Genomic DNA, 72089 nt, shown 5'->3' with positions numbered 1-72089 from the left:
GTGCGTGTTTATCAATAAAGAGATCTGTGACCCATTGTTTATCATCTTTATTCTGTTATTAAAAGTTAAGGCCATTAATATATGCTTTCTGGATCACTTTAACATAGGTTAACAAGTTTCATAAACTTTTCACTTGGAGGTTTTTCACCAATTAGTGTCATATTCTGACCCTAACATTCAGGTTCTACAAGTTCGTACAGAAAAGTGTACAAATCATGAGTGTACAGCTGGATGGATTTTACAAAGAGAAAACAACGATGCAACCATTGAATTAGAAAAATAGAACATTTACCAGAACCCTGGAGTCTGCCTCATGCCCCGTCTCAGTCATTATCCTCCAAAAGTAACCACTACTCTGACTTCTACGATCATAATAAATTAGGTTTGCATGTTTTTGAACTTAATGTAAATAAGTACATACAATATGTACTTTTTTTTTTTGGCTTATTTTACTTGGAATTACATTTGTAAGATTCATTCATATTGTGCTGCTTAGCTGTGTTTTATTTTCATTAGTTTATTATGCTAAAAATCACACAATAAAATTATCCATTTTTATTGTTAATGAATGTTTGGGTTATTTCCAATGTTAAGTTATTTAAAATTTTTGGAGTAGTGTTGCTATGAACATTTCGAACATTCTTTTGTTGCACACGTGTACACATTTCCATTGGGTATATTCCTAGGAGTGGAATTGCTGGGTCATATATTATACATACAACTAGCTTTAGTGGGTATGGTCTAACTGTTTTCCAAAGTAGTAAACCAATTTACAGGTCCCCCAGAAGTGCATGAGAGTTCCAGTTGCTCCACATCTATGCTCCATATTCAGAACTCTTGGTTTAAAAACAACTTGTCATTCTGGTGGGTATACATAGTATCACATTGTAGCTTTAATCTGTATTTCCCTGATGAGTAATAAGGTTGAGCACCTCATATGTTTATTTGCTACTTGGCTTTCCTTATTTTAGGAAGTCTTTTGTTCATTTTCTAGAAATTTAGGTTGTCTTTTTTTTTTTTCTTATTGATTTACAGAAGCTCCTTATATATCCTGGATATAAGTATTTGGTAAAATATATTAACAGGAAATATTTTCTCTTTACTCTCAAATGGTGTCTTCACATGAACAATAGTTCTTAATTTCAATGAGGTTCACATTATTAATATTTTCCTTTATGTTTCACTTAAGAAATCTATGCCTCTTCTGTGATCAAGATATTCTTCTATGTTATCTTCTAGCAGTTTTACTGTTTTAATTTTCCCATGTATATCTAAAATCAGATGGAATTAACTTATGTGTATGGTGTGAGGTAGCTGTCACGATTCCATTTTTTCACATAGATATTCAGTCGATTTGAATTCAGTTTATTTGCTTTGTGGCTTTTACTTCCAGACTTCTGTACTACTCAGCCACTCTCCCATGTCCATTTTGAACTCTTTTCTCTCTACCTTACATTTAAACTCCCTGCAGGAGGCTCTGCTTGTGCCTCTTAGTCACTGCCTCTGTATAAGGCCCATCACTGGGGCAGATTTTTGTTACCAGGTGGGCAGTCTTTCCATAACTGTGATAAATGAGACATAGTCATGTGAAATGTTAACATTAGAGGAAACTGGATGAGGACTGTGTGGGAATTCTCTGTACTACCTCTGCAACTTTTCTGTAAGTCTGAACTACGCTAAAATTAAAAGTCTGTTAAAAAAATTTTGCACCTCTCAAAGAAGTCAAAAGAACCAAGCCAGCATCCAGGTACAAGTTTGTCCTTGACTTCTGAGCTCGTTCCTCAGTGAAAACACTTGCAGTTGAAGTTGGATATACAACTATTTTAAAGGTTTGTTTTCCTCCCTAGTAAAGAATCCTCATTCACAAAAGCAACAGGTAAAAAATAAGTGTTTGACTCTCTCATGCAGCATTTGGAAAGTGATTATCAAGCCAGTCTATGGCACGGACTTGAACCACTGAACTCACCGACTCATTTGGGACAGCATTCCACTGCATTGCATAATCATCACTATGATATTCATTCAGCACCCATGATTAAGAAACGCTGTGGGGTTAATAATGGTAGCACAGAGCAGACAAGGCTGGCTCCTTTCCATGGTCATCCTGTGTTAGAAGTTTATTTCAACTATGACCAGTAACTTCCTTATCAAAATATAATTCTATCCACGTAGTCCTGGTAATGTTCAGGGTCCTGACACTTCTGTTTTCTCCAACTGTTCGAGAGGATTTCATTCTGTAATTTAGTGTTTATTGAGCTCTTATACCGTGGTAGGCACTGGCCTGTATCTTGTGTCCAATCACATAGCATGCCAAGGATGTCCAAGATACAAGCTTTCTGAGGATGACCACATTGTAATGCTGTTTTGTTCCCTAAGTAACTAGAATGTAACACGTCTCAAAAAGAGTCTGTGGAAGGCATCCGTAATATAGGGATGGCTGCACCGTGCAGTGGGAGGAACCAAGGCTTTGGAGTTGTGTAGACCTGGATTTTAGTCCTAGCTCATACATCTCCTGGACCCTGGACAAGTTACTTAAACCCTCAGAATCTCAGATGTCTTATCTGGAAATGAGGGTCCTCATGTCTCCCCATTGTCTGGATTGTGGACTGGAGAGTGGATGTGATGTACCAGATACATCACAACCTTTCAGGAAGTGGTTTCTTAAGATTATTTCCTGATAGACCAAAAGCTGTGTTAAGAGTTTACACAGATGACTAAAACATAACTTTAAAACAATATTGTCTTCTTCAGGAGCTTCCAGTTTAGGTGGCAGAGACAGTCGGGCAGAAGAGTAATGACCATTCAGGGAATTCAGTGGAGAAGGTAACTAGCTCTGAGTGGCTTTTCCATCCCACCTTGAATTAAGTCACTGTCATTACAGAGGGCATAATGGAGGGGAAAATATAGTAATACATTATCATCTATTAATAATTAGATGGATACGGATTCAATTGTTTGTGCAAAGAGTTGCCACCATAGACTTGTGGCCCTGAGACAATGGGTCCAAGATGGCTCTTCAGTCTAAAGACATGTCTGAGCTAAGAGCTGTGTCCCAAAGAGGATGCTGCCCCTTGCTACTGGCTCTCAGGCATGGAAAGAGAGGAGGATGAGAGGAAGGGTGTGTGTGTGTGATATTCATTCTTCCATTCCTTCAACAAATATGTTTCAAGCTCCTTCCATGTGCCTGGCACTGAGTTAGACAATGAGCATTCATCCACAATCAATAGACGGCCAGACAATGGCTGTGCTTCCGTTAATAAATAGACAGTAAGAAGTGCTATGAAAACTGTCTAAGATAAACTGTGCTTGGTTTAAAGATTTTCTGATAGTTAACCCTCACTGTATAACTGAAAGGATACTGAGCAAATATGACTAAATATCTCCCAGTCATGAATCTGGAATGAATGAGTTTGGATAATGGCGTGCACTGAATAGATGGGTTAAACCCCCTGAATGAATGGGTGTTCCCGAAAGGCTGTGGAATTTGATGGAAACCACAATGGACCTAGATTCTAAAAGGATATTTAACATGTTGCCCATTTGCCATAGTAGAGCCAGGTTTCCAAAGTTAAAGCACCAGGAGCGGCGGCATAAATCTTTCAGAGTACGTTCCCTCTTCTCAGTACTCTGTTCTTCTCTCCTGTGCCCTTTTTGCTCTGATCCACTATCACTTTTGCTTAAATTGCTTAAAAAAATGACCTAACTTTTACTTTTCCTTCAACTACAGAATGTGGTCCATCAGACTTCATCAGTTTCTAGAACAATTTCTTCTGTCTGTTCACTCAGTAAATGAACAGGCTGATCAGGTTCAACTATTCTATATCATACATCAGTGTTTAGGGCAACTAAACTCTGGGCAGAAATCTGAGATCATAATCAACACTTAAGTAAATAATGTTGCTATTTTTTAGTATGGAAAAACTATCAGTCTAGAAAAGTTAGTTCTGATAAATTATTAGTTAATAGTATGGGAAATCACCAAAATTTTTATTGCAGTAGTATTTTCACACACACACACACACACACACACACACACACACACACACGAATGCAGAAGCAATGTGGTTTTTCTCAAATTGTCACTTGATGTATTACTTTGATCTTTTAGAATATTATCTGGCCTTCTATAGCAATTTTATGATACAGATTTTCTTAAACATTTAATAAGCCATAGTTAAGAGATTGGGGTATACACAACCAATTGTTAGAGGGAAAAGATCTGGTTTTCAGTCTTTAAGGAAATCTACCCTCAATTCCCACGTCATGATTATTAAGTCCCTTTATAACCACAAAATTCTATCATTTCTAATATGTGGTGATTTGCTAAATATTAAGTTGAGTTAAATAGAATAAAATCAGGCAGAGTTCTTCAAACAAAGCTGTAGGAAAGAAAAGAAAATTATATTGCTATAAATCAATTTTAAAAGTCTGATAACAATATCAGAAGATTTACTTATGATTCTTACATATTTTTCTTAAATATATTGTTATATTTTGTATTAATATGGCTAAAATTGCATAGAACTATTTAGTAGAGCCATATTACATTTGTCAATAATTATTTTAAACTATTAATTTGCCATGATGCAACACAACTATTTAAGAGGTATACAGAAATTTATTTAACAAGAAGAAACTTCAGGAAAGGAGAATGTGCACATAAAAACCAAGATCAGGGCTTCCCTGGTGGCGCAGTGGTTGAGAGTCCGCCTGCCGATGCAGGGGACACGGGTTCGTGCCCCAGTCCGGGAGGATCCCATGTGCCGCGGAGCGGCTGGGCTCGTGAGCCATGGCCGCTGAGCCTGCGGGTCCAGAGCCTGTGCTCCACAGCGGGAGAGGCCACAACAGTGAGAGGCCCGTGCACAGGAAAAAAAAAAAAAAAAAACCACCAAGATCAGTTGTTTTCCCATCACATAACTTTTCACTGGTTTCAGTTCAAATGCCTAATGTTATTATGAGTCACCAAAGCAAATATTGTTTTATTGCAATATCTACATAATAACACTCAATTATCTTCATTCCAATTGCTTTTATTTTTTTTGAATTTTATTTATTTTTTTTACAGCAGGTTCTTATTAGTTATCCATTTTATACATATTAGTGTATATATGTCAATCCCAATCTTCCAATTCATCATACCACAATCCCCCCTCCCCACCACTTTCCCCCCTTGGTGTCCATACGTTTGTTCTCTACATCTGTGTCTCTATTTCCAATTGCTTTTAAATTGTTGGTTTTCCTCCAATATTTTCTAGTCTATTTTGGTCTTAACTTTTAAAATAATCATAAATTGTAAAATTTCTCTAGGAAATATATAAAGCAAAGGTTTACATTTTAAAAATCAGTGAGATGGATAAAAATGTATTAATTTCTTGATTCTTATAGACAGTTTTTTTTAAAGCCCATTCAAACTTGGTAATCCAATGATATTGCTAGAAGTGTGTAGCTATAATATGTGCGTCCGCCTACGTTTGTAAGTATGTATAAAGCAAGACTCATCAGATATTTCTTGTAAGTAAATTCACAATGCCTTGTGTCAACCAGTAATTTTTCTTTCCAAGAAGTCCAAGTCTCAACAGATCTTGTGAAAATCAGTGTTGCCACATTCAAAGAGCCCTTCTCAGAAGAAAATGGCTAACTCTTCTGTATCTCTGAGAGCCATAAAATAGGAAAAAGATGCACTTGGGGTTTAGATTTTAAGCACTAGATAAAGAATTTCTTGAGAGTTCCAGGAATGCATTAACTAATGTCTACTTATTTTAATGTAATAAAGAGAGCAAGTCACTCTAGGATAAAACACCAAACAGTAATTTTGTTGTACATTTCTATGTGTTTGAGGGGAAGGAATTTGGGACCTGGTGGGGAGTAGGGGAGGGTATGCATGGCAGGATATATGGGAAGAAGGTTCTGGAGCATGTGCTCCTGATGTCAAGAGGTACGTTTCTTACTTTGATAACTACAAATGCTTCTCCATTGCTTTCCTTCCTCAGTGAATTTCAGGGGTGCTTGGCAGAGCCATTGAGAAGCCAGGCCTACATTGGAGGCTCCTCCCTAGCAGGCTGGGGAGTGGGCAACCAGGACAGCTGGGCTGGGGGCCCCCACCTTGTTGCTACACCCTGTCCGATCCCTGGGGTTCAGTCGGCAGAAGCTGCTGGAGGATGAGGGTTCTGCTTCTCCTGGGCCAGACCTTGCATAGTATCCAGGAGTAGGGGAGTACATTTAGCCTGTTCCCTTCTTGTAGGTTCCAAACATACGTGAATAGCCACACTTCAAAAGTCCCATCTGAAAGAGGAGGCTGGGTTCTCCTCCGTTTCTGCTTCAGCTAATTGCAGTCTGCCCTGCTCCCCTGGTCCTGCCAACTTCACGGTTTTTCCAGAGTCCTTGTTCACAGCTCTGTTTTATAGGAACACACTTGCTTACAGATCTGTTTCTCTGCATTACTGTGAGACCCTTGAGGACAGAGATGGGTCTTATTGTAATAGACAGCTTAGGAGATGTTATGTGTGTGTGCGTCTATACATGTGTGTATATGTGTTTATATATATTCATACATGTGTGTATCCACACATATAAACACACATATATACACATATATCAAATGAAGTCACTGAGGCTCTGTAAACATCAATTTTTCTTATCTGGGTTGATGATGATGATTAAATAATGTTAATATATATTTATGACTTTCTTATGAACCAGTCACTAGAGTAGGTATTGTATAAATATTACCTCCTATACCCCAACTTTGTTATGTAGAGAACTGTTACTCCTGTTTAGAGATGAGCAGACTGAGGCTAGTGGAGGTTAGGGAATCTCCTCAAGGTCACACACATGGGACGTAGCAGAGCCAAGATCCACAGAGGGAACGGTCACAGCCAGGTGGGAGCCTCCCCCCCACACCCTGTCTGTGATTTCACATCTTCCCCCCAGTGGCCTCCATTTCCAACGCTGTAACTGTCTCACTTGACCATCAGATTGATGACTTCCTCTGAGGGTGTTAGAAAGCGAGATGCAAACTCCCAGGCCTCCTCTAGAAGGGATTTCAGGGGGGATGCCAGTGAGGGGAGGCCAGACTCTGGGCTCAGCCTCCCTCACCCCTGTGGACCTTCTCCGACCAGCAGCATCTTTGCATGGACACATATGTGTGTGCATCTGTCTCTTGCCTTGTTTCCAAAGGGACCCGAGGCCATTTAGGGAGATTCCAAAAATATAACCACATAAAAGAAAATGTATTTAGACGAGAAATTAAAAGTTAGGAGTTAGGAAGGAAGGAGGCTAATATAAAAACACTTACTTTCAAATTCTGTGTACTTGATAATGTGGACTCTCAATGTGGCTGTCATCTTTCCTTAAGTCCCAGAGTGAAGTGGGAACCCTGACCAGTGACATGGTTCACAGCATCCGTAGTAAACTATTTCTGATACTAAGACTGGGGGGAAAAAATTCTGCCTAGGAAAATTAGCTTCTGTGCAGTGTAATGGTCAATATCCTCACCGATATCCTCACAATAGGCAGGATGAGTCTCATCAGGACCTTTCTTTTATTCAGCGATTAAACAAAAGGCCATTTTCTACCCCTTCCTGTTCTACCAAGCAAATGCCTACTGCCAGCACCAAGACTCCTGTTGAAAGAAACAAATTGAATCTGCTCTAACACCCAAAAAACTATCAACTGGGCCTCGCGTTTCTGCTGCTTATAGCCTGATCCTGCACATGAACTTACCCTGACACCTGGACCGCTGAGCCTGTGGGCTTCCCCATCCCTCCCACCAACAGGGGCTGTACAAGGCTTTCAACCCTGAAATATGCCCTCCCTTTCCAGTGGTGGTCTTGTAATGGGGGTGGGTCTCCATTTAGAGAAGAGCCCTCCCCTCCCTGACTCTGTCTTCTCGTCGGCCTGAGGATCACCACAAGAGAGTTGGGAACAAAGCAGTCTAATGGCATAAGGCACCAGCATCCCTGCAAACAAGTCTGCAAGACCTCAATTTATTTTGTTTTCCTATCTTCAGAACGATAGGCTATCCCGGTCTGCTGTGTGTTCTGTTGGAATGTGGCTTATATTTTGGTTACACCATCTCCTCTTCCTAAATTCATTTTCACCCCAGCTTTTGAATGGTGTGCAGTGGGCTTAGAATTGGACGACTGGGGTTCAAAGACTGATACTGTTACTTCCTTTGTCCCTCTGTGGAATATGGTGGTCTTAACTCCTTGCTCCTGGATTTAATACTCACAGGTATTGAATGATGCAGTGTGGGTAGAAACAACCAGCACAGTCCCTGGCACAGAGCAGGCGCTCAATACATGTTTTTGAAAGAACTCAGAGTGGGAGCTCAATCCATGTTTTTGAACTTGGAGAATGCATATTTCTTATCTCATCCCTACACAGTTGAAAGCATCCAATGTAGTGTAAGCACAGGATTGATGCTGTTTCATTGGGATATTTCCCAGCAAGTTCAGGCTACTGATACACCTGATGAGAGCTCTAGGGACAAAGGGCAAAGGCCATGAAAATCATTTGTCATAAAATAGTATTTGAGAATAGAATCTGAGTGCACCTACCCTTTTTGGTGCCCTGATTTTCAAAGCCTAACTATATTGAATTGTGATGTCAAGAGGAAGAGCAGTTTCACAATTAAAATTACCGTTCAAGTTGCTCCTATTAAGTTATTAAATTTTATATTTTAAAATTATAGAATAAATATAGACTTGAGACTACCTAAACCACAGCACTGCACTTCAAAGGCAAATCTATGGGAAAAACCATACTGAGGATTATTGTTATTAGTTTTATATACCCCAAATTTTATAAACATTTTAATAATATAACTTACAAGCTGAAACCAAACAACAAAACACATTATAAAAACAGTGCCTCCCCACACCAACTTCATCCCCCAGAGACCTGTATAACATCATGTACGTGGAAGGATAAGTTTCACTTTAAAAATAAGTGTAAATTACTAATTCCTAAGAGTTGATATTTTTCACTTACCTTAAAAATTACAAGTAAATTGAGATTTTATTTTCTTGGGTGGAAACTGGCTCAACTTTTAACCTTTGAGAACATCACACTTTAATATAATAAATGCAAACTAGGTTAAACCTGAAGTGTTTTATTCTTTTATTAGAATCTTTGTTAACTCAAAAATATAGAGCTGCTGTTACCTTTTCATTAAAGCAAGTATTTTTAAAATACTATTTTAAAAGTTACGTATATTCTTTAAAAGATTTTTTAATTGAAGTATAGTTGATTTACAATGTTGTGTTAATTTCTTTTTCTTAAATTTTTATTTATTTATGTACTTTTGGTTGCATTGGGTCTTCGTTGGGTTGTGCAGGCTTCTCACTGCAGTGGCTTCTCTTGCTGCGGAGCACGGGCTCTAGGCTTGAGGGTTTTAGTAGTTGTGGCTCTCGGGCTCTAGAGCACAGGCTCAGTTGTAGCACACGGGCTTAGTTGCTCCCTGGCATGTGGGATCTTCCCGGACCAGGGCTCGAACCCATGTCCCCCGCATTGGCTAGCGGATTCTTAACCACTGCGCCACCCGGAAAGCCCTGTTGTGTTAATTTCTGCTGTACAGTAAAAGTTACATATATTCTTTATAGAAGATTCGGAAAATGTGGGGAAGTAGAATTTTCCAAAAATTAACTCATAAACTCGGGTGATGACAGGTGCTCAGATTTTGGGTGTATTCTTTTAAAATATAATAGTTTGCCAAAATTCGTAAGTTTATTTCGGCTTTTCCATGAACATCTTTGGCTTGGATGTGCAAGTACCTGTCTGCCAACATTATTTTTTAATGTTTTGTTTATTTGTCTTTTTAAGTACATCAGTGCTTCTCTTGGCTAATTTTATTTTCCAAACTTCAAATAGCACTGGATTTATTTTCATGTTCTTTACCAAACTACCATTTCTTTCATTAGTTGATGCTTTATTGGTATCTCTTACTACTCATCTGAATCTTTCAGCATTTCACAAAAGTATGACATATACCATATAACTTTAGTTGCCGTGTAAGCCTGCTAATGGTGATAGACTACTTGTGAACACTTAATGAACACTCCCCATCCTGCATTATTGCAATGTCATTTAATCTTCCCATTGCGGGGTGGGTATAACACTGTTATCCCAATATTGCCGATGGGAAAACTGAAGCTCTGGGAAATTAACTAACCCATGTGTTTCTGGGTATATTCTGAAGGTAGACACAGCAGGACTTCTTAAAGGATTTGACGTGGGATGTGAAAAAAAGGGAAAATCAGGATGACTCCGGATTTGGGGCTTGAGCAACTGGAAGAATGGAGTTGCTGTCTTTTGAGTGAATGGCTGAATAGGATCAAAATAGGAGGATGTCCAATTGGAGACATACTTGAAAAGCCTTAAAAACTGAAGGAGACAATAGTCGCTCTGTGGGTGAATTGAATTAATAGAGTCTAAACATCTTGTTCTGAGTGATTTAGAGACATGAATAAGACAGAGTGAATGGTGCAACAAAAGTCCTCATCATTCTAAACAAACCCTGCACATTGTTGGAAGTTGTGTACAGGAAATACTGCAAAGTAGCCAGTAGTGTTTCCTTTAATTTAAAGGATAAGATTGGTATTTAGTCTATGCACTAAGATCCTATCACAGTTGCTAACACTTAGTAATATCCTTCACTGTGATTTAGAGAGATACAAATGATTGACAACTGCAATGATTCTATGGGAAGCCTCCATTCCTTTAGAGAAAAATAATGTATTTGCTTTTATTGCTAAAATAAAGAGAAAATAAAGAACTAGCAAGCCCCCTAGATCCCAAGATGCCTGATTTTTCCCAAGGAGGTAGGCTCCAACTCTGTGCTCATCTGCATAAACCTAACTAACCCAGTTGTCAGAGCCAACTGATTAATCCAGTGCTTTGTACTTGATACCCTACGTTCTCCCTTCCGTTTCTGTGTAATCATATTTCTTTAATGTTTTACGTTGCATGATTTTACCTTGTAAATAGTTCTATGATAAACGCTGTAATTAATTTAGTAGCACTTTGACTACATTGTATTTAAGGGTGTGCCTTCTTGTACGTATTGGAGCCCTGCCAAGGAGCCTCTGTGCAGAGGTAAACCTGTCAGATCCCCCCTAGCTATTGATTAAGGGATGGGACAGTGAGGAAGGAGTTAGAATACAACTCAGAATGCTTATCACTGATCTCGTGTTTCTCTCCAAGATATACCACCAACAGGCTTCCAGGCTATGAAAGACAAACCAAGGGGTCCTGGCAGGGCAAGACGCATGTTGCCATGTTCTCGTTGGACACCCAAAGAAGGGGCCCAGTGGAAAGTCTGAGGCCAGGACATCCTCTCTGCCCTTCAAGCTGTGGGAAAGGGGGTCTCCAGTTCTGTCATGGTGTTCAGGGTCCCTGGGATAAGTAATTTCCACCTCCATCCCTGGTAGGAGGGGTCTGTGATGCTGCTGGGGAAATGGGGGCTGCAGAGGAGTTGAGCTGATTTTAGTACTGCTCTCTTAAAAACTTCATTGCAAAGCTGCAGAGGTTCACAGATATCAGGCTGGTAGAGCAGTTTTCCCTTTGGGGCATGTTCTAGAAGGAACTGCTGGGAGGAAATCCTCACGAATGTCCAAATTCAATAGACCTGCCAGCCATTACTCAAGCTTATCTCTCACAGCAGTCAGCCCATCATTACCTCTGAATCTGCCCCTTGATAAAATCTGTTTGGTTGGTGATACGTTTTCACCTAAGGTGATATTCTGATTTAAACACACATCTTCCTGTAAATCACCGTATCTTCATTTTTATGGTTTCCATGGTGCCCTATTTACAATCTAAACTTTGAAATAAATTCACACACTTAAGAATGGATTGTCTAGCATATGAAATCTATTTGTCATAAACGCCACTCATGGAGGAGGTGAGGCAGTCCCTATGGCTTCGTTTGATCAAAACTGGAAAATAAGTCTTCCGGGGTCAGTCTATGCATTTGGAGGCCTTAAACATTTAAGATTTAACTTTGGTAATCTTGTGGCTGTGATAGGAGAGGTGGTGTGGGCTTCTGCATGAGAACCGGTTAGAGACTTTGAAACTGAAGTCTATCTATGACTCATTCATTCATCCATTCATTCGTATATAGAGTTATTCATTCAACAAATATTTATTCAATGTCCTCGGTCCCAGCACCAGGGAAATTAGTAGACCTACCACCCCGGCCCTCAGGGGACTTCCACTGACTGTAGTAAAGTGGAGGGTCATGTGATCTCATCAATTTTGACAGCTATGAAATAGAAATAATATTTATTTTCTAGCAAGGAAGAAACATTTTAAAGTGAAAAAGTGTGTAAAAATGTGTTTTTGCTTCCTGTAGCTACTCTTTTCTGAACTCTCCAATCTTTTCTGGCCTACGGTAGGTCCTGATATCTGTGGAAGTTATATGGTCATTAAACTAAATCAGTCAAAGTCATGGCTTCGGTTACAAAATGGTATTAATAAAAACATTTCCATATGATTATTAAAACAAGACCCATAAAAGCTAACCCTCTGGCATTCAATTTTACTCATACACATCACAGCTTGAAATAAATTGTTAAAAGTTAACAGTGTTGAAAAATTAGTACTGTTGCACTTTAAACATAACTCTTTAAAAATCTTGCACCAAAATGTCCTTGGGTGATAGCACCCGAAAAGAATAGTGTATACTTACAGGGCCTTTAAAGGACATAATAATGCAATAAGTTACATTGGCAAAACTAATCAATTAAAGTTGTAAAGCATGCCTACAGGAAGTGGGACACAGCATCCTCTGAGAACAGTTCTGTACAGAAATAGACACAGTTAGTGGTGAAGTCGAAGTTCACAGTCCCCACACCAGAGTTGTGGATAGACTGCCTACGACTTTCTGATTAGTGCACTGAGGCTCTTTACAGTTGAAAAGGGTCTGTTCCTCTCCTAAACCAACTGAAATATGGGGGAGGGTGATATTTAAAATTGTAATAAAATATTTTACTACGAAGCTAGTAATTGCTATTGTAAAAACATAATCTAGGCGAGCAAAAAATGAAAAAAAAATGTTAAACTTTTCCACCCCTTCCACAAATATCCCTCTTTCCAACTCACCAGAATAACTAGTGTTAGCGGTTTATGTCTTTCCAGAACTTATTCAATGCAAGAAAAATATAATGAAAATTAAAATATCCAAGGGTATAAAAGAAAAAGAAAAACCTTCCGCCCCCTTTGTAGTTTAGCCCCATTTGCCAAACGTAACCACTTTTAACCACTTGTCTCTTTTATCTTTTTCTAGTGATTACCTCCACACGTCTGCTTATGTTGCTTATACCTGTCTTTCTTGACTTGTCAACTTTAAGCTGTATCGAACGACAGATCTAAAAGCTCACCTGAATTACTCTCTCTTCTCTGTCTCCACCCCACCCCCAATCTCACATGTTTATTTTCAGTTCTACTAATTAATTTTATCAATTAGAATAACATAACTAATCCTCTATATGGGGGGATCCACTAGCTTTAGACTGTGTGTCCTGACCTCCTACCATGGGATTTGAGGAAATGAGAACACTACCTGTCCTTCCACCTTTCTGCCTCTGCCTACAACATCCATGACTTTTATATTCTGTTCTTTAACTATAATTAAGTCTGGGCTTTTCTATAATTTTATTTAAAAAATTCAAAACCGGGCTTCCCTGGTGGCTCAGTGGTTGAGAGTCCGCCTGCCGATGCAGGGGACGCGGGTTCGTGCCCCGGTCCGGGAAGGTCCCACATGCCGCGGAGCGGCTGGGCCAGTGAGCCATGGCTGCTGAGCCTGCGCATCCGGAGCCTGTGCTCCGCAACGGGAGAGGCTGCAGCGGTTAGAGGCCCGCGTACTGCAAAAAAAAAAAAAAAAAAAAAAAAAGTTCAAAACTGACAACCAACATTATCATCTACCCTTTTATTGAACTTTAAAATTCTAGTCATCATACTTTATGATTCTTTCTTGTCTTTTGGGTTCTTCTTTTTCATAGCAGCCTAATATATTTTTAAAAATAGATGCCATATCTTTTCAAAGCTCTAGATAGAATTTCTTTTTTTTTTTTTTTTTTGTGGTACGTGGGCCTCTCACTGTTGTGGCCTCTCCCGTTGCGGAGCACAGGCTCCGGACGCGCAGGCTCAGCGGCCATGGCTCACGGGCCCAGCCGCTCGGCGGCATGTGGGAATCTTCCCGGACCCGGACACGAACCCGTGTTCCCTGTATCGGCAGGCGGACTCTCAACCACTGCACCACCAGGGAAGACCTCTTTCTCCCCATCTTTACTCACTCCTGTTCTCCTTTGCCACCCCTGTGCTTGGAGCCTCTCTGGCTCACCCAGGAGGAATGTCTCCTATAGCCCACTGCTCCTTCAGGAACCGGGCTGCACTCCAGGACGTCACTCAATATGTCCTTCTGCTTCCCGTCTTCCAGAGATTCATCGCTCTTTCTGGTCTGCTGATGTTTCTTCTTCCCCTTTCTCTCAAGTTCAGTTATTCCCTTTTGTTTTTCTTTGTTGTCATCACAATGGTATTTTGGGATAAAGTAGGGTAAACATTTGTATGTAGTCTGCTGCCTTGTATTAGAAGCCAGAACTCATTTTTAGAAATAGAGACTTTATGGGGAGAAGGAATCAAAATTTCACTCTTCGCACTGAGGTCCTGGAAATTAGTATTTAAGTAGCAAGTTGATCTGTCATTATGCCCATTAGAAAGTAATAGTAACCAGTAACCCAAATGCCCCGTGCTTCATTGGCCTGTACACACAAGTACAGTCATCTCAACAGGAATATCCAAGTTCTCTGACTTACACATGTGGGAAACCCAACTCCTTGGGGATCACCCACCTCCAAACTTTTCTGCAAATTCGCAAGAGGCATTTTACATGTTTTCTTGAATGAACATAGTTGTTTTTTTTGCCAAACCAGGGCTCTGCTACTGTTGGCCCTGACCAAGTAACACCACTGCTACCTCAGGGCTATTAGGGCTGGAATTCAGCCCGCCCTGGCTGAGCCACTACAGTCCTGGTGCCAGTTGAGTTGGCATCCACTACCTTCATAGAGGGGACACCTGCCAATTCATGCTGGCCAGCCATGATCTTGTGAAGTTGGAAGTCGAACATTCCTTCCTTCTCTGTTATCCTCAATTAGAAAGGGTCTCTCTTACAGCTGCCTTAGCCCCAGAATTTTAAGAGAATTTTCAGGAACAGTTCTTTGCTCTACCATAAGCTAACTGTCGCACTTCAACGTTACCGTGAGGCGCCATCTTGCTGCCGATTCCCTTTAGGATTCACCACTTGACAGATGATGTTCTTGGTACTTGGAGTGCTGGGACTGCTTGGCAGTCTCTTATGAAGGCAGAGGGCAGACACTCCTTGTTCAGTTAATCTCTTCTGGTTGAAAGGAAGGCAGGGCCAGATCTCCTAATGGTTGAGTGAAGAAACTTTTCCAATTCACATGAACAACTGTTCATCCGTGGTAGCAACACACACAGGAATCCCATCCTCTGTCTAGTTCGTAGGCTCTGTTGCTCAGTCTGGCTCGTTCCGTCCCTCTCCTTCCCTTTGCACAGCAACTGGCTTCTCTCACCTCTCCCTCACCCAAACCACCAGTGTTGAGATGTCTACCCACTAACTGTGGCTGGGATTCAAGTGTCCCCACCCCCAGAGGAGCTTCCTTAGTCCCATGTAAATCAGTAAATGGAAATAGATTCTAAGAGAAAACAGTGGCATCTTAGGCCACTTGCAGGATCTGTAGGCTTGAAAGGAGGTTCTCTTTTTCCAGACATCGCTTATTCTTCCTCCTATTATTATCTATGTATTACCAATTTTCCCTGACTCTGTGGGGTAATTGAATCAGAAGCAACTCTCAAATATCAGGAGAGCCCACTGGTAGCCAAATAGAAAGAACCCCATTATATAAAGTGCTTCCACCTGGGCTATGAACAAGGGAAATGTCTAGACTCCAAGCCTGTGCATGAATTTCCATGTCAGGGCCATTTTCTTCCCTATGTAGGTGTGAGGGATGGTGCCTGGTGAGCCACCCTGGGAATGAGGGTACCTATGCCCCCTTTTATCTGTTAAAGTGCTGAAGACCATCCCAATGGATGGCTAGATTCTAAGGTCAGCCATGCCCCCTGGGATCCTCATTTTCGGGGAATATTCACTCTTTTTCTTACTACAGTGAGCAGTAGGTATAGTGGAATAGAGTGCCGTCCAATCCCGGCTCTGCCGAGTTCCCCCACAACCCTGAGAACTTCGTTCAGCTTTTTTGGATCTCAGTGTCTTCATCAGTAAGATACATATTTGGACTAGATTAATGTTTTTTATCTTTTAAGCTGCAAAACCCTTTCTTTAAGCAAAACTGTATGTCAAAACAGAAATCGACTCACAGACATAGAATACAAACTTATGGTTACCAAAGGGGAGAGGAAGGGGGAGGGATAAATTAGGAGTTTGGGATTAACAGATACACACTGCTATAAATAAAATCGATAAACTATAAGGACCTACTATACAGCACAGGGAACTATATCCAATATCTTGTAATAACCTATAATGGAAAAGAACTGAAAAGGTGCGTGTGTGTGCCTGTGCGAATAACTGAATCACTTTGTTGTACACCTAAAACTATCACAACATTGTAAATCAACTATACTTCAATTTAAAAAAATCATATGTCAAAGTCTAAATTTCAAAGCACGCAAAAGCTCAATGTTCAGGGTGAAATAGGAGTGGGGGCCCTGGAGGTTCCCTGCTTCCCCTCCTCCTTTGACACTGCAGGAGCCCCTGAGGCACCTCTAGGTGCCTCATACATTGTGTTCTATGGAACACAATTTGAAAACCACCGCTCTAGAATATCTTCAAGGTCTCTTTGAGCTTTAACATCCTATGACCTCAAGTAATAGTGGAATTTCTTTGCTCTGGACAAAAAGTGTCTCATTGGATTTCATGCTGAAATGCCTTGGGGTTCCATTAGAGCTTACCTAAGGTGCTCAGAACTTCACGCAGAATCCAGAGCAATGATGACATGGTATGGTGCTTCCAGCCTATGGCCTGAGTCAGAAGACCTGGATTCAAGTCCCAACTTCACCACCTAACAATTCCATGTGTTACTCTGCCAAAACAAAGTCCCACACCTGAGTGGCTTAAATAACAGAAATGTATTGTTGTTCAGTTCTAGAGGCCAGAAGTCCAAGATGAAAGTGTCAGCAGAGTTGATTCCTTCTAAGGCTGTGAGGAAGAAACAGGTCCAGGCCTCTCCCCTGGCGTCTAGTGGTTTACCGGCAATCGTTGGCTTTCCTTGGCTTGTAGAAGCATCACCCCCAATGTCTACTTTCATCTTTACATGCTCTCCTCCCTGTGTGTTTATGTCCAAATTTCCCCTTTGTATAAGTACACAGTCATATTGGAGTAGGGGCCCACCCTACTCCAGGTGCCCTCATCTTAACTAATTATATCTGTAATGACCGGATTTCCAAATAAGGTCACATTCTAAGGTACTAGGGGTTAGAACTTCAGCATATGAATAAGGGGTTGGGATGGGGGAGACACATAGTTAATCCATAATACTCTGTTCCCTTGGACAAATCATTTTACCTTTCTATGTCTTAATTTTCTAATACCTATGACTTGGGGTGGTTGTGAAATACTAAGGCATAACAAGCGTTCTATAAATGTTAGCTATTATTATGAATGTGGTTTTTGTTTCATTTGCAGTACTTTCTTTTTACAGTAGACTTTTAAATTTTTGCTGGGCTGCATTGGGTCTTCATTGCTGCGTGTGGGCTTTCTCTAGTTGTGGCGAGTGGGGGCTGCTCGTTGTCGCGGCACACAGCCTTCTCATTGTGGTGGCTTCTCTTGTTGCGGAGCATGGGCTCTAGGCGTGCGGGCTTCAGTAGTTGCAGCTTGCAGGCTCAGTAGTTGCGGCACACGGGCCCTGGAGAGTGTGGACTTCAGTAGTAGTGGCACATGGGCTCAGTAGTTGCGGTGTGTGGGCTCTAGGGCGTGCAGGCTTCAGTAGTTGTGGCACATGGGCTTAGTTGCTCTGCGGCATGTGGGATCTTCCCGGATCAGGGATTGAACCCCTGTCACCTGCATTGGCAGGCAGATTCTTAACCACTGTGCCACCAAGGAAGTCCTCCAGTACTTTTTTTAAAGAGTCCACGTGGTATTGTTTTATTGCAGCAGTATATGGGGTCCATGTCCCTGGGGGACCATCTATAACCACTTCCTAGACATCCTGATGATTCTCTTAGATAATTATTACCTTGCAGTTGCAGGAAAATGTACACTATTTTGTTGTCTCCTTATCCTGATTCAAAAAATGATATTTTCATTCTGCTCCCAGTTGAACTTTCAATGGGTAGTTGAGTGAAAATAGTAAACAAAAAATCACTCTGTATTTGGCTAAAACCCACACATAGAGCAAGCAGGTAGGAAAGCTCCAGTACCTTTCACTCGGCCTTTTGAGTTTTCTGGAGTCTCTGGGTTGGTTTGCTTGTCTCTTCTGTTCTGTTATTCTGTTATGTGATTTCTTTTTTTCTTTTTTCTATATCCATCCCAGGTGCTGGCATACAGGAAGTAGGTAATCCAGGTGTGTGGTCTGAATGGATGTGACTCTTTTGCTGCCTTGATGGGCAGGAATCACACATATGCTGTCAGTCCATGTGTGACATCCCCACTTTTTGCGATCTTGTACCTACCTCTTTTCCAGAGGACAAATATATTTGAACACACATCCAGAGTTCTGATACCTAACGTGAAGAAAAGCATTGCAGTGTTCGTTATAAGCTTCACCCGAGATGTCTTCCTTGCTGACTGGAGGAAGGCAGCGTAAACAGGCTATTTGACAAATAGGTTTCCCATCCTGCACCAGTCATCTCCTGGCTTTTATAAGTCAGTCTGACGTGGGGTTCTGTCCACCTATGTGTGTGTGTGTGATTTCTGCCAGAGGAGGCAAGATGAAACAGGCTGACATTATTTTTCTGTATTTGGAAAGAAGTGAATGAACCCTTTCAAAATACCCTAATGTCAAACTTTCTTCCTCTGGGTTATGGCTGTGTAAGTGGCATACAGACTGGTAGATCCTTTCTAGAATCAAGGGAATAAATTAATATTTTAAATTAAGATGATAATCAGATGAGGTGTGGTCTATTCGCCTAACACATGAAGATGCTCTGTGGAATTCTCATCGCATTTGAGTTTTCCTGCATACAGTAAGGTTTGGAGATTTCGAGTAGAGTTAGTTTTGTGCTTCTGTTTTTTGGCAAAAATTAAATGTGATTTCTTCCTGTTTAACTTTCTTCCCCTCCACCCCAGTTTTAACGAGATATAGTTTACAGGTAGCTTTTTTCTTTCTGAATAAATCACACATTATTTAAAATAAATATAGAAGGATAATAATTCACATGGAAAGAAAAATCAGTGAAAGTAGAGAGGCCCCTGGGAATATATTTAATTACATACAGCAGAGATGCAAAATAAAGGGAAACAAATCACAGGAAAAGAGATTTGACTTTAAGCATTTTTTTTTTGGTAGACCACACACTATGTATTATGATTTATAGAATAAAGATGATACAGAACTCCAATGAGTGGATACATACAAAGAAAATGCCTAGGCTCTATGTTAGAAGAATGGCAAATGTTTGTATATTTGTGTATTTTTTATTTAAATAAAATGTTTAAGATAGTGCATGTCATTTTTTAAGCATTCTCTGGTTTAACAGACTTCTTATGATTGACCAACCAACTCTTTTGACTTTCAGCTTCTTTAAGTTGGTGGACTGGAATGAAAATAACAAATTGTAACAAAAATTTTGAAAATCATACCTCTCATTCAAAAATTTTGCAAATTATTGTCTTAAAAATAAATGATAGTCTTATCTAGTAATTTTTAAAAGATAGGAGAAAAAGATAGCCTGAAGGGAATTACAGCTATCCTCCAAATGCCTGCTTCTCTAAACTTATATACTCCCTGATCGGTATGGAAAACACAAAGAGAACATCTAAATTCTATACAAAGTCATTGTTTTGGGAACATTATGGACAGTTTAATATCTACTTCAAGAGGATCGAAAGGAAAGGCCAGAGTTCTAGAGGTAGCTGAGTATATGACCTCAATATATAATCAATGAATAGAATTAATAGTGTATTCATGATATGTGCAATATCTAATTTTGATCTTTCATGTTAACTTATAGCCTTCCCTCTTTTCAGTTTTGAAGGTCAATATCAAATTGAACACCAGACACTACAGAGAAGACTGAATTCATATGTGTGCTAATACAATGTACATCCCCCAAATAGCTAAGACACATGATAAGTGTTTAATCCCACGACATGAAAAGCTTTCCACCTTGGACATTTAGGACATCCTGAAGTCAACCAGCCACGGATAGATAACTCCAAACGCAAGGACTCCAGGAGCTCCATCTGGGACTGTTTCACCAGGTGTTGACTCCATATTCACTGTTGCCATTAGAGATAATGAGTTTTCCGACATTCGAAAACTTTTATTTCAAACACGCACAATATCCTCCGTAACCTTCAGCCGCTCTATGCTTACTGAACTAAAGCCTTCTATTCCCTTCTGAATAGAAACGCCTCTTGCTTAGACCTCGTGAAGCCGGGGATTTGAGTGCAATAGACAATTTCAAAGACTGTGCTTTCTACCTAACAATTGCTGCCTTAGGCTAAAGTATTCACACAAATGCAGCAGCAACAGAAGGGGTTTGCGAGGCGGTGACAAGGTCCTTCTTTCACCTGGATCTGGAGAATGATGAATGAGGGTTAGCAGAATATTCTTCTGGCGCTTTGGTTTACCTTGATCGTCTCACAGAACGCAAATTGACATTATACCCACATTTCTATGGTATTTATTACCATGGTCATGATGTGAGGGCTTTTTCAATATGAATAGTGTAAAAGGGGAAACATATTACTGCAGAGGGACATTATTGTGCAGGGAATGTATAAACAGATGGGAAGAATGGAGAGACATGCTCATAATAGAAACTGAAAGCTCCTCATTTTGTCCCAATTGTCTACCCTTCCTTTTTAAACAACCTTCCTTTTTTCTAGCTATCAATACAAAGTTCTTTTTGGTAAAATGAAGTGCATTCATGCTGCCTGAAAGAAGCTTTTAAAGTTGATCTGTGCCCACACAAAAGAGAGGCAGCGCTGGGTCCAGCCAGTTGAGGAAACAAACTTGGTCAATGTTCATTACTCATGGCTCGACACGCCGGCCTCCATATCATTTTGTAAAGAATCAGATAAACTTTGCTCATGATAAACAACTGAAATAATTTTTCTTAGCTGTCAGCTCCCTTTCTCCCTTTCCCAGCCTGTTCTCACACTCTTCCCTGCTCGTAAAAGCCACCATGCGCAGCTCTTTGGTCTGATAAATGGGCTCCTTTCAACGGGTGGCAGGTTTCAGGAAAAAGAGATAATCCTGGATAATGTGGACACAGTTTTCATTTCATGTCACCCAATTAAACTGCAATTATCCGGAGTGCAACAGCAGAAAAACTGGAAAGAATGGCCAGAGAATGAGGTGCCGAGGCTCCCTGGGATCCTTCATACCATGCACATCAGCCTAGATTTGTTCTGTTCTGATAAAGTGCCACTCTAAGCACTCAGCCACAAACCGCGGCCAGATCAGCTGCAACCTGTAGCGGCACATGAAACGCTCCCACGAATCCTGACAAACAGCAGCTCAAGTCACATTCACCTTCTTGTTCAATTATTTGCATCCAAAGCCAAGGTCTATGCAGCCTCCATGCACACCCCCTCCTCAGCATCCTCGTGGCCTGGCCCTTCCACAGGCAGAACCAGGGGGAAGGTTTCTTTATTTTGTTCATCAGAGAACAGAATACTTTCTCCCCCATGACAGTCTCAGCACCACATGAAACATCATCCCAAGAACCAATCACTGAATAATAAAAGAGTGATGATAACTCTGATTACAAACACGTTTTTTTTGGGGGGGGGACGCGGGCCTCTCACTGCTGTGGCCTCTCCCGTTGCAGAGCACAGGCTCCGAATGCATAGCCTCAGCGGCCATGGCTCACGGGCCCAGCCGCTCCGCGGCATGTGGGATCTTCCCGGACCGGGGCACGAACCCACGTCCCCTGCATCGGCAGGCGGACTCTCAACCACTGCGCCACCAGGGAAGCCCACAAACACGTTTTAATAAGTCATGCAGGGCTATATTAGTCTGAGGCCTGAATAGAAATAAAATTTTCAGTGAAAAGCTTGCTCATCGATTGGGAGGTTGTTTCCTTCATTTAAATGTGATGATCTTTAGCCCTGTAAAGACCTACAACTATGGGATGGGAAGCAGATAAAAGGACCTATCGTCTTGTGTTTATAAATTACAGTCTTTCAGATTCTCCAGTAGTACAAATCGTTGGACTTTCAGTGGAGGAAGTGAAAGAAAATGCAAACCTTAAGGGTGAGGCTTTAATGTAAGTAATCATGGCCACATCTGTAAACTCGGTTGAGAGAAGACTGATAATAGTAGAATTCACTGGGGGGAAAACAGTACAATGGAATGAAGATGACCTTTGAGTATGACATTGTCAGAATACAGCAAGATAAAGTAAGGCAGGTCCGAAACTCAGAGACTCCAAAATAAAATTTTCATCACCAATAACATAAGTCTTTGGATTTATTAATACATTTGGAAAATAAACTGTACAGCTTTACCAGCTGGTCTATTTAGTGATGAATCAACTACTTCAATCTCATAAAATGATTCTCTTGTGTGCCGTTTGGCTCTACAGCTCTTCTTCCTTCCTCTTTTTTTTTTTTTTTTTTTTTGCAGTACGCGGGCCTCTCGCTGTTGTGGTCTCTCCCGTGGCGGAGCACAGGCTCCGGTCGCGCAGGCTCAGCGGCCATGGCTCACGGGCCCAGCCGCTCCGCGGCATGTGGGATCTTCCCGGACCGGGGCACGAACCCATGTCCCCTGCATCGGCAGGCGGACTCTCAACCACTGCACCACCAGGGAAACCCTTCCTTCCCCTTTTTGAAATGGATCCCATCTTAATCTTTTTCAGAATAGCCATTTATGGCTCCAAAAGGTAGCAAATGTGACAAAAAAGTCACTCAAAGTTGGTTTTAACCAGCATGACCCACCCGAGTGCGGCCATCAGCGGGCCTGGTGCCCTGCACCCTCTACCAGGCTCTTGCCCAACAAGGATAAAACCACTAACCATCCTACGAGATCCTGCCTGTCTCCACTTCACCCTAGGTGATATCAGAAGCCCAAGGTGCTCTCTTTCCCCAGGCCATCAAACAGATGTGGAAGAGTGCGCCATTGTCATCACGCAGGAAAAGTTAAAACAAAACTGGGGTTGTTGAGATGAATTTGAAAATTGGTCTACTCTTCAATAATCATAAATTCAGCAACAATCACAGTGACGATGCTAACACAAGACAACAGGTACGGCTCTTTCATCCGTGCTCAAATCACTAGACAAATAACGGTCTGGGCTAGGGTCCCATCCTGTGTAGCTTTATGGGAGAAACCACACAAGTACAATAACATAATGACACCATGATAACAATAGTAATGCCTTATGTTTACCCAATGTCTACCTCTGGGAAACCTAAAGCAGTTCAGAGATGCTAATCTAGTTAGACTCCAGGTCCCTGTCAGACAAGTAGGGGGCAGGTATTTTTAATTCAAATGCTGTTTGAAAAATTATGGGAACACTAACATCTACCACTTCCCTCCCGCTTGGGTATTTGTGAACATAAAGGAAAAAAAAGATAGCTCGGATTTAAATCTTCTAACTACATGGAAGAACAATGATAATAGTTGAATATAATAATACGGTTTAGATCACTTTTCATTCAATATACTTGTCTTTCAAATTACGGATTGAATTCATATCCTGTCTTCGTTCATGGGAGATTTTCACACAACTCCGACACATGGAAGAAAATATGGTCATGTTCTGTGGGAGAGAGTCATCCTCTCGGGCTAAAATACCTTACATAGTTCCTTCTGCTGTTCCTCCTAGGGCATAATTTCACCTTTCCTGGGGACATCCCCCTAAGCATTTCACAGAGTTAGATTATATAAACCTGGATCCTTGGAAATGGATTTTGGAAACATTGAATTCAGAATACTAACAAAACAAAAAACTACTAATAATGAAACTATAGTTTTGGCTCAAACCTGGGAAAAACTCATATTTTAAAAAATAGCTAAGTGTAAAGGAGCTCCTTTAAAATACTATACATTAAATAGACAACTTCAATGTAAGAAGAGTTTATATAGAACCCCTTCCCTTCCATTGATTAATATATACTTCATTTTAAAACTATCTCAAATATTAGATGGGAAGCACGGCATTCATCATAGTCTAACCATGTTGTTTACTTATTTACTTGTTTATTTTCCCCCCACTAGAAGATAAGCTCCATAAGGGCAAGGACGGTGGCTTCTCACTCATCATTGTACCACCATGTGTTTAGTGCACAGATGTTAAATATCTTTTGAATGGATGAATAAAGGAAGGAAAGACCAGGTTCCAGCATAGTAAAATGGCTAAGTACCTGGACTTAGCGGCCAGCAGATCTGAGTTTGAATCTGGACTTCTCTGCTTACTAGGTTTGCAAACTTGAGCAAATCACTTAAGCTCTTTGAACCTCAATTTTCACATCTGTAAAATGGTAATTGTATCTTTTACATTTATCATAAGGATGAACTGAAATGATGAAAGTAAGTTCTTTATCACAGTGCCTAGACACTTAATAAGTATGAGCTATTACTTTGGGGGTTTTTTGTTTCAAAAAAATAGAATGTTAATTTGACCCGATTTTTAAGGCCAATTGTGTACACCTGGTGATCCACGGTTGGTTGAAACCGCAGGTGTGGAACCTCTGGATACAGAGCGCTGACTGTACTCCACCATTTTACATAAGGGACTTGATCATTGTTGGGTTTTGGAATCCGAGGCGCCCCTGGAAACAATCTCCCTGGATACAGAGGATCGACCGTATTCAATACTTTTGAAATGTGTAGCTTCTCCTTTCCTCCCTCCTGTCCAGTTACCACTAAAAATCATCGTCTAGTACAGACATAGGTCTTCCTTCTCGGGCACTATAAGCCATAGCACTGCTTTAAGCACAGAGCAGCAGCCTCAGTGTACCCCCTGTCCCCCCCGGCAGTTCGTGGACAATTTCTGCCTTGGCTGCTGTAATCTGCACCCAGGCACTGCCGCCATTTAACCCCCTGTGGCTGCAGGACTGTTACTCTCTGATGTCTGGGCTCTACCCAAATTCAGGCCAGGCTGGGGGGGACAAAGGAAGGCGCTTCCAATCATCCCTACTCCTTGCTTCACTGACCTCCTCAAACTCACCCTCCTGTCCCAGATTGGCTGGGAGAGAATAAGGTCATTTTAGGGTAGAGACCTGGAGGGGGAGGGAGGGGCAGCAATGGTTTGAAAACCATTGTGCGTCCCTGACTTCTGAATGGAGAGATTGGCCCAGCTCTCTCACTCAGGCTTCTCCCCTCTCCCCAAAATGTGTTGGGGAAGCACATTAGCCTGAGACACGGAGGGCAATCCTTGGAGACACAGAGAGAATGCAGATAAGGCAAGATCTCTGTTTTGTCCCATTCAACTCTCTTTTTTGTCAGGATGGGAACATCCTGGGCAACTTTCCAAACATCGTGCAGCTATTTAACAAATCGGCTCCCAGCTGAGGACTGGAAGCTGGAAGAGGTAGGAAGCTTGGTCTTGGTCAGTTTGCAAAAAATGTGAGCTGCTGCCAGGAAGCTTGGGGAGAGTGTGGGGTTGTCTGGGAGAGGCGCCTGCTCTCCTCTGCTCCTCCACGTGGACCTGTATCAGGGGCGGAAGCAGGCTGAGTGCCTAGGAACAGAAACGATGTCAGGCATCCTTGCTCTGCTACTTACAGCTGCTTGGCGCTTGGCATGTTACTTAACCTTCCCAACCTTAGTTTCCTTATGTGTAAAGGGGAGATCATAATCCCTTCTCACAAGATTGCTACAAGAATTAAATGGGGGTGAGGGGAGGACAAAAGGGGTAAAAGGGATCAATTGTATGGTGACTGATGGAAACGAAACTTTTGGTGGTGAGCACGCTAGATTTTTGGAAGTGTGTACAGAGGTCAAGTTATAACGTTGTTCACAACTCATATGATGTTATAAATCAATGTTACCTAAATTAAAAAAGAGAATTAAATAAGATGATACTTGTGAAATGCACAGTATTGGCACATACAAGTACAGCTCAGTAATGACCGTGGCTGCTACTTGTGGGCGATATTTGTGATAGCAAAGGAAGAAACAATCCGAATGTCCACCCATGATGGACTGGTTAAATAAACCATGGTAAAGCCACATCATAATAATTGGGATTTGTGCGACTGTAAAATGGAATAAAGATCATTTCTATATACTGCTGTGGAGTGACCTGCAGGATACATTGCTGAGGGAAAAAAAGGTAAGTTGGAAAAAAGTGTAATGAGTTTGCAGCGGGGGCTTGCATTTTGTGTGTATATTTATACAGTTTTTAAAGCAATGGAAGGAGAGAAGAAAAACACATAGGAGTGGGAGATAGGAAGTGGGGGAATAGGAGTCTATGTTCATGCTTCAGAGTCTTACTAACAGATTCTTCAATTCTTTCCCTCTAATTTGTTGCTGTTTTTGTCATCATCTTCTTCATTATCCTCAGAAGAAGGAATTTCTATTTACATTATTGGTCTTAATGCTTTGCAAGCAGGGGGAGGCACCCAAACTTTTCTGCGGCTGACTGTAGCCTCAAGAGGAAGTGGTGGTCATTAGTGGTCATCAACCCTTACGTTTCTCTGTTTAAAGATAGTTGGTGGAGACCGCCTCCCTCCCCGACTTTGTATTAATTATTTTTATCTGGCTTCTAATATATTCTTCTCTACATACTTGGGCACGTGCAAAATATTTCCTCTGGCCTTCAGCCACCCCTAGTCTAGAGTAGGGGTCAGAAAATTACGGAACAAGGGCTAAATCTGGCCACCCTCTATTTTTGTGCAATTTATATGCTGACAATGATTTCTACATTTTTTAATGGTTGAAACAAACTGGAAGAAGAATAACATTTTTTGCCGTGTGAAAAATTACATAAGTTTTAGTTTCACTAAATAAAGTTTTATTGGAACACAGCCATGCCCATTTGTTTCTATATTACCTGTGGCTATTTTCACAGCACAAGTTGAGCAGTTGCTTATGGCTGCAAAGCCTAAAGTATTTACTATCTAGGCCTGGACAGAACATGTTTGTCTATTCGTGGTGTAGAGCATCAGAGAAAGTCTGGGTTTCAAATAAGTCTGTTGTTTTCTGAGCCACCTCTAGGTCCTATTTTGCATATCAAAACCCTGTAGAGGTGCCCTGTCTAGACAGGCTTTGAGTATCTATTGTGAGGTTGTTGGGGTTTTTTCTGTCTTTTGGTTTTTGTTTTGGCTTATCCTTTCTTGCTTTCATTGATGAAGAAAAACTAGGTTTCTCATCAAACCCTACAGAACAGTGGACAACTATGGTTTTGTTTTTAAACATCATCTTAAGCCTGAGGTCCTACAACTATATTTCTAGTCAATTATGGAGGGCCATCACTCATAGGTAACTCCACCTCTCTATTTCTAAAGAAATAATTGCCCCTCTCTTGTTACTCTGGGGCAGAATAATCATCACCAGATTCTCTCTTGTTGATCTAGCTTAAAACTAGCATGGTCGGTGGACTACTGAGTGGAAGTGATTCCCATTTCCTATGTTAACATAGCCTTGGGCTTCCCTGGTGGCGCAGTGGTTGAGAGTCCGCCTGCCGATGCAGGGGACGCAGGTTCGTGCCCCGGTCCGGGAGAATCCTACATGCCGCGGAGTGCTGGGCCCGTGAGCCATGGCCGCTGAGCCTGCGCGTCCGGAACCTGTGCTCCGCAACGGGAGAGGCCACAGCAGGGAGATGCCCGCGTACTGCAAAAAAAAATAAAAATAAAAAATAACATAGCCTTGCCCATGCTGGACTGCTGCGGACCAGTGGTTCTTATAAGAATCACCCAGAGGGCTTGTAAAAACAGATCTGCCTGCCCCTCTCCCACGCTTCCAGATTCTGATTCAATAGGTCTGGGTGGGGCCCGTGAATTTGCATTGCTCATAATTTCGCAGAAGGTGATCCTGCTGCTGGTCTGGAGACCAAGCTGAAGAGAAGTGCTGTTGATCCTTGGTTCCATCTTATCTGAGCTGGGCTACGTGCTACCTCCCATGACAAAGGAGATGTAAACAGGGTAGATCAAGCCATTCACCTCTCTTCTAAACCCTAAGTAATTTAGGATTACTATATATCCTAAATTACTATATAGTAATATAGCATTTACTGTATATAAAGAACTTACAACTTTATAGAACTTACCATCTTGGTTAGGAAGCTAGGACATACACTTACAAAGAAAACTAAACCACTGTCTGTTGAGAAAAGTTCAATTTAAAAGTTGTCAGCGGCTTCTAAATCTAGAGGTGGATTCATTTAGTCACCCTCTGGGAAGAATTACTGTAAGAACCTTTCTTAGTTATGTAAAGGTAAGGCAAGTAGACGCTTAGGCCTCCCACCCACCCCCCCACCCCTCCCGTACACGGGCCTCTCACTGCTGTGGCCCCTCCCTTTGCGGAGCACAGGCTCCGGACGCGCAGGCTCAGGGGCCATGGCTCACGGGCCCAGCCGCTCCGCGGCATGTGGGATCTTCCCGGACCGGGGCACAAACCCGTGTCCCCTGCATCAGCAGGTGGACTCTCAACCACTGTGCCACCAGGGAAGCCCAGGCCATTTTTTTTGTATGTTGACGAAGCATATCTCTTTCAAAATTCCTTCTTAGGAAGGTAACCAAAGAGGTGCGGATGTATTTGCCAGGACCCTGGTTGGTTTGTCAGGGAGGCTGATTCTAACAGCAGAGGCACCTCGGTCAGCACCCACAATAAAGGTGCATGATTTGGCAGCAACAGCTAAAAGAATGTGTTAAGGAGTTTTAGAGTTAAGGAGCTTTAAGCTAGATTAAAGCTAGCTTTGACCAAGGTCTTAAGTGTCAGAGATTAACTACAGATGAACATACCTGGTGGGAAAAGTCCTCCCGAGAAGTATTGCTGCAAAGAGTGAGTCATCATAGCACATCTGGGAGCACCTGTTTTCAAATGGTTTATCATGTGACCTTGACAGATGTGTTGACACCAGAAAACAAGGGGCCACCTCGTTTGAGCCATAGCAGATGAAGTAGTATGTGCTAATCTCACCATATGAGCATATAACAGGTAGCTGATAGATAGGTGGATGGATAGATAGATAAATAGATACAGAAACAAAGAGAGAAAGAAAGAAAGGAAGGAAGGAAAGAAGGATGGAAGGAAGGAAGGAAGGGGGAGTTTGGGGATGGAGAAGAAATTGGAATTCTGCATATCATTTTGAATGGTATAATTGATAATATAAAACACAATTTTTGGATAATGAATTTGATTTTTGGAAAATATCAACACTCATACAGAATTACATCAGTAAATATGTTGGGTGACCAGTGTGACATCCTTTTTCATTGGGAGGGGATGAAAACCAATGCAAATATGAAGTAAGAAAATTGATGTCTTAGAAATTCATGTCTTAGAAATGTGCTCTGATGGCAAAATCAAGAGCAGAAATCCATCTGAACCGTTTTCATCAATGGGGGGTAGTTTTGAAATAAAAATGTGATTTACTTTTATTTTATTTCTTAAAGATTTTTTTTTTTTTGATTTGGACCGCTTTTAAAGTCTTTATTGAATTTGTTACAATGTTGCTTCTGTTTTCTGTTTTGGGTTTTTGGCCCCAAGGCATATGGGATCTTAGCTCCCTGACCAGGGATCAAACCTGCACCCCCTGAATTGGAAGGAAAAGTCTTAACCACTGGACCACCAGGGAAGTCCTGTGATTTGCTTTTAAAGCACATATTCAAAGTTAATGTCCTTGCTTTGAAATTCAGTAAAATAAAGGGAAGGGATCAAGTATTTATTCTGCCTTTCTATATGTATACTTGTGCCTCAGGAAGAACAAATAACTGATGAGGAAAAGTTTCTCTTTATAGAAGAAGACAAAAGGATAGAATTAGAATATTCCAATTTGCTGCCCCTTCTAATAAATTAATGAATCTAAGGAATAGTCATCATTACAAAAAGAGAGAGACCAGGCATTATGTGCCCCCCAAAGGAAATACACACGCTACCTATGAAGCAGTCTTGTCGTAAAATCAACACAGAGTGTGATCAAGCCTCTAGCTCTAACTACCAATTTAATATATAAACAACAGAAGAACATACACAACACTACAGTGATCAGTCAGCAAAATCCAGACTGTAGAAAATTCTACCAAGCAAGACATTCAGTTTCTCCAAATTAACTGCAATGAGAAAACAACATATGGACGGAGAGACTTTTAAAGACGTATCATCAACTACAATGTATGATCTTAATTGGATCCTGGTTCGAATAAACAAACTACAAAAATAAGTTACAAAGCAATAGGAAACTTTGAATACTGACTGAATAATTAATGATAGTAAGAAATGATTGTAATGTTTTAGGTGTAATAATGGTTTTGAAGTTTTATATATATATATGTTTTTTTGTTTGTTTTTTTTGTTTGTTTTTTTGTGGTACGTGGGCCTCTCACTGTTGCGGCTTCTCCCGTTGCAGAGCACAGGCTGCGGACGCGCAGGCTCAGCGGCCATGGCTCACGGGCCCAGCCGCTCCGCGGCATGTGGGATCTTCCCGGACGGGGGCACGAACTCACGTCCCCTGAATTGGCAGGCGCACTCTCAACCACTGTGCCACCAGGGAAGCCCCTATATATATATATTTTTAATCCTGATATTTTAGATAAATATACCCAAATATTCATGAAATAATAAGATGTCTAGGATTTGTTCAAAAATATTTAGTGGGGGAGTAGTGAGGAAAGGTATAGATAAAACACAATTAGTCATGAGTTGATAATTTTTAGAGGCCAGATGATGGATACATAGAGTTTTATTACATTAATCTACATTTTTATAAGTTTAAAATTTTCCATAAACAAGATTTTTCTTAAGGGAAAATAAAACAGTAGAAATAGAAGGCACATGCACACACATACAGACACACAAACACCTTGATCTGCAGAAAAAGTAGTATTAGAGGAAAAAATACATTTTCTATTAGTTACAGTTTTAAATGCTTGTACTAGAAAGAATAAAAGGCTGAGAATTAAAGGTGTAAGCACACAATTTAAGTTAGAACAAAATAAGAGCAAATTAATCCTCTCCCTGCAAAAGTGGAAGAAATTATATAGTAAAGGTAAGAGCAAAAATTAATGACAACAAAGACCAACAAAGCCAAAAGTTGGCACTTTGGAAAGACTAATAAAATCGACAGACCTCTGGTAAAATTATTCAAGAAAAAGAGAGAGAAGGTACAAATTGTAAATGTTAGGACTGAAAGGGGACATAACTACAGATATAAGAAGAGATCAAATAGAGAATACTAAGAATGATTTTGTCAGTATATTTGATTTTCAATGTAATAATATACATTTTGGAAAACGTAACTTAAAAAAGCTGACACAAGGAGAATAGCAAGTGCAAATTGTCCCATAATTATTAAAGAATATGAATTTGTAACTTAAGGGTTTTTTTTTTTCCACACAGGAAACATCAAGTCCGGATACTTTTTTGAGGTGAGTTTCACCAGATGTTCAAGTAACAGGTCATTTCAATTTTGTAACAATTCTTCCCAGGAAAAGGAAAGAGGAACTATTATTGTCCAACTTACCTGATTAGGCTGGTAGACTTTTAATAAGAAATTAGATAATATCAGGATGAAAAAGGAAAATCACTTGCTTACCTCACTCATAAACACAGATGTAAAAATCCTACACAATGCAAATACATCATGAACAAACTGAGTTTATCTCCAAAATGTACATTTGATTTAACATAGAAATTTCATTATTGAAATTATTCCCATTACAGTTTTGAATAACAGCCAATGCCTATTCAAGCTTAAGGAAGAAAAAAGAAATCTCAGTAAACTATGAATGTGAGAAAACATTCTTTATCTTACAAAGAGATTCTTATAAAGGGTCTCTACCAAAAACCTACTGTGAACAGTTTTCAGAATGGTAAAATATTTCAGATTAGAAACAAAACAAGGAAGGTAATTATCACCGTTTCAACTCAACATTCAACATTGACTGGAGGTTCTAACCAGAGCTGTAAGATAAGATAAAGTAATAAAAGTTAAAAAGATTGAAATTGAAGAAATAAAACTCTCATTTGTTAATGATATGATTCTATACAGAGAAAACTCAGAGGAATCTACAAACTGTGAGAACTAATAAGGGTATTTACAAAGGTGGCTGGATATAAGATCAAACATTTTAAATGCCATTTTATAACTTGGTAACTCTAATTAGAAAGCCTAATTTTCAAAAATGTCACACCACTTATAATAAGAAGAAATGAAGCAAAGACATTAAAAGATGTACAAAACCCTAGGAAAATATATAATATTCATGAACAGGGAGAGTTCAAGACTGTAAAGATATCAATTCCCTTTAAAGTGATCTATGAATTCAAAGTGATCACAATCAAAACTCCAACAGCATTTTGTGAGGAATTTGACAAGCTCATTCAAAAATCTTTACAGAATTACAAAGGGCTAAGAATAATTAAGATACTCCCAGAGATGAATGTAGAGGAGATATCCCTACCAGATATCAAGGCTTGTAATAAAGTTATAGTAATTAAGATAGTGGGGAGGGATAAATTAGGAGTTTGAGATTAGCAGATACACACTACCATATATAAACTAGATAACCAACAAGGTCCTACCGTATAGCACAGGGAACTATATTCAATACCTTATAATAACCTATAATGGAAAAGAATATGAAAAAGAATACATATATAACTGAATCACTTTACTGTACACCAGAAACTAACACAACATTGTAAATCAACTACACTTCAATAAGAAAAAGTTTTTTAAAAGATAGTATGGAATAGGACAGAGAAAGAAAAAAAGTTGACTAGTGTAACTGAATAAAGAGCCCAGATACAGTCTCACACCTATATGAAAACTAGACATGGTATCCCAGATCAGTAGAAAATGAAGGAACTAGTCAATAAATGGTGTTGGTCAATTAATTAGCTACTAGGAAATTGGATTTCTCTTTTATGCCATGCACAAAAATTGATTTTAAATGAATAATAACCTGAATATAAAAAACAAATGTTTTGTTGAATAAAATATAGTGTATCTTTACGACCTTAGGGAACAGAAAGATTTGTTTTGAAATATGGAAAAGCATTAGTCATAAAGAACAGGAAAATATTTATAAATTGAACTACATTAAAATTAAGAAGTTCTGTTCATTTAATAATAATTATTTTAAAAGTGAAATTACAAGCCACTAACTGGGGAGGTGGGGAGAGGGCAGCTATCGGCAGCATACTTATTTTCTAAGAGAATTAATATCTAGAATATACAAAGAACTTTCAAAAGGGTGAATAAGGGCTTCCCTGGTGGCACAGTGGTTAAGAATCCTCCTGCCAATGCAGGGGACATGGGTTCGAGCCCTGGTCTGGGAGGATCCCACATGCCGCGGAGCAACTAGGCCCGTGAGCCACAACTACTGAGCCTGCGCATCTGGAGTCTGTGCTCCGCAACAAGAGAGGCCGCGATAGTGAGAGGCCCGCACACCGCGATGAAGAGTGGCCCCCGCTTGCCACAACTAAAGAAAGCCCTCGCACAAAAACGAAGACCCAACACAGCAAAAATAAATAAATAAACTATAAAAAAAATTTTTTTTGTTTGGGTTTGCTTTGGAGAGAGAAATGTGGTTTTTTTGACTGTCAGAAAGGTCAAGGATCTGAAGAACGTAGGGAGATAAATTTTGTCCCATAAACACGGGAGTTAGAAAGACTCTTGCCTGATGGCGTGAGAGCCAGTTTTTCCATCCCCAAAGCTGTGGAGTTGAAGGAGCTGGAGTAGAGAGAGGAGAGCTGAGATGGGGAAGAAGAGTAGTCAGTGCTGGGGAGGCCCCCTGAGATGTTGTTCTGCTCGAGACTTGAGGGAGCAGATTGAAAACCTCAGACAGATTTGGTGGTTCCAAGAGCTGTGAGGACAGGAGTCTTGCTTTCCAGGTAAAGCCTGAGATAGTGTGGAAACCATTAGAAACAAGTGAAAGCCAGGCCTGTCCAAGTGGAGACGCTCTCCCATGACCCCAGGAAGCTGTGGGACAGCACCTGCAGGTGTTGTGGGCCCTGAGAGGGTCCCATAGAGGCCGGTAGAGGATGGAGACTACAAGGGTCTTGATTGCAGGCCTGCTGCTAACATCTGTGGACTTAGAAGGACCTACAGTTAAGGATGCAGGAGCTGTGAGAGTGTATGATGTGGTATTTGCCCAAATTGTATATATAAACAGCTTTGAGAAGAGCCTGGAATTAGTAGATGCTTACTAAGCGTAGCTATAATTATTGTTGACATTCTGAACCTTAGATCAATGATTATCAATATTACAACACCTATTGGAAAGCTAAGATTAAGCTGAAGTAGAATAATGGAAACGAATATTTGACAAATACTTTTCCCTGCTTGCGTCTGACACCATGCTCTGTTTCATCACATGCTAGCTAGATGATTGACGGATGATAAGTGGGATAAGAAGAAGTATCGGTCAATTGCACAAAGTGATGGTTTCTTGTGTACTTCTCTGTGAACCACTGAAAATGTACAAATAAAACTACAGTGCTCTAATTAAAATTCATCTCAAAAATCGAAGGTAATACTTAGATCAAGAAAACTTCAAATGATCTTTGTGTATTCAAGAACGTCTGCTGCTAAATGGATACCTTGTCCTGACGGAGGATGGTGTAGTAGATTCTTGAGCACGTTTAGTTTGTAACTTCCAAGAGTAACAGATTTTCAAGTCTTTTTACCAGAGGCAGTCATCTTGGGAACAAGGGATGGGTTGGGGGGTGGATACATGTTTCTGAATTGTGGTGGACCACATGAACTCCAAAGTTAGTGGATAAACATAAAACCATGGATTTGTCTAGGAAAATGAATTTCTTTGCATTTAAATAGCAGTCATGTGATAGATAAGGGATTTTCTAAAATATGTGAACTTTCGGCAAAACGTCAGAACAGGGCTTGCATGCAAAAATCAACCTTCCAGTCCAAAGGAAAAAAAAGTCCTATAAGCTCGACTTGACCAAAGGACTAACTCTTGGGACTTCCCTGGTGGCGCATTGGTTAAGAATCTGCCTGCCAGTGCAGGGGACACGGGTTCGAGCCCTGGTCCGGGAAGATCCCACATGCCGCAGAGAAACTAAGCCCGTGAGCCACAACTACTGAGCCTGCATGCTGCAACTACTGAAGCCTGTGCGCCTAGAGCTCGTGCTCCGCAACAAGAAAGGCTACAGCAATAAGAAGCCCGCGCACCGCAACGAAGAGTAGCCCCCGCTCACCGCAGCTAGAGAAAGCCCACGTGCAGCAACAAAGACCCAACGCAGCCAAAAATCAAAAAAAAAAAAAAAAAAAAGACTAACTCTTTTCATGCCGCTAAAATAGTAAGAGTTTTGTTTCAGAAATATTAATGTTACATCTGAATCAGGCAATATTAAGAGGCTTGTGCAAAAAGTATTAACCTTGATATTCATAACAAAAAAATTATATAATTGTTAGATTATTCATGTTCTGTTTTGAAGGTTAAAAAAGGATATTTGTCAAAATGTGTTGTTTCAAATTTAAGTGCTTCGGATTCACTGCTCTTCACCCCCAGTCAGTCCACTGTGTACTGTGTTAAAATGCTTTCTTTCATCCCCAATTACACAGAATTTTCAGGTTGTATAGTTTTAGCAGTACCTAGGCATTCTACTAAATAGCTGATTGCAAACTTTTCTTGTTGCTCTAATTGACTAAATACATGAAAGAGATGAATGGCATGACCCAGAAGGTGGGGAAATGACCAGTGAGCAAGGAAGAGAAGTTAGGAAATAAAAGGTAAAAACAATTAGATTTCAAAATATGTCTTGCCTTTATACTTACATTCCATGAGCAGCCATAATTCCGTACTCAATTCTAAACCAGGCATTCTTTTCTTCCCCTCTCTCCAATATATATATTTAAATTGAAGTGTAGTGGATTTACAGTGTTGTGTTAGTTTAAACCAGACATTTTTGTTTGTTTGTTTGTTTTGTTCTGTTTTGGGGTTTTTTTTTTTTTGTTTTTTGTTTTGCGGTACGCGGGCCTCTCACTGTTGTGGCCTCTCCCGTTGCAGAGCACAGGCTCCAGACGCGCAGGCTCAGCGGCCATGGCTCACGGGCCCAGCCGCTCCGCGGCATGTGGGATCTTCCCGTACCGGGGCACGAACCCATGTCCCCTGCATTGGCAGGCGGACTCTCAACCACTGCGCCACCAGGGAAGCCCTAAACCAGACATTCTTAGTTGGAGAAAATAACTAAGCCTAGAATGTCTTTTTTCCCACTGGGGTCATTTGTGCCCAGCCAGTATCTTCCTGGACTGGTTAGTCCCTTAACCTCACCCTTTGCTAAGACTCTTTCCAATCATCAGCGTAAATTTTACTGGATTTCATCATGCTGTACCTTTTAGGCAAAAAGTCAAATAGTTACTCGTATAAGAAAAAGAGAAAGTTAATAAATCACTATCTGTGTTAACTAACCTTACTGTGGTAATCATTTTGCAGTATGTACACGTATCTAATCATCACATTGTACACCTTCACATATGTATGTTGTATGTAATAATATCTCTATAAAGCTGGGAAATAAATCAATAAATCTCTAGCTAGCCTGATAAAATAAAAAGAAAATGTACAAATAACTAAAATTAAGCATAAGGGTGAGTGAATCATTTCCATATGCTGAGAGAATTAAGACAGAATTATGAAAAAATACTTTTAAAAACTCCATGCTGGGCTTCCCTGGTGGTGCAGTGGTTGGGGGGTCCGCCTGCCGATGCAGGGGACGCGGGTTTGTGCCCCGGTCCAGGAGGATCCCACATGCCGCGGAGGGGCTGGGCCCATGAGCCATGGCCACTGGGCCTGCGCGTCCGGAGCCTGTGCTCTGCGGCGGGAGGGGCCACAGCAGTGAGAGGCCCGCGTACCGCAAAAAAAACCACAAAAAAACTCCATGCTAATTTTTAAAATTTTATATTCAATGTATTGATTTCTAGGAAAATATAAATGAACAAAAACGAGGCCAAAACCTCAATTAACATATCAATAAACATGAAAGAAAGAGAAGATATTGTCAAAGCGTTACCTCTCCCTTCCCACATACCAAAATATGCTAGGTCTAGTTTGTTTCAGAGTTGAATAACTTCAAACCTGCCTGGAGTCTTTGTCACTTAAGCTTTTCAGAATATGAAGAAACACATCTTCTAAATTCTCTTTGTGAAGGCAATAGTGATAAAAATTAGTTTAGAAAAGGCAAAGTACAGATTAATACCACTTATTGGTGCAAACATGCAAAATGAAGTATCAATAAACAGAATCCCGCAGTGTATCAAAAGAATAATACACCGTATCAAATAGTATTGTTCAAGAAATTTAAGAAATGTTCAATACTTTTTAAAAAGATTGATATAATTCCCAACTACAAGGTTAAAGGAAAATATGTGATCTGCACAGTTGCTGAAAAGACATTTGACAAAATATGTCTTCCATTCCAAATGCTTAGAAAATATTGCCAAAACAGAAACAGAAAGACATGTTTTAATATGATAAAAGCATATATTTTAAACTTATAGCATCATTATGCTTAATGGTGAAACATTAGACAAGGATGTCTGCTATTCCCACTATTACTTAACATTGTTCTGGAAGTTCAAGCCAATGCAATAAAAGAACAAAATAGGAAGTAGAAACAATGTAAAGGTGGCAACTGCCTAACTATTTGGAAAAGAAATTAAACTGGACCTTATCTTACTCTTTATACCAAAATAAATTCTGTACATATTAAAATTTTAAGTATTAAAACCCCCATAAAATAACTAACAATTATTTTTTATAATATTGGGTGAGGAAAGCCTTCCTAAATATGACACAAAAGCACAAAACCATAAAGAAAGAATCAAGGATTTAACTACATTTAAACAGAAAGCTTTTGTGGAGACAAAAAAATGCACCATTAGTAAGCCCAAAGAACTGGAGACAAAGTAAAAAAAATATTGGACATCCAATAGATAAAAGGCAAAGCCCATGTAGCAGAGAGAGAGAGAGAGAGAGAGAGAGAGAGAGAAAGGATTTTCACCATTTGAACAAAGTATAGCATGTTATATCTTCCTATTGCAAATGAAAATAGGATAGTTGCTTACAAGATGGATAAAATTAAAGAGATTTAGAATCCTTGTATTGGTGAGAGTGTGGTAGGACTTGAATTTATATAATTTTGGTGGGAGTATAAATCAGCATAACTTTTCTGAAGGTCAGCCTGGAAATATTTATCAGACTTTAAAATACTAACACTCCGTACACTTTGGGTAAGGGAGAAAATTGGTACAAACGGAAACTCTTGCAGTATCTACCAAAGCTGTTCATAAACATAACTTAGGACTCAGCAATTCCTCTCCTAGGTATATACTCATAAGACGTGTGTAAATACGCACCAAAAGACATCTACAAGGATGTTCTTAACTCCAACCGAGATATCATCTAAATTTCCGGTAGAATACATAAGTACACTTTACTATTTCCTACAATGGAATAATAATGGAAATTAGCAAACAACTGCCACGCAAAAGTACAGATGAATCTCAAAGATGTTGGGGGAAAGGCCAGGCATGAAAAAGTACATAGTGCCTGATTCCATTTAAAAAGTTCAAAAACAGACGTAACAGTCTGAAATTGGAAGGCAGGGTAGTGATTACTTTAGGGAGGGGCGGGGGCTAACTGGGATAGGGCAGAGGATGGCTTCTAGGTGGGAATAATGTTTTATTTATTGACTTATGTGCACTTTATTCGTGAAAATTCATCAAAGCTGTACAGTTAGATTTGGTACACGATTCCTATGTATGTTATGTGTTTAATTTTTAAGATATTTAAATGTGTATAACCTTTGAACTATTAAGGAATTCCATTAAAGAAACTTATCCTAAGAATATAACAGGTCAAATGTGCAAGCTTGTATCATAGTATTATCACTAGAAAAATTGAAACAACTTAAAATCTGTCAAAAAAAGATTGGTTAATTATACAATATTACATACCCATTTAAAAGATTATGTGTATCTATATTCACTGGCATAGAAAGTATTCCCAAATGTACTGTTTGATGACGACAACGAAAGCAAAACCTGCATAGTCCCATGTACATAAAATTGAGTTGTATGCGTAGAGAAATATAAAGAACATTCATTAAAAATATTAACGGGATAATTTGGGGTTGTACATTTTCTATGCAGGTAAATGTTATTTTTACAAACAGAAAGATGCATTCCTTTTCATTTTGAAAATAAAAGGATTGCTTATACCATAAGTTTTTTATTAATACATTTTAACAGAAAAATATGGATTATACAATGAGGCTATTTGGGAATGACACAAGTCCGTTCCCTAGGTGTTCTATGTGGGATGATCAATTGTTCTACCTTCCAGGTCTATTTTGAGATTCCTTTATATCTAGTTAAAGACTTTGAGGTGGGGAGATAATCCAAGTGGACCCAATCTCATCTTATCAAGAGTCTTTCAAATTGGAGAAGCTTTCCTGGCTGTGGTTAAAGAGGGATGTGATGATGAAAGAAGAGTCAAAGAGATGCAGTGTTTCTGTCTCTGATGATGGGGGGAGGAAACAAGCAAAGGCAGCCTCTAGAAGCTGGAAGAGGCGTCTCCAGAAAGGAACGCAGGCCTGCTAACACTCTGATTTTAGCCCAGTGAGACTCGAGTCAGACTTACAGAAACATAAGAAAATAAGTTTGTGTTGTTTTAACCCTAAATTTCTGGCACTTTGTTAACAGGTACAATAGGAAGCTAATACACTCACTTCTGAGTTTTTGAGGGCTTTACAGTTTATAAATACTTTGTCTTACATCTAGGTGTTTTTTTGGTTTGTTTTTTTTTTAAGAAAATGGAAAGCTTTAAGCAAAAACGAATTCAAAATAATAGAGCATGAGAAATGGACAATTTCCAGTATCCAATGGTTGACTGGTCAATGTATGCATGAGTAAAAGCTAAAACTTCTGCATGTGTCTGAGTTGAAAGAAAACAAATAAAAACACATCCAGAGAACATCAGTCTCTGATTAGTGGCTGCTTCTCAAAATTGTCAAAGGCAATTTTTCTTAGGATATTTATAAAGCTTACAGTTGACTTTTTGCATTACACACAGGCCTTGGTTCCAGAGCCTTGTTCAGACTCTAATCAGACCAGTGGTCCATGTCCTATTTTCTTTATTTTACTCTTAGATCCTCAAACAGAGTTTGCTTTCTTCTCTTCTTGGTAACTAACACCATCCAGCCTTCCCAGAAGGTGCTATTCCCCCAACCTGCCTGCAGGGTGGCCCATGTTTCCCGCTTCCTCATGCCTTTAAAGATAACACAGCGTCTCAGTTCATTTGCAGGATTTCCCTTCCAATTGCTAGAGTGAAACAAAGAGGGAATGACAAAAACCACAAATGTGGGGAAGGTCTTAGTCTATGGCTCCTAACTGATTAAAATCATAACTGCTGAGGAGGAACAGACACACAAAGGATATGAACTTAAAATTTAATAATTGGGAAAATAATAAGTGGCTATGATGTTCATGCATGAATATTCTATGTGCATAGGTGAGTGTGTGTGTGTGTGCGCGTGTAACATATATAATAACTCCAACCCTGGACTTTTCTCCTTTTTTCTCCACGGTGGAATTGAACAATTATTCAATGGCAACACTGGAAGAAGCCATAGAGGTCATTTAGTTCAATCCCCGCATTTTGCCAAGGGAAGATTGAAAGCCAGACGGAGGGAGATTTGTCTGTCCTTTGACTTCTTTTTCTTTGCTTTTCAATCTTTCCCATCAGCATCACATCAACCGAGTGATCGGATGAGATTATTCAGTCTGGGGTCATTCTGTTCCTTATTCTTATTAACCATGACAATCTATCCCTTTAATGCCTTTTCCTCCTATCTAATCTTTAATACTATTAATCCATTTCTTTCATGATTAGCCTCTGCTTGATTCTTCTTTTATAGATAAACTGAGTCATCAGCCAACATTTTGCTAGAAGTCAGCCTTGTTATATGTCCAGCCCATAGAAGTCTGTGACTTTCTATCTTACCCTATCTCCTGAATCAAAGGTTTTTGTTGATCTAACTTTCTTATCATGTCAAGTGTTAATCTTCTTTTAGTGATAGAGGAATTGCCAAACTAAAGTACTTTGGAAACATGAATACACTGACCTATCACTTCAAAGTCATCACACAACCAAAATCCTACTTGTCCTATAGACACACCTGTACTGAAAATGGGAGTGCAGTGTCCAAGTTTCCAGAGTCATGGAAATCTTGTAACCCTCAGAAAGAAGGCTATGAAAAAATGGCAGGCAAGCCTGGCAATTTCCCTCTGTGTATTAATCCAAACTTGGTATAAAAAATAATAATAGCTAATATTTATCCAGTGCTTAAACGTGTTAGTTATTATTCTAAGCACTTTACATAGATTATCTGTTTTAATCCCGTGAGTTAAGGACAGTTATTGCCTCTATTTCACACATGGGAAAATGTGAGCACAGAGCAGTGAAACTACTTGCTCAAGGCCCAGAAACAGTCAAAGTGGAGCCAGGATTTAGAGAGTTAGATTGAGTCTAGTCTCCCAACCTCTCTGACAAGCCACCTCTGATAGGGAGCTAACATGAATCAACCTCCACCCACACTTTGTATTTGGAAAGAGCATCTTTGGAAGCATGGCCTACAGACCATGCTTGGAGTTTCAGGATCCAATAAGCATATAGAACAGCTTTCAAGGAACTTGAAGTGACCACATGCTTTTTACTTTTGTCAAGACCCAAAGGAAAATTCCCCAATGCTCCAGATCCTGCTGGTAAGCCCCATGGTTCAGGGATGCTGTCAGGAAGGACAGCTTTTAAATTGCCTTCACAACCTTAGATGCACTTTCTAGTAAGTTGGCTAATTCTTAGAAGTTCAGCTCAGAGCTTTAGTTCTGTCTTGGATGGGACACAAACTCCTGGATCTGCCCTTGCCTCTCTCTGACTTTGTTGAAGTCTACAGTCTTATTTTGCAGTGGCTCAGAACTGAAACTAGACCACCTGCCTGAGCTGCTCAGACTGTACACACAGCTTGTAAGGACTGCCAACCATGAAGCGCAGCTGCAAAACAAACCTAATCGTCTCCATTGTAAGTTAGTCTCCAAAGGAACCAGGTATAATATGACAGACTGATGCAAACTACCCCCACAAGGGCCACCTTTGGCCAATTAGTCTGCCATGTTGGAATGTTCACTAATCATAGGCAGGGTGGAAGCTTTCGTCCACTTCTACACTTCTGAATACCTCCTCTTTGGAAATGATTTCTAACCCATTTCTCCAGCAATTTCCCCTCTTACTAGCACCTGATTTATATTTCCAACTTGGACTAAAGCAAAACATATTTTCTTCTCTTTTTTTTTTTAACATCTTTATTGGAGTATAATTGCTTTACAGTGGTGTGTTAGTTTCTGCTTTATAACAAAGTGAATCAGTTATACATATACATATATCCCCATATCTCTTCCCTCTTGCGTCTCCCTCCCTCCCACCCTCCCTATCCCACCCCTCTGGGTGGTCACAAAGCACCGAGCTGATCTCCCTGTGCTATGCGGATGCTTACTACTAGCTATCTGTTTCACATTTGGTGGTATATATAGGTCCATGCCACTCTCTCACTTACCCTTCACCCTCCCCGTATCCTCAAGTCCATTCTCTAGTAGGTCTGCGTCTTTATTCCCGTCTTGCCCCTAGGTTCTTCATGATCATTTTTTTTTATAGATTCCATATATATATGTTTTAGCATATGGTATTTGTTTTTCTCTTTCTGACTTACTTCACTCTGTATGACAGACTCTAGGTGCATCCACCTCACTACAAATAACTCAATTTCATTTCTTTTTATGGCTGAGTAATATTCCATTGTATATATGTGCCACATCTTCTTTATCCATTCATCTGTCAGTGGACACTTAGGTAGCTTCCATGTCCTGGCTATTGTAAATAGAACTACAATGAACACTGTGGTACATGACTCTTTTTGAATTACGGTTTCTCAGGGAATATACCCAGTAGTGGGATTGCTGGGTCGTATGGTAGTTCTATTTTTAGTTTCTTAAGGAAACTCCATGTTGTTCTCCATAGTGGCTGTATCAGTTTACATTCCCAACAACAGTGCAAGAGGGTTCCCTTTTCTCCACACCCTCTCCAGCATTTGTTGTTTGTAGATTTTTTGATGATGGCCGTTCTGACTGGTGTGAGGTGATACCTCATTGTAGTTTTGATTTGCATTTCTCTAATGATTAGTGATGTTGAGCATTCTTTCATGTGTTTGTTGGCAATCTGTATATCTTCTTTGGAGAAATGTCTGTTTAGGTCTTCTGCCCATTTTTGGATTGGGTTGTTTGTTTTTTTGATATTGAGCTGCATGAGCTGCTTGTAAATATTGGAGATTAATCCTTTGTCAGTTGCTTCATTTGCAAATATTTTCTCCCACTCTGAGGGTTGTCTTTTCATCTTGCTTATGGTTTCCTTTGCTGTGCAAAAGCTTTGAAGTTTCATTAGGTCCCATTTGCTTATTTTTGTTTTTATTTCCATTTCTCTAGGAGGTGGGTCAAAAAGGATCTTGCTGTGATGTGTCACAGAGTGTTCTGCCTATGCTTTCCTCTAAGAGTTTTATAGGGTCTTATATTTAGGTCTTTAATCCATTTTGAGTTTATTTTTGTGTATGGTGTTAGGGAGTATTGTCATTTCATTGTTTTGCATGTAGTTGTCCGGTTTTCCCAGCACCACTTATTGAAGAGACTGTCTTTTCTCCACTGTATATTCTTGCCTCCTTTATCAAAGATAAGGTAACCATATGTGTGTGGGTTTATCTCTGGGCTTTCTATCCTGTTCCATTGGTCTACATTTCTGCTTTTGTGCCAGTACCATGCTGTCTCGATTACTCTAGCTTTGTAGTATATTCTGAAGTCAGGGAGCCTGATTCCTCCAGCTCCGTTTTTCTTTCTCAAGATTGCTTTGGCTATTTGGGGTCTTTTGTGTTTCCATACAAATTTTGAAATTTTTTGTTCTAGTTCTGTGAAAAATTCCAGTGGTAGTTTGATAGGGATTGCATTGAATCTGTAGATTGCTTTGGGTAGTATAGTCTTTTTCACAATGTTGGTTCTTCCAATACAAGAACATGGTATATCTCTCCATCTGTTTGTATCATCTTTACTTTCTTTCATCAGTGTCTTATAATTTTCTGCATACAGGTCTTTTGTCTCCTTAGGTAGGTTTATTCCTAGATATTTTATTCTTTTTGTTGCAGTGGTAAATGGGAGTGTTTTCTTAATTTCACTTTCAGATTTTTCATCATTAGTGTATAGGAATGCAAGAGATTTCTGTGCATTAATTTTGTATCCTGCTACTTTACAAAATTCATTGATTAGCTCTAGCAGTTTTCTGGTAGCATCTTTAGGATTCTCTATGTATAGTATCATGTCACCTGCAAACAGTGACAGCTTTACTTCTTCTTTTCCGATTTGGACTCCTTTTATTTCTTTTTCTTCTCTGATTGCTGTGGCCAAAACTGCCAAAACTATGTTGAATAATAGTGGTGAGAGTGGGCACCCTTGTCTTCTTCCTGATCTTAGTGGAAATGGTTTCAGTTTTTCACCATTGAGGATGATGTTGGCTGTGGGTTCGTCATATATGGCCTTGATTATGTTGAGGTAAGTTCCCTCTATGCCTATTTTCTGGAGGGTTTTTAGCATAAATTGGTGTTGAATTTTGTCAAAAGCTTTCTCTGCATCTATTGAGATGATCATATGGTTTTTCTCCTTCAATTTGTTAATATGGTGTATCACATTGATTGATTTGCGTATATTGAAGAATCCTTGCATTCGTGGAATAAACCCCACTTGATCATGGTGTATGATCCTTTTAATGTGCTGTTGGATTCTGTTTGCTAGTATTTTGCTGAGGATTTTTGCATCCATGTTCATCAGTGATATTGGCCTGTAGTTTTCTTTCTTTGTGACATCTTTGTCTGGTTTTGGTATCAGGGTGATGGTGGCCTCGTAGAATGAGTTTCAGAGTGTTCCTCCCTCTGCTATATTTGGAAGAGTTTGAGAAGGATAGGTGTTAGCTCTTCTTGAAATGTTTGATAGAATTTGCCTGTGAAGCCATCTGGTCCTGGGCTTTTGTTTGTTGGAAGATTTTTAATCACAGTTTCAATTTCAGTGCTTGTGATTGGTCTGTTCATATTTTCTATTTCTTCCTGGTTCAGTCTCGGAAGGTTGTGCATTTCTATGAATTTGTCCATTTCTTCCAGGTTGTCCTTTTTATTGGCATATAGTTGCTTGTAGTAATCTCTCATGATCCTTTGTATTTCTGCAGTGTCAGCTGTTACTTCTCCTTTTTCATTTCTAATTCTATTGATTTGAATGTTCTCTCTTTTTTTCTTGATGAGTCTGGCTAATGGTTTATCAATTTTGTTTATCTTCTCAAAGAACCAGCTTTTAGTTTTATTGATCTTTGCTATTGTTTCCTTCATTTCTTTTTCATTTATTTCTGATCTGATCTTTATGATTTCTTTCCTTCTGCTAACTTTGGGGTTTTTTTGTTCTTCTTTCTCTAATTGCTTTAGGTGTAAGGTTAGATTGTTTATTTTAGATGTTTCTTTTTTCTTAAGGTAGGATTGTATTGCTATAAACTTCCCTCTTAGAACTGCTTTTGCTGCATCCCAAAGGTTTGGGTTGTCGTGTTTTAATTGTCATTTGTTTCTAGGTATTTTTTGATTTCCTCTTTAATTTCTTCAGTGATCTCTTGGTTATTAAGTAGTGTATTGTTTAGCCTCCATGTGTTTGTATTTTTTACAGATTTTTTTGCAATTGATATCTAGTCTCATAGCATTGTGGCTGGAAAAGATACTTGATATGATTTCAATTTTCTTAAATTTACTGAGGCTTGATTTTTGACCCAAGATATTATCTATTGTGGAGAATGTTGCATGAGCACTTGAGAAGAAAGTGTATTCTGTTGTTTTGGGATGGAATGTCCTATAAATATCAATTAAATCTATCTGGTCTATTGTGTCATTTAAAGCTTGAGTTTCCTTATTAATTTTCTGTCTGGATGATCTGTCCATTGGTGTTAAGTGAGGTGTTAAAGTCTCCCACTATTATTGTGTTACTGTTGATTTCCTCTTCTATAGCTGTTAGCATTTGCCTTATGTATTGTGATGCTCCTATGTTGGGTGCATATATATTTATAATTGTTATATCTTCTTCTCGAATTGATCCCTTGATCATTATGTAGTGTCCTTCCTCGTCTCTTGTAACATTCTTTATTTTAAAGTCTATTTTACCTGATATGAGTATTGCTATTCCAGCTTTCTTTTGATTTCCATTTACATGGAATATCTTTTTCCATCCCCCCACTTTCACTCTGTATGTGTACCAACGTCTGAAGTGGGTCTCTTGTAGACAGCATATGTATGGGTTTTGTTTTTGTATCCATTCAGTGAGCCTGTGTCTTTTGGGTGAAGCATTTAATCCATTCACATTTAAGGTAATTATTGATATGTATGTTCCTATGACCATTTTCTTAATTGTTTTGGGTTTGTTTTTGTAGGGTCTTTTCTTCTCTTGTGTTTCCCACTTAGAGAAGTTCCTTCAGTATTTGTTGTAGAGCTGGTTTGGTGGTGCTGAATTCTCTCAGCTTTTGTTTGTCTGTAAAGCTTTTGATTTCTCCATCAAATCTGAATGAGATCCTTGCCAGGTAGAATAATCTTGGTTGTACGTTTTTCCCTTTCATCACTTTAAGTATATCACACCACTGCCTTCTGGCTTGTAGAGTTTCTGCTGAGAAATCAGCTGTTAACCTTATGGGAGTTCCCTTGTATGTTATCTGTCGTTTTTCCCTTGTTGCTGTCAATAATTTTTCTTTAATTTTTGTCAGTTTGATTACTATGTGTCTCAGCGAGTTTCTCCTTGGGTTTATCCTGCCTGGGACTCTCTGCACTCCTGGACTTGGGTGGCTATTTCCTTTCCCATGTTAGGGAAGTTTTCAACTGTAATCTCTTCAAATATTTCTTGGCTCATTTCTCTCTCTCTTCTCCTTCTGGGACCCCTATAATGCGAATGTTGGTGCACTTAATGTTGTCCCAGAGGTCTCTTAGGCTGTCTTCATTTCTTTTCATTCTTTTTTATTTATTCTGTTCTGCGGCAGTGAATTCCAGCATTCTGTCTTCCAGGTCACTTATCCGTTCTTCTGCCTCAGTTATTCTGCTATTGATTCCTTCTAGTGTATTTTTCATTTCAGCTCTTGTATTGTTCATCTCTGTTTATTTGTTCTTTAATTCTTCTGGGTGTTTGTTCTTTAATTCTTCTAGGTGTTTGTTAAACATTTCTTGCATCATCTCGATCTTTGTCTCCATTCTTTTTCTGAGGTCCTGGATCATCTTCAGGGTCATTGTTCTGAATTCTTTTTCTGGAACGTTGCCTATCTCCACTTCATTTTGTTGTTTTTCTGGTGTTTTATCTTGTTCCTTCATCTGGTACATAGTCCTCTGCCTTTTCATTTTGTCTATCTTTCCATTAATGTGGTTTTCATTCCACAGGCTGCAGGATTGAAGTTCTTCTTACTTCTGCTCTCTAATAACCTTCTAATTGATGTCCACCTCCATACCTTTTTCTTTCAGATCAGCTCCATCACTGCACCCAACCATTTCCCCCAGTTTCAGATGTATCCAGGTCATTTCCCTGCTTAATTACCTTGTGTGTCTTCCCATGAATATAATCCAAAAATTTTATGTGGCATATAACTTATGTCACAATCTAGTTTGACCTATATTTTGGCTCATCTCCCACCATCACTTTTTTGTTTTTTGGGCTTTTTCTTGCTTCTTTTTTCACCATCACTCTATATCACCTCTTCCCATGCTCTCCCAGGGAGCAATAATTCTCTCCATCACTAGGTTCTCATCTCATCATCATTTACAGCATTTATCACATTATGGTATATCATTTTGTGTGTTTGTTGCTCCCATTTCTAAAACATATACACTTGAGGAAGGACGATCTTGTTCAACACCTCTTCCCAACCACCAAGCATGGGATTTGACATTTGGCATTTACAAAGTACTTAACTAATATTTGTTAATAAATTAATAAAGGCAGTGGTGCCTAATTTTGTGTTGACCATCAGGAAAAATGTTTGTGTATATTTACTACACACATATCAATTAATCAATGATTATTTGGTAAGAGATAGCAAGTCAAAAACTCATTTCTATGGATGAATGGATAAAGAAATCACACACACACACACACACACACACACACACACACACACACTGGAATATTATTCAGTAATAGAAAAGAAGGAAATATTGCCATTTTCAAAGACATGGATGAACCTGGAGGGCATTATGCTGAGTAAAATAAACCAGACAAAGACAAATACTGTATGGTATCCCTTATATGTGGAATTTTTCTAAAAAAGATGATTGCATAGCAACAGAGAATAGAGTGGTAGTTGCCAGAGGTTGGGGGGAGGAGGAATGGGGAGATGCAGGTCAAAGGGCACAAACTTTCAGTTATAAAAACAGTAAGTTTTGAGGTGCTAATGTACAGCAGGGCAACTATAGTTAATAATTCAGTATTGTATACTTGAAAATTACTGACAGTAGATCTTAAGCATTCTTAAGTTAACTATGTACAGTGATGGATGTGCTAATTATCTTGATCATTCCACAATGCATATGTACATCAAGTCATCATGTTGTGTACTTCAAATACATACAGTTACATTTGTCAATTATTCCTCAATAATGCTGGGGAGGATTAATAAATAAATGAATGTAAAAAAACAGTGTGGACTTTAAAGTCAGACACCTGGTTGAAAATACCAGCATCGAGAAGTATTAGCTAGGCAATTATGGACAAGTCAGTTAAGCAATCCAGTATGTATTTTCAGCTGTAGCATTTGGATAATAATACACCTCATGGGTGGGGTGGCGATTAAAGGCAAGATGCATGTGTGAAGCAATTTGTCTCTGTGACCAATACAAAGTTGGTTTTAACAGATGGTAGTGTGGCAGAATGTCTTCTGTGGGCTAACTTGAGTAATCTGCAGCCTTTTCAGTCCTTTTTAATCCTGCTCTTGTGACTTAACTGAATTAAGCACTCTATAGCCAGGCTCTTAATAAGAAAAGAAACTCATTTATTAGCTAGATGGACAACAAAGTAATGATTAAAATGGCTGCAATTAACTAGATCCCTATTTTTCTGCTTTTGGCCCCAGGATAAAAAACTATCTGGGAATCTAAGCATTCCCACTGGATGGAAATATCTTATGATGGACCTGATATTTGGAGATAATGGGGTGTAGATACCCATATTCTCTGTGCAAAAAGTAGTGTAGTGATTAAGACCTTGGGCTTTGGAGTCAGACTACCTGTTTTCAAATCCCAGCTTAACAATTGCAAGTTTCTTAAACTCTCTGCCTCAATTTCATCATCTGTAAAATAAGGCTAAAACCAGTACCTATTTCGTAAGATTGTCATGAAGCCAAAACAAATAATATACTAGATAGATTCCTGGTATATGATAAGTGCTCAATAAATGTTATCTATGATATGAATGACTCTATCATTTATCATCAAATTGGAAGAGTTTCAAGTGAAAAGGTATGCTATTAATAACTATGGCAGTGTAATAGGTTTAAATTGGGATTGTCCTGGTCAAACACCCTTGCTGTTATGATGTTCATGATAATAATGATGATGATGTCACACAGGGCAAGCCAGAGGAGCTTCCCCATTTGTCTCACTGTGTCCATCCGACACACCAGCGCCAGTCTAAGTTCAGGACTCACACACAATCTTGTCCCCACTGTTTTCCACTAAGAAACCTCAACAATTAGCTGTCCCACCAAGCCAAAGGGAAATGCAGTACATACTTTCATTCTCCTGAGATCAAAGCAGAAAAGATTATGTTTAAATATTCGTGTAATTAAAATAGATGGCTAGTGGGAAGCTGCTGCATAGCATAGGGAAATCAGCTCGATGCTTTGTGACGACCTAGAGGGGTGGGATAGAGGGAGGGGATATGGGGATATATGTATGCATATGGCTGATTCACTTCGTTGTACAGCGGAAACTAACACAACATTGGAAAGCAATTATACTCCAATAAAGATATTTTAAAAAGTATCTTAAAAAATAAAGATTAGTGTATTGAAGCAATTCATTTTATTTGGAGAGTCCAGTTTAATAAATCACAATATTGTGGCTGAGATCTGCTAGTTAGTATAAATTTACCCTTTAGTTCACAATACATATTTATTATCTAAATTTTTGAGCCATAATATAGCCTTGGTTTGCTTTTCTGTTTTTTCCCCCTCCTTCCCTGTCCCCCTTAAAAAAAATCATGGCAGAAAACCAAATATAAAGGGAAATTCCATATCACAGGCTGAAACCTGCTTTACCAATTTTATCCAAAGTACACATCAAGAAAATGAGCAACGTGATGATCATTTTGTAACGTATAGAAATATTGAACTACTACGTTGTGCACCGGGGACTAACAAAGTGTTGTAGGTCAGTTTATACTTCAAAAGCAAACAAAGAAGTAAACAACTTAATAGAAAAACAGATCAGATTTGTGGTAACCAGAGGCAGGGGGTGGGGAATGGGAGAACTGGCTGAAGGCCATCAAAAGGTACAAACTTCCAGTTATAAGATACATAAGTACTAGGGATGTGATGTACAACATGATTAATATAATGAACACTGCTGTAGGTTATATATGAAAGTTGTTAAGAGAGGAAATGCTCAGAGCTCTCATCACACACAAAACATTTATTTTTCTTTTATTTGGTATCTGTATGAGATGACGGATGTTCACTAAACTTAGCATGGTCATTGTTTCATGATGTATGTAAGTCAGATCATCATGCTGTACACCTTAAACTTATACAGTGCTGTATGTCAATTATATCTCAATAAACCTGGAAGAAAAAAAAGAGAAGCAGCTGTTCATCTTATCATTATTATTTAGTGAGCATCTACTATATGCCCAGTACTGTGCTATGAAATATTCAAGACATGGTCCCACAGGGAGTTTTCAATCCGGCTCAAAACATAAAAGGAACATTTGTGAAACAACACTGATGTTAAATTATATATAACAAAGACATACCTGATGTAAATAAGAAGATGAGTCAACCTTTCAGGCAAAGCCTGATAAGGGAGTTAGGTTTTGAGCGGGGCTTAAGGATGGCTGAAATCTGGATAGATGGGAGAGAGATGGAAGAACCACCAGGTGGGGAGGTGATTTCAGGACAAGACAGGGCAGGGAGGTAAGACTGTGAAAGACCGTGACGTTATAAAATTAATGTTTGTGCAGAAAGGGACACTCAGGCAACTAAAAGGGTCAGGCAACAAGAACCCGATGATTCTAAGGCTTCCCTCTAGGTTTATTGGACACCTAGCAGACCTGCCGTTCTAATTGCACAGGATTTGGAAATTCAAAAGTAGGCAACAACATGAGGTTATTGTAGTTGTTTATTAGCCTTTTCTCTTTCAGTAAGGGAACAGGGAAAAATTCTCCACTAGGGAGAAACACCTCTCAATGTGAAGCCTGAGGTCTATCTGCCAGGGGACGTCCCAGCAGAAGTCCGGTAGGATCATTTTGAAATGAGGCTGATCTCAGGCTTAATGTTTTTAAAAGATAACAATATAAAATATCTGGGCTTCCCAGTGAGGGAGAGAAGTTTTCTTGGAAGAACAGCTTTCAAATCCGGCAAATACATTTCTGCCATGCCCTCCCCTGGCAGTCATTCATAGAAATTTACTACTTGACATCTTGATTCAACCACACATTATTGCTTGATTAGAAGTGCTTCTTTTAATAGATCAATAGACTTGCTTTTAGGAGCTGCTGTAATAACACTCATGCTTTTATTCAACGTGGTAAAAGGTAGTCAGGAGAGATGACACATAAGGGCTCAATAAAGTTTGAGCTAAAATGTACATGACAGGACATGCTGTTTTGTGTCAGGGTGAACATAACACAAATCATAGATCTTTGAAACAGAAAGAAAAATCCAAGTCAATGCAAACTAATGACGTGGCTCTTATTTCTGAAGTGGGTGAGGGCTTACGTGAAACCTTTTTACGATGCTCCTGAGCGTCATAAACACCCGATGTTTGGTCCCTCTCGAACTGCAGCCAAAGGGCTTGGCAAAGGCCAATCAAGGTGTGTGAGAAGGTGGCACAAACGGAGGAATAGAATTGCATGTGCTTGTCCTCTCTGAAAACCTCTGTCGCATTCTTTCCTCCCTTTTATATACGCGGTTCTATCTTTCTCCTACCAGATTTTCTGTACTTCCTTTTCCTGGAGAATTTGTTGCAAAAGAGTGATTCTTCACTTTTTCTTAGGACACAAACCCCTTTGAAAATCTGCTCCAAACTCTGCACTCTCTCCCAGAAAAAAGAGCATAAATTCAAAACCTTGCAGAAAGTTTCAGAAGATCTACGATCGAAATCCATGATCCATGATCCTCTGAAACCCAGGCCGACCTCCGATGAAGATGCCACCAAACGTTCTCCAAAGACATTGAGCAAGGGAAAAAGACGGGCCTTCAGAGTTGCTCTAGAAATATATTAGGTCTAAAAGGCATTTTGCTTGTGATCCATAGCTTAAACAGAGTAGTGAGTTCATCGCTATCTTACAGGTTGGTATGCCAAGTGTTACTTCACCTGAGTTTTATCCTGACTCTGGAGGAAGTCCTGTGTATCTGGGAAATTTCTCTACCTTACCTTTGGGCAGTGGCCATAACAAAGTTGATCCTGAGACATGCCTGATATTGCCCTGCCCCTGATAGCCATAGTAGATTGTAAAGGAAAAAAAAAAAGAGCTTGTGTTTCTAGATAGAATTCTGTGTACTCACTGAAAACAGCTTTTTCGGAGCAAGTTATACATTTATATAAACTTTCCATTTTTTTTTTTTCTTTTTTTGCGGTACGCGGGCCTCTCACTGCCGTGGCCTCTCCCGTTGCGGAGCACAGGCTCCGGACGCGCAAGCTCAGCGGCCATGGCTCACGGGCCCAGCCGCTCCGCAGCATGTGGGATCTTCCCGGACCGGGGCACGAACCCGTGTCCCCTGCATCGGCAGGCGCACTCTCAACCACTGCGCCACCAGGGAAGCCCCCATGATAATGTTCTTAAACTTTTTTAGATATCAACTATTCTGTGCTCTGATTTTTAAAATCATCAGCAAGCCAACCTTTCACAAAAAGTGATGCTTCCTAAGGTCTTGGTATGCAGCACCTTTCTCAGGGTCAAAGAGCCCCTTCAAAGCAGAATGCTGCCCTGTTTAGGTGTGCCTGATGAGAGGGATGCTTGAATTCCATGGCCAGCATGGTGGTATCAGAGCGTCTGCACGGGTGTGTATGTCCACACCCGCACCCATAGGCAGTCTCCGTATTCTTGATGCTGGACAATTTCATTACAATCTTATTTCAGTAGCCAGTTGTGACCTCGGTGTTTCCAAGAAGAAAAAGGAAAAATGGCTGATATAAAAGGTAGTGAAAGTAACCTTACTGAACAAATAAACTGGCAAGTGTATTTAATAATTGCCTGGGTTCAGCATTTTTCTGCAATAAATGAGTAAACTTTAAATGTATCTCTGAGATGCACTATCACAGGCATTGCCATGGGCAAGTTTTATCCAATGATGAAACAGCAAGGCCTAGTGAGATAAAGATGATAGAAGGGTGCTATCAGGTGGCAGCTGGGTAATTACAACTCTCTATTTGGGCTCTGCAGTGATGCTGCATGTGATAAGTGGAGAATAATGAAGAAAAAGGAGTAGCGATAATGCAGGAGCTAAATGGTAGAAAATAGTCTATCATAGCCCACAGCCCTCTGAGTGCCTATGGGGACTTTGAACTATCTTCTTCAGTTTCCATCCACAGAAAAAATACTCTCTTTCTTCTTCCTTTGCTAAATTTATGTCTGGTGGGACAAAAGACAAAACTGAAAGGAAATCAAGGGTATGTGAAGAGAATATGACCTTTGCAAATAACTCTGGAGGTCACTATGTAATTATTCTAAAATAAAAGTATCCTGTAATCTTGCCTGTACTCACAAAAGACGCAAGAGCATTTTAAAAATGTGATTCGGCACAATTTCGTTGGGGATGGTGGCTTATAAAAGGTCAAGTAAATTATTTCTAATTATAGCCTGTCAAGTGGAGCCTCAGAACACTTGAGCCATTTGTTACTATTGAGTTGAACTTTGATTACAGCCAAAGACAGGCTGAGGACAATCCATTATGTGTAAGGGGAAAGGCTGCTTCTGGCTGATACCTTAGGTCCAGAGTTTAAGACAAAATAGCCTGTGTAAAAGTTGAGGTGTTTTAACCTTGGTTCTTTTGTCATCTAAAGCAGGGTGAGTCTGGCCTTTCATATGGCCTGAACTGGGATTAATTTGTTTTTGTTTCACTAGGAATCATCCTAAACCTCGCACTGATGATGAATGAAATCAAGGGGGGAAAAGTGTGCGTGTGTGTGTACATGTGTATGTACATACATTTGTGGGTGTTTGTGTGGATGGACACATGCATGTGTAGCTAAGCCCTTTTTAAAAGTTTCTTAAAATGTGACAGGGACTTCCCTGGTGGTGCAGTGGTTAACAATCCACCTACCAATGCAGGGGACGTGGGTTCGATCCCTGGTCCCGGAAGATCCCACATGCTGTGGAGCAACAAAGCCCCCGTGCCATAACTACTGAGCCTGCACTCTAGAGCCCACGAGCCACAACTACTGAAGCCCGCATGCCTTAGAGCCTGCGTGCTGCAACTACTGAGCCCACCTGCTGTAACTACTGAAGCCTGCATGCTTAGAGCCCGTGCTCCGCAACAAGAGAAGCCACCGCAATGAGAAGCCCGTGCACTGCAACGAAGATCCAACACAGCCAAAAATAAAAAATTTTTTAAAAATTGTGACAAAATACTCATAACAAAATTTATCATCTTAAGTGTACAGAAATGTTAAGTACATTCACACTGCCATGTAGCTAATCTCCAGAACTCTTTTCATCTTGCAGAACTGAAACCCTATATTCATTAAACAGCAATTCCCCCTTCCCTCCTTCTCCCTTGCCCCTGGTAACTACCATTCTACTTTCAATTTTTATGAATTCGACTACTTTTGGTATCGTGTATAAGTGGACTCATACGTATTTGCACTTCTGTGACTGGCTCATTTCACTCAGCATAATGTCCTCAAGGTTCGTCCATGTTGTAGCATGTGTCAGAATTTCCTTCCTTTTCTTGGCTGAATAATATTCTATTGTGTTCATACACCACATTTTGTGTAACCATTCATCTGTCAGTGGACACTTGGGATGCTCCTATCTTTTTACTATTATAAATAACACTGCTATGAACAGGATTGTACAAATATGTCTTCGAGACCCTGCTTTCAGTTCTTTTGGGAATATCCCCCAAAGTAGTATTGCTGGATCAAGTGGTAATTCTATTTTTAATTCTTCTGAGCAACCACCATACCATTTTCCACAGCAGCTACAACGCTTTCCATTCTCACTAGGAACGTACATGAGCTCCTCTTTCTACACTCGCTTTCCAACACTGGTTATTCTGCTTTTTTAAAACAGCCATCCTGGTGGGTGTGAAGCAATATCTCACTGTAGTTTGATTTCCTTAATGAATAATGATGTTAACCATTTTTCATGTGTTTATTGGCCATTCTTCTTTGGAGAAATATCTATTCAAATCTTTTGCCTATTTCTTAATTGGGTTGCCTTTTTATTGTTGTGCTGTATGAGTTCTTTATGTATTCTGGATACTAGACAGTTAGATATAAGATTTGCAAATATTTTCTTCCATTCTCTGGGTTGTTGGTTCACTTTCTTGATAGCATCCTTTGATGCACAAAAGTTTTCAATTTTGATGAAGTGCAATTTATATATATATTTTTTGGTTGCTCATGCTTTAGGTGTTATATCTAATCCAAGGTCACAAAGATTTACACCTCAGTTTTCTTCTAGGAGTTTTTGTTTGTTTGTTTGTTTTTGCGGTACGCGGGCCTCTCACGCTCCGCGGCATGTGGGATCTTCCCGGACGAGGGCACGAACCCGTGTCCCCTGCATCGGCAGGCGGACTCTCAACCACTGCGCCACCAGGGAAGCCCCACTTCTAGGAGTTTTCTAGTTTTTAAAATTCATTTTTTAAAGAATGCAATTAAAATTTTTTTGAACTGGCCCCCAAATAGCTATATCTAAAACTTGGACTGCACATTGAAATCCACATAGACAGAAATTCCCATAGCTAAACAGACACAAGTAGTAAGTTGCACGGCCATAGCAGCAGGTATGACTGGGTTCTTGGGGTACAGAGGGAACTAAGACAAATAATGTCTCCTTATTCGCCAGACACACCAAATTTCTTTAAGTGCATCATACAATTTATCTTCCATAAAATTTATCTTTCCCTAGCTAACTCTTGCACATCTTTCATTACTTGGTCCACCTGTCCTGGGAACCCCTTTCTCTCCCCTTTTCCCTTCCCACTATCTTCTTGCACCAGGTGCTCAGCTCCACAGTCTGGGTGCTTCTCCTCTGAGTTCCATTAGTGTGCTGTATGTATTTCTCTCACAGTACTTAGGATAAGGTATTTTCATTGTTGACTTATCTGTCTTCTCTCCAACTAGGCTGGGAATTACTGAGGATAGAAACAACATGTACATAAACTATTTGTCACTCTGTAGACTGGCTGATAAATGACCTAGAAATATAGAAAATGGATATTTCCATCCAAAAAATCTCGTTGAATTGGATACACATACATTTAGAGAACCTAGAATCAAAACCTATAAACTGTCAACAGAGTAGATTTTTGCCAAATTATCCTTCTTATAAGGTGGTTGGTTTCCATAGAATGAAAATGTTCTGTCTCAGCGTAGTGAGAGGAGAGGCACAAGTAAAGAGAGCTTTTCACTTCTTTTTGGAGTATTATCTTGCACCTTGTTCCAAAAGCTGATATAATTTACCCTCTAACTCGGCTAGAGCTATTTTCACCAAACTCCAATAATTCAATTGGCTTAAATCCTTAACAGTTTAAATAAAGCTATAGATCAACTAGTACTGACAAAGGAGCTAAGAATCCTGTTCTTAAGAAACTTCAAGATCATCAGCACAACCATTGCTCCTCACAGGTTCCAATAAAGCTCTAATAACAGCCAGCCATCATCATAATAACAATAATCAAGAGTAATAATCATAATACTCTGTATTTGTCTCATGTCTTTCATCAATGGATCTGAAAGCCCCTTTTATAATCATTCCTTTGAGTTCAGTATTCAGTGTCCAGAATATGGACTGAATCACTGTAGACAATGACAATCATTCCAACAGGTTTAAGATAGAATGGCACGAAAGGGTAAGTGACAAACTCTAGCTCTCCCGCCAAATTCTAACTATGAACTCCGTTTTCCACTACATCAAATGGCCTGTGATGTCCAGGATACTAAAATTGATAGAAACAAGGGCTGGGAGTTCTACGGAATTCAGGAATTGTGTTAGGTGTGATTGCTGAAGAAATTCTGATTATATGAGTTTCCCATAAAAACAGGTCTGCTGAGGAAACGAAACTTTGTCTTTATTGACCCAAACTCAACTTGTACGTACCCTGAACTTTTAAAACCGTAAAAATTTGGCCCTGAAAAATAATTTGTGATGCTGGTTTGACTTAAACGAAAAATTGAATTGGGTGTGTTTGTTTGTTTTCAGTTTGCATTTGGGATGAACAGAACACTTCTATTTTCAGAATGAAGTCTTAGGAATCTTTAATGAAAGAGTTTTGTGGGGTTCATCAAATGCTTAACTGAATGGGTGGGTTAGAAGCTGTCAGGGAAGAAGCAGAAAAGTACGTGGGTGATCAATTTCATATGATGCTACTTCCAAATATAAACCACATAAAAAAACAAAACCCAACAAAATCAAAATGAAAACACACCAGAATGGAGAATATTGGTGTAATCAAAAGGGAAATATTTATTCACCCAATCAATCTTTTTTGAGCCTCTACCAAAGCAAGGCATTTTGAAAGTTCTACATGTGTGTGTTTGTGCATAGAAGATTATGAAAGTTACCCCATTTCCTTTTACTAAATGCGTTCATCTTGTTCCATTCTCACTATTTTTAAACAGAGATTTTTGTTTAGGTCAGATGTTTTGGTACAAAATAGCAATGCATTAATCTGTTTCCTTAAGAATGATATTTTTACTCTTATGTCAGTTTCTTCTAATGTAGGATATCAAAAGGATATGATACATCCTTTGGATCTGCATGTACAACAATGAATGGAATATCATCAAGTTAACTGATAGAATTAATTTGATGTATACGCTGAGGCTTTCATGAAACCTCATCTTAAATCCTTAATTCTGCTTAGAATGAAGTACATATTCACCCATACACTTTGGTCTGACTCCTACCCCTATCACCGTGCGTCCTGTAGCAACTTTACCATTCTCGGTCTCTTCATTTGCCCGGAAGGGCTATTTTAGCATATGCAGGTATTTTATACATCATTGCTCAGTAATTTCATGGAACAGAAGAGAAAACTAGAATTGTGGAGATGGGAGTTCTACCGAAGGCCGCAGACTCGCTGATGAGAATTTGGACTAGAAATCAGAACTTCAGGTCACCATCCTCTGCTCTTTCTGCTCTACTGAATGAAAATCATAGCTGACTACCCAGCCCTCAGCCTGGAAATTAGGTTCTTTTTAGCCAAATTTTGACAACCACCCTTTCCATGGTTGAAGTGTAAAGAACAGGATGAACCAATTAATAAAAAGCAACACAGCCAAAAAGCCCCCAGAGCCAATCTGTGTTACTTTGACAAATTATACTTGTCTTCAATTAATCCCTATTGTCCAAGAGAGAAGAAGTCCAGGTTACCTTTAATTTCCAGGCTCATTAACCAGGAAACTAGTCTTGGGAAATATGTACTAATCAAGATTTTAAGTTCAGAGAGGATTTTACACTTTCTCGTTTTTCAACATATTTCTTGAGTATTTCGTTTTCAGCTCATTCTCCACCTTTATTGAATGAACTGTTATGAATACAAGAAATTCTCACTTCCCTGAGCGTCAAATCTATGTTTCTAGCCTATCCTTTTAATCCCATTACTTACAGAAATATGTCATTTTATTCCTTTATTTTCTTTTCCACTTACATCAACATTCCTTGACAAGCGTCATAGCCATGTAGCTAATGGATGTACATGTGCAGTGAATTTTCTTTTCACAGAGTTTCAATTTTTCGTTAATTTAACCATCTGGAAAGTTCTGTGTAAAGCATCTTTTCATTCAATTGTACCTTTATGAAATTAACAGTCGATTGGAAGACTCCACATAAACTTCTGTAAGAAGGTTTATGCATGGATTTCCAAGAGCTCCTGTACTAAATTGCTACAAATTGGATGAGTTAAAATGACCGAAATCTATTGGCTCACAGCTCTGGAGGATGGAAGTCTGAAATCAAGGTTTTGGCAGGACTCTGTCTCCCCTGTAGGTTCTAGGGAAGAATCTTTCTTTGCCTCCTCCTAACTTCTGGTGGTTGAAACTTGTCTTATAGCTACATCGCTCAAATCCCTGCCTCTGTCATCACATGGCCATCTTTTGTCTGTATCTGAATCTCCTTCTTCTTTCTCTTGTAAAGACACCAGTCATTGGGTTTAGGGCCCAATTTAACCCAGTATGCCCTCATCTTAACCGATTATATCTGCAAAGATCCTATTGCCAATTAAAGGTCACATTCTGAGGTACCGGGTGGACATGAACTGGGGGAGGGGGCACTGTTCAACCCAGTACAGTTTGCTTCTTCCATTCCATTTTGTAATTCTCCTGAGGCCTTTCAGATGCGCAGTGTCCAACACGGCCATTCCAGTCTTCTCAGGAAAAGAGCCAGTCAGCTTGGGAGGTGAAGCACCACAGAACGTAAAGGGTTCACAAAGCTAGGATAGGATCGCACCTCCACCTGTTCCTGGCTTTGCCCAGTCATCTAATTTCATTGGGCCTCACATGCCTCATATTCTAATTGCAGTAACATCTATATCATAATGGCCACAGTGAGGATCAAATGGGACTGTAAAACCAAAGGTCTTACAATACTTTTAGCATATAGTGGTGCTCAGTGACTTTTAACACACTACATTCTTTCAAGAATTGATGAGCAGGTAATATAATGGAGGAAGCAGCAACAAGAGCCCCTTCAGGTACCCCACCTAGGAGCGAGGCATGTTCTGGAAAGAGGAGGCATACACACAGCACGCCTGAGAAAATGGATGTTCGCCATTTTTTTTTTAAAGGTGACTAGAGGGCTTCCCTGGTGGCACAGTGGTTGAGAGTCCGCCTGCCAATGCAGGGGACGCGGGTTCGTGCCCCGGTCCGGGAGGATCCCACATGCCGCGGAGCGGCTGTGCCCGTGAGCCATGGCCGCTGAGCCTGTGCGTCTGGAGCCTGTGCTCCGCAGCGGGAGAGGCCACGACAGTGAGAGGCCCGCGTACCGCAAAAAAAAAAAGCAGAATTGCAAGAGGAGATGTGGGTATCCGTATCATGCATGTGGTTGTCAATGAATATGTGGCCTAATGAAGATTTAGGAAGGAAAAGCATAAAACTGAACATGACAGGTGCAGCTAGAGCTGGGCTGACCAGGGACTCACAGCCGCTGGGGATGTATTGGGGGCCGTGAGGAGGCCCCACTGCTTCCCCTCATCCAAAGTCTAAGAGAGGCCAACGGACTTGATCCAGGGGACCAAGAACAAGTCACCACCACTTGCTCAGAGTTCAAGGTTCCTCTGAGCCACCAATAGAAAGAGCAGAAGATTTTCCATGCCATGTGTTGAGCAAAGAGATTGTGACTGGATTTGGGGAAAACTTACATGAGGATGAAAGTCAGAGAACAAAATAAGAAGCCTAAGGACATTGATCTGGTCATGGTGATTTCTCCAATTTCTTATCACATGTGTCACGTATAAGGGTTCATTCTAGAGTCACCATCCTCCACAAAGACATCAAGACATCTATATACAGAGCCCACAGGTAGACTTTCAGATTACTGTATATAAAAACTTGTCAGCCTGACCAGAATTTCCGTGGCTCATCCACTTACCAACATTCTTTCCTGACTTTATGTGCCAAGGAGATATTCTTCTCCTTCCTTTCCCCCACCCCCGGCCCCCAAAAGACTTAAGATCTGCTGGACGACAGGAAGAGAAGGGGGAGGTCGGGGGAGAGTTTTAGCCAAGTGGAGCTGGGTTATCACTTAACAGTAAATGAATAAGGTATGGACCCGGAAATGAAGATGATGTTCATGTGCTCTTGGATGTAAGGTTGTTGATCTATCAGTGTCCACATTTGGAAAATCAACATTGGCATGAGGGATTAACAGGTAAACTGTCTAGGTGCTAGTCTGCACAGCCTTAGATGGAATTCTCTCGAGGAAAATCTTCTGAGGAAGTGAGAAATGAGAAAGTTCATGTTCATATCGTGTTTGAAACACACTAAAATCAGAGAGTGTTGGGTAGATCAAAACATCCTAGACCAGTGGTTGCCAAAGTGGTCCCAGGATGGGCATCACCTCGGAACTTGTTAGAAATACAAATTCAGCCCCATCCCAGACCTACTGAGTCAGAAACTCTGGAGATGGGGCCTAGAATATGTGTCTTATCGAGCTCTTCAGTGACTCTAATGCACATGACTGTTTGAGAACCCCTTTGAGATCTTCTCTTGCAATAAATTCCCTAATTTTAGATGAGGATATCAAGGCCAAAAGTAAATAAATGGCTTTCCCACTATCACCCAGCTGAATGTGAGAGCTAGAACAAAAGATGAAAATTTGGAAGTGTTACAAATTATGTTTTAAAAAAGAAGCTACATTTCTCTTTCCCAAAGATTAAAAGAGAATTGGTGCTTCCAGTTCAAAACCTGCTTTTTGATTCATCAAATGTGACTTTAACACGACCAATTCTGAGTAAAATCCCATCAGAATCCCCACGTTCACTACTGATGTGTCCTCAGCACCTATAACAGGTCTGGCAAATAATAGACACTCAATAAATATTAGTTATAATATGAATCAGTTCACACAGAGACCTTTATCCATTTTTATCCATTTCCCTGTACGATTACTGGGCCTCTGTCCAACTTGTAGAAACTCGCCTAAGGTGTAGAGATACCCAAACATCATATTCTTGCAGGGAATAATTTTGACAAGTAGCTCACTTTCTCCCCATCTCCACCCAAATGCTTCCAAAAGTAGGCTGAAGAGGAGAAATCTATTGTGTAACTGAAGAGCTAAAGAAGTCTCTGAAATGCTGTCCATGTAAAAATTTCCCCTAACATTTAATTGAAAATGCAGACTTAGCATCTGTGAAAGCTTTTCTTTTTATAGAAGGGAGAAAGATTGAAGTTAGGGTGAAAGAAGATCGTAGGGTGAGAGAATTTAAGAAACAAAACAAATTTTTAAAAAAAGAACTCAGGGCTTCCCTGGTGTCGCAGTGGTTGGGAGTCTGCCTGCTGATGCAGGGGACGCGGGTTCGTGCCCCGGTCCGGGAGGATCCCACATGCCGCGGAGCGGCTGGGCCCGTGAGCCATGGCCGCTGAGCCTGCGCGTCCGGAGCCTGTGCTCCGCAACGGGAGAGGCCACAACAGTGAGAGGCCCGCATACCGCAAAAATAAATAAATAAATAACTCAAAAATTAAAAACACCTATATAGCATGAATGGCATCAAAATGAAACAATTATAAATAATATATCTAGTCTTTTTTTTCTCTATAGCAAGTTCTTCACTTGCAATGTTTTAATTCATAACTGTTTCTTATTTTTTCTCTTAATTATTTGTCCTATAGTAAGAATATTATTTAAGTAAGTTTTATTTTTAAATTTTTTCTTAAAATCATTTTTCCTTAAAAAAAGTAACATCTGTACTAGGAGACATTAGGAGCATGTTTTATAGGTCCAGTAATAGTAATTTGATGGTTAAAGCCTTTGGCATCACCACATACTCAAGGCTTACATTAATAATTTATATCAAGCTCTTTATACGGTACGTTGCATTTACTGACTAATTCTGGACCACATAAACATTTTAGGAGACCAAGAAAAAAAATTGTGTCTGTTCTTCATACTATATCTGTACCTCAATTAACAGAATAAGGCTTTTGGGATAGGGACACTGCAGATCCAATTTTTTTACTGGTATGTGAATATATGTAATTGGTTTCTGGACTCCGATCTGGAAACTTTGCCACAGTAGTTATCATACTCAGAAGGAAAAGTGTGTATCTAGGAAACCAGCTAGGCTGAAAGGTAAATTTTCTCAGGGGTCAATTTTTTCTACCAAGGAATTCTATCTTTGTTGAGAGCAGGGATTCTTCCAACCTTAAAGGGACAATGATTTCTCTAATGTGCCGATCAAAACAGACAGTTCCGTTTTTGGAAAAAAGAAAAAAATTATCAACACTCTCTCATCAACAATGCAGCAAATTCTCCAGCCAGGCCACAGAGATACAGGTTGCCCAATCCTCGTTGCCCCTGGCCTTCAGGGATCTAGAGCTACTGCTCTTTGCAGAGCTCAATTAATGAAACAACGTTCTCTGAGCTTTCATAGTAAAAAACAAAGGTGGTCCAGAGACACCACAAAAGTCGTAAATAAATAAGGGAGAATGGTCTTAAGTAGAGAAAGCTCAACCTCATGGGTGGCAGCTCTAAAACTAGTCTTACCACTGACCTTGTCATTCTTGAAGAGACTTCCTGATTTCCACCTTCATGAAATGGGGCTAATTAAACATCCCTGTAATCAACTCAATGCTTCTCTGACCTGCATATTTTTATAGTACGTTTTTGAGCCTTGGGCAAGACTCTTGTAGCCATCTTTGAATGCTGTGGTCTTGAGAGAAGCATGAAATCCCACGTACTATACAAAAATGTGAAGAGTGTTTTCGTGGAGTTGCAAATGTACTTATATTACTTAGATATGAAAGAAAAGCATCTCTTCTTTCTCCCCCCGTTATAATTCATCTGCTCTTCATTATCGGCAGTACAATTAAATTCAGCCTGACCCACTAACTTAAGCATATGTTTAGGGTAACTTAATCTCTTTTGGATAAATGTTCACTTTTTCAGATTTCCTGGCCCTCCCTATGCTCCTGTCCCAGATGGCAGCTTGGTGTGGTCATCAAGGTGACAGGGAAAAGTGGGGACTTGGGTCTATCAGTGCAGGTGTTTCCTGAGCCAGTGTCTGTTGTTGGCATGGGGGCTTGGGTGGCTCAGCATGGGCCAGCACTCCTGCCTGCCTCTACCTTTTTCCCCCAGCCAACATTCCCTGCCCACATTCTCCTCCTGCCCTTGGCAATACCTACCTTTTTCTCCCCTTTGGAGCTGTAATGGTGAAACTTGACCTACACGGAATTGAATATATTGAATGAATATCTTTAAAATCCTGATGACAATACGAATTTCCCATACTAAGGATCCTAAATATCTCTGGAAGTGTACCTTCCTTCCCTCCCCACTGCTTCCAAACTTATATCCTTCCCATCCATCCCCAAGGCCAGTGGTTTCCATCTGACTATCAGCATCAACAAGGAGAGTTATAAAAATACAGATTCCTACATATATACAATGGAATATTACTCAGCCATTAAAAAGAATGAAATAATGCCATTTGCAGCAACGTGGATGGGTCTGGAGGTTATCATACTAAGTGAGTTAAGTCAGACAGAGAAAGGCAAATATCATATGATATCACTTATATGCAGAATTTTAAAAAATGATACAAATGAACTCATTTACAAAACAGAAACAGACTCACATGCTTAGAGAATGAACTTATGGTTACCAGGGGGGAAGGATGGGAGGGAGAGATAGATTGGGAGTCTGCGATTGACATGTACACAGTGCTGTATTTTAAATAAAATGCCTTTCCATGAAAAAAAATTAAAAATAAATAAGTAAATAAATAAACAAATAAAGAAAATACAGATTCCTGAGCTTACCCCTTCCAAATGAGATTTAAAAACAAGCAAAAAACAAACCAAGATAAGCAAGGTGAGGAATAGTGACTATCAGTTTCTGCCTTTGGCCTAAAAAAAGGAAGGAAATAAGAATTCATATTCATTTTTGCTTGTATTTGTTTAAATACTGGAGAGAAACATAAAGGTAAGTGGAAATAACCTTTTTTATTAAAGTATAATTGACATACTGTATTTTATTAGTTTCAAATGTACAACACACTGATTCCAAGCCTATATACATTTGGAGATAACCTTTTTATGTTAGTGAGGGTGTGAAGGAGAAAGGAGATAATTTATCTTTTCATAAGCTTTTGATTTTAGTATTTTAACATTTAACTTTTTGAAAAGAAGTAAAATAAGTGTGTTTTGCTTTTGTTTTGTGTTTTTTAGTCGTTCTGATGAATCAGATCTGGGAGGTCTTGAGCAGAATTATCTGAGAGACCGTTCTAGCCTTAAATCTGACTACATCACAGCACTGAAACCCTCCAGTGACGTCCGGTCATCTTTAGGATAAAATCTAACCTAGTTAGCATGAACCATGAGCCCAGTTTTGATCGAAGCCCTACCTTTCTCCCCCGCCTCTGCCCACCCTCACCAGGCGTTCCAGCCACCCCTCCGTTTCTTTGCACCCTCCTCCTTCCTTCCCACTCCCCACAACTTCATACTATCTGCTCTGCATGGGGCAGTCTGACATCGCCATTTCTACACCTGCCCTCCCCAGAATCCACCGGAATAAATAAGAGTCTCTTCCGATGTCACATGACACAACAATTTTTTTGTAGGTATCTTTCTCCCCTCTCATCTCCAGGCCAGAACAATGGCGTTCTCAGTGGTGTGGTGTTTGTTGAATGAATGAATAAATGATTTTCAGTGTTAATGAAAAGATTTACAAAATAACAAAATACACACAGAAGAAAACTGACTCGATCACTTAAATCTGTGATTTTTTAAAAGGTGTGTGTGTGTATTTTAGTAAGCAAACATAACAAAATTATGATCAGGATAATGGGCCCTAGGTGCAAGAGGACTGCTAAGTCTGTTAATAGGTAAATAAGAATCATTTGTAATTGGCATATGCTTTGTATGCCAACAATGCCACTAACTGGTTTCTCAGGCCCTAGACAAGGTTAGGCCTCACTCTTGAGTAAAGAAAGTGTTTCCCTTGTTTACACAATGAATTTGCTTAAGAAGCTCTGTTTTCATGGGCAAAACAATGGTGGTTCTATTTCTCTTCACACCCAAATTAGCACAAGTTAGAAATGAATCTAAATGAAGTCATACAGTGTTTACAAACATGATATGAATTCATCTCATGGTGAAATGTTACTTTGTGATCTACACGATAGGAAAATAGTTTACCACTTCCTATATGAAAAAAAAACCTCGGTAAAAATTTGTCACTTCTTTATCTGTCTTGCCTTTCAGACAAATGGAAAGCACACAATTCTGCAATGATTGAAGAACAGTGGCTCTTGTGGAACTTTTATTTTGTATTTTTCAAAAGAAATTTTCAGTTATGAAAATATGAATGGGTCATCTAGCTTTTTTTTTTTTTTTTTTTTTTTTGGCCGTGCCGCGCAGCATGTGGAATCTCAGTTCCCCGACCAGGGATCTAACCTGTGTCCCCTGCAATGGAAGCACAGAGTCTTAACCACTGGACCGCCAGGGAAGTCCTCATCTAACTTTTAGGTAAGATCATCATGTTAACAACTCAGGTAGCTTTTGAAATATACTTATCTAGCTAATTTTCTGTTTCCTGAAGAAGAAATAAACTGTTACTTTTGAACCAGGAAAATGCTAAGCCTGATGGGAGATCAAAAAACAAACAAATAAACTAAAGAACATACATTATTCACCATCCAGCCATCACCTACAAGACATATGCCCCCTCTTTGCAGTCTGTTAATTCTCATATACTAGGTGTGATGCTGATCCACAAAAGTGTGGGGGAAAAAAAAGTACCAAGAATTGATTTAGCTTGTTGCCATGGGTTAAATATGGCTCTAATGAGAGAATGAATTTTTTTTTTTTGCAAGTTACAAACCCCTTGAAATTGGAATCTAGACAATTATAGTATGCAGGAGACACTTCTTTCTTTCCTAATTAAGTGGCAAGCATTGTCTTCTCTCCCCAGCTAGTTTCTTAGAATCTGAAGTTGGCCTTCCATATAAATATGAGTTCATTTCATGGGAAGTAAACTCTCCCACACCACATGCCTAAGCTTCTTTAGGTGTAAATGGCCTGGTCACGAAGGCCTGACTTCCCAATTGGAATGTGAAACCAGCCTTTCCAAATGGCTTAGTATTTAACTATTAACTATGAAGACCAACAACTGCCGAAAGTAAAAGTCCTTGGCATAATAACCATTTTCACAGAGCTAATTCCCCCACATAGGCATGTCCTAATGGACCAGTAAAACCTGCCTTGTCATGTCTGAATGCAGCATTACCGCCATTTAGAGTTGGCTAGAATTGGTAATCGCTGCTCAGTGAGAGTGGGAGGTAGGGAGGCTTTTATTATAATACTGGGCTTCCACAGGGCCTTTCCTCTGAAGACCTCAAAGCACCTGACGAACACTAAGTAATACTCATGACACCCCAGTGAGAGAGGTAAGTATCCTTATCCCCATTTTACAGAGGAGGAAACAGTGAGGTTAAGTCGGGTAATCTGGTGAGTCAGGGGCAGAATGAAGAGTTCCTAATTCTTAGTCTTGTGCTCACACAAGCATTCCAAGGGGCTGCCATTGGAAAGATAAAAGGAAAAGTACCTCATTTTCAAATACCCCAAGGTGAAAGCATCGATTATAAATGGGATCACAAGTAAGTCATTTGATTTTAACAACGGGAATACCATCTTGTAATCTTCAAACTTTATTCAAAATATCAATATATTATCGCAAGTAGTTTCTTAGACTCTGAAGTAGAGAATAAAGATGATTCTATCATAGGAGAAACAATTGTAAAAATTGATGTTAAGTAATTCGATGAAGTGGACCAAAAGCATGTTTTATGTTTTAGGATAGTGGGCCAGATTCTTGCAACAGCTCTTTTAAAGTTTATCCCTGGGGGGCAGAGATCCATCTTTTTAGCTTTTGTATCCTCATAAGGAGTACTACTGGGCCCATTGTTCCATAAAACTTAGTTAAACCAGTGAAACCCATTAAGTGGCAAGGGCTAGGGGACTTGTGAAGCTGAATAGGTTGGAATCTCACCCTCGAAGGGGCTGGAGATTGAATGTGAGACATAGAATACAGAAGGTAATTAAGAAATAAGGGTTAGGGACTTCCCTGGCGGTCCAGTGGTTAAGACTTCGCCTTCTAATGCAGGGGTTGCTGGTTCGATCTCTGGTCAGGGAGCTAAGATCCCACATGCCTCGCGGCCAAAGAACCAAAAGATAAAACAGAAGCAATATTGTAACAAATTCGATAAAGACCTTAAAAATGGTCCACATCAAAAAAAAAAAAAAAAAAGAGGGGAGAGAAGATGGAATGGGCCAAGTGTTCCATATGAAAACACCAAGCTTTAAATTCAAATTGGAATATTAAGGTTTTGATGAATTCCCAGATAATAAGGCCACCATTTCTGGAACCTGCATTACTGCTTACAAACCACTATGGTAGCTTTTTTCAGTTAAAGTCAGTTGGTTTTTAAACAGCCCATTGGTTTTCTTATCTCATTATTTAGAATGCTGCCTATTATAATAAATACTGTTTGGTCCAAGAAATTGCTTTTGAGATGAGCAGAGAGCCAGCCATACTGGCCTTCTTTCCATTTCTCCAAAGTCTCTCTGCCTCAGGGCCTTTGCAGATGATATTTGGTCTACCTGGAATGCCTTTCCCACCTTCCATCCCTCCCTCCTCCCCCTGGCTAACTCCCACTTAGCCTTAGAATTTCTGCTCCAACATCATTTTCTGACTCTTTGGACTAGATTAGCTCTGTGGTTACACCTTCTGAAAACTCTTTGCACTCTTCCTTCATAATAGCTATCACAGCTTGTAATTAAACATCTGGGTTTTTTCAATTAAATTTTTTAATGAATGTAAATTCCTGTTTCCCTCTCTCTTCTACCCACTGTGGATCTAATTTTCAAGATTCCATGTCTGCTTTGACAGCTATCATACCCCAGCATGTAAGAGATCCTCAATAAACCTTAGTTGAATAAATAAACATACACATGTTGCTAATTACTGAGAAACAGTGAAGGAGTAGCATTTTGGGAGAGCTCAGGCTAAGAAAGAGAATAGCAGTCCCGTCGGGGAGCAAGCCTGGTGCTGTCAGGTAGGCCTCCGTGTTGCTATAAGCCGGCCTGGCTGTGTGGCTGCGGCCTTCTCTTGCTGAACCTGATTTCACAGGACACCAATGTCATTCAAGGCCACCCTGTGACCACGAGAGGTTAAGAGTAAGATGAGCCCACTCCAGGGTCACGTCTGGGCTCAGTCAAACAAGAATATCGACCAGGGCTTCCCTGGTGGCGCAGTGGTTGAGAGTCCGCCTGCCAGTGCAGGGGACACGGGTTCGTGCCCCGGTCCGGGAAGATCCCACATGCCGCAGAGCGGCTGGGCCCGTGAGCCATGGCCACTGAGCCTGCGCGTCCGGAGCCTGTGCTCCGCAACGGGAGAGGCCACAACAGTGAGAGGCCCGCGTACCGAAAAAAAAAAAAATTCCTGATTCCATCAACTCTCGGATGCTGTTATGCTTCCCAGGAGTCCTGCACAAAGACTTTAGACCCTAGCGTCCTGGGTACCTTCCAGTTGGTACATCACAAATCCCCCTTCCCTTGTACCTGGAATTATCCACCTCTTTAGAATAGTGCTTTTGGTCAAACTTGGTGTCACACCTAAATTAACTGCCTATTGTTTCAATTCCATTAAATAATCTGTATTTCCTATTGCCCTGTGGATCCAAGAAGAACCTTTGCCAGAACATCCTGGAAACATCTCTCCTATGGGTCTCCCAGGCTTCTCTCCAGTTCTGGTCCAACATCTCAGTTCTTTCACCCACATACTCAACTCTCTTGCCCATCTTCCTACCTCCTTTCTTTATTCATTTATATACTGTATCTCAAGCTCAACTTGTTTGAAATCAGACTCATCACCTGTCCTCTCCTACCTCCAAACTAATTCCTCATACCCTGCCTCCTTAAATGCAGGTCTTTTTGCTGATTTCCTTCCCATATTTCCCTTGTCCCTAGCATCAAAGCAATTTTCAAACCCCATCCATTTTTCTTTCACAGTCTCTCCTGTTTCCACTCCTTCCTTTCTGTTCCTTTGGACCACTCCCAGCGTTCATGTTCATGTTCAGAAAGGTGCTTATGTAAACCAGTGCGACAGCCTCCAAGCCTCTCTGCTGTCCCTCTTCTCTCCGTTCCACCTGCCAGATTACCACCAAATTAATCTTCGCCAAATCTTATTTCGATCATGTCATGCCCCTGTTAAAAATTTTTTTTAAATAAAGAGGCACCTACCAAATCTAGTTCAGACTCTTTCTTTTGGAGTTCAGGGGGGCTATGAGCTGAGCCTTGACCAGAAAGGAGGAAGCTGCCTCACTCCCAACCCCCAGGGAGTAAAAGAAATGACAGTTTTTTAGAGAAAGAAACAAGATTCAAAAGCAAATTTTTCTGACTCCAAATCTTCTATGCTTAACCACAAGGCTAAGGTATCTCCTTGCTAAATTTCTTCAAATATGTTTACTTCATCTGTAAAATTGGACACCCCACCCTCCTGCCGTGCTGGAAGGGCTACGCAATGAACGTGCTAATAAACAGCCCACGTGAAAAAGGACCACTTCTTGATAGCCTCTGTCGGTGCTCTCCTTCCCCAGTTTTGCTGACAAGGCAAAAACCTGACAAGAAAAGGACAGATATGGAATCACAAACTATCCCAGCACCGTGTCGGGCTGCCCGTCAATAACGGCAACCGTCATGGGCACGGATGAAGTTCAGGAACTGTGTGTTAGACGAATGCATCTTCTGAGCTCCTCTTCACAAACCCTCCAGAATGGTTGCCATGGCGTCCCCTGCTACTGTGGCAAAACAGCATCTTAGCCTGGCTGCCAGAACCATCAGTTAAGTACATCCTGAAATCCTCATCCTACGTGTGCCCTATGTGTAAAGACCGAAAGAGTGAAGGCTACGGTCCTTCTGTTAATTTAGGGGTGACTTTTAAAATTCATTAGAAAGAATGGGCTTTTCTGTTAACATTTCTTAAGAACAAATATAAACATGATTATTTTGAAGAGTTTAAAATGACACATTAAGATGCTCATAAAATTATCTAAGTGTTAAATGCAAAATACAAAATTGTTTCACAGTGTGATCTCAACTTTGTAAGTATATACACAGATATTTATGGAGAACTGCATGGAGAAAGATGGGAAGGAAATATGCCAGAATGTTTACCGTGATTGTCTCTAGAGAGGGAATTATGAAGGATTGTTTTTACATTTCTGTCGTTTTGTTTACTCTTACAATGTTCTATAATGAGTAGGTGTTACTCTTAGAATTATAAAAAGTAATATAGAAATTTTACTTGTTGCCTTTTGTTTAGAAAAGTAGTACATTCATATGGTTTAGAAATTAAAATACTTTAACGGGTACACGTTCCCTCTATTTCTGTCCTGATCTTCCCACTCTATGAAAACTACTCATAGCCTCCTTTCTGAGTTTCTTTATGAAGATATAAGCATACATGATGTATGCTGTTATTTTCTCCCCTTTCTTACACAAAATGTAACATTA

The sequence above is a fragment of the Stenella coeruleoalba genome (assembly GCF_951394435.1).
Source record: "Stenella coeruleoalba genome assembly, chromosome: 18".
NCBI lineage: Eukaryota > Metazoa > Chordata > Mammalia > Artiodactyla > Delphinidae > Stenella > Stenella coeruleoalba.
The sequence above is the reverse complement of the archived record's forward strand: the minus strand, read 5'-3'. Positions refer to the sequence as shown.